The sequence below is a fragment of the Ipomoea nil genome, unplaced genomic scaffold (assembly GCF_001879475.1).
Source record: "Ipomoea nil cultivar Tokyo-kokei standard unplaced genomic scaffold, Asagao_1.1 scaffold0188, whole genome shotgun sequence".
NCBI lineage: Eukaryota > Viridiplantae > Streptophyta > Magnoliopsida > Solanales > Convolvulaceae > Ipomoea > Ipomoea nil.
Window position 1 is genome coordinate 2,825,635 of NW_017616616.1, and position 69,750 is coordinate 2,895,384.

Consider the following 69,750-nt stretch of genomic DNA (forward strand, 5'->3'; position numbering starts at 1 on the left):
GTACCATGATTCTCATAATTAGAAAGTCATGAGTTTGATTTTTACCCGTCCTCTCTTGATCGAACATGTCACAAAAATTATGATCTATACTTGTCCCCTGGATGAATTAGAGCATATATACCACCTAAGTAGTATTACTCCATTGGATTTTTATTTTTTTTTTTGGATTAGGTCATAAGGTGTCACTAATCCACATTCACACCCGACCAACCCAATTAAGGAACAAGGTACTGGTCAGATTGATTTTTTCATACTCCATTGGATAATTAAGGTTGAAGTAACATTGAAGTAAAGCACAATGCAAGCCAGGAATGTGAAGAGAAGAATATATGTTACATTGGGAGCAAGAACATATATGGATTCAATTCCTTGCTTCAATGAGTTCATGATTAGATTGTCGTCAATTCAAGACATCATATTCCAATCCTTGGCAATTCTGTGTCAATATAACAACGTTTGCTCTTTTATATCATATATTTTCCTGCCGGCAACAATTCAACATGGGTTTAGTCATGACAGTAATGGGAAAAGGTTAGTTTTTCTTTTCAAATCTCTTACGTAGTTTTATGTGTTGGGTCTGAACTAATTAATAATGAGACTACACATCTGATGCTGCTAGGGTTGCCTACGACGCAGATGATGGGTTTTGTGATGGGAACACTGCACAAACAGTTTATTGAGAAAGATATCAACACCTTTGAAGATTTTCACCTCGCAATTCTTGATATTTTTAAGTAAGATTCTTGGATTGGGTTTTTTTTTTTTTTTTTTTTTTTTTCCATCTAATTGAGGTTGTTTCCTCGGTAAACCAAACTAGCAAAGGGCCACAAGAAGGTAAACTAAATTATGGGATGTTTGTCGGTAAATAGCTGTTAGTGGATTTAACTAGTTGATTACATTAATTGATTGTAGAAAACTGTTTAGTAAAAATTAACCGTTAGCTGATTACATACAAAATAAATTTTTCAAAATAAATTTTCAAAAAGCTTATCGAAAAAGCTACTTTAAGCAGCTTTTTGAATTTTAGCATTTTGGAGCAATAAGTTTTACAAAAAGCTAATTAATATTGTTTAACCAAGTCAAACAGCTAATAGTGGTCAAATAAGTCAAAATTGACTGATAGGCTAACTATTTTACCAAACAGGACCTAGCTAGGTTGCTCATAGTTAACCGGGTCAAACGAAGAATGCCAATAAACCTCTCTCACGGGAAGTTAAATTTAAAACTTTGTAGTTACCAAATCAACCGTCCGACCAACTTGGTTGGGACTTGGGATTGCCCCTCTTCATGCCATTTTCCATTTGATGATTCTTGCCATGTATATATAACCCACTTGATATTCCATGATTCACCAAATTTACAGCACTGTCAATGGAGCATTGCCTGGTAAACATTATGATGCTCCTCCTCTCAAGGAAATCCAGGTCTTTCTCTCCCTCTAATATAATGAATAAAGAATGTTAGTTTGTGTCTGTGAGATTAATTCAAATCGAGACGGACCTAAATTGTGCTAACAGAATTTGACTCTTACTCGAGTAACATATATAGGTGTATTTCCAAAACCTGCAGGCATGTTTTTCAGAATGGAAATCTGCAAATGAATCAGAGAAGAAGAGAGTGTTTGTAGAATTCATGAAAAAAGGGGTGAACCCTAGCAAGTTGGATGATTCAACTCTCCTCACCGGACTGGCTACGCCTCCGGTAGCTATGGCGGCCAAGAGAGCCGGAGAAAGCGTGCCACAGCTAAAGCTGATAAAAGCCATCCCCGACGTCTTGTTTGTGCCATCGGCCACAGTTCTAGCCCTCATGTCTGTTAAGGTGTCGAGAAAGATGTTCCTCGGGCATGTTGCATCTGGAGAATAAAATCAATAAATGACCATTATTCAAATCGAGAGATCGAATTTACAACTCCTTTACACACAGATCAAGCTATAATGAATTTGTAAACGATTGATTAGTCTCGATTATATTACTCACAACTCTAATGATATATACCAATCAGATCCTATTCCATCCTCAAAGAACATCAGAACAAATGAAGGTATATATGCCAAACATCATTTGAGACATTTACAGCTAAAACCCATATATGAACCAGCAGACATGTACAGATTTCCTCTGAAAAAATATCTAATGTAAGATTATTTTGTCCTATGAAAATGGTCAAGCTCTGCATAAAACACTCCATATATACCAGAACTAAGCTCAGGATCTTTCGCTCCTCGCACCAGAAATTGATCGCCCTCTCCCCGAGAGAAGTCCCCGAGCTGATTGATCGTCTAAGGGTTTCATCAGAGCTGGCGGGATGGCACGCCTCTGCCCTTGCCCTCCCTCAATTACCCGAACTTCTCCTTCTGGCTGAATCTCGACCTCTTGGAAGCTTCTCATATGCTCTTTCGTCCTAGAGTCGTATATCATAAAAACGTCTTCATTCTGCAAAAGAATTCAGTCAAAATGTAAACAAACTCGCGTTCCACCCCAACTTGTCAAATGAAACAGCTCTGTGCCTTAAAATAGAACGCAGTTAGACCACGAGGTGTCCTGAGCAAGCCCTAACTGTAAGAGGCACCTTTAAGCCCGTACCATACTCAGACTAATCCCCATTCGCACCAGATCAGCCCAATTAAGGGGCAAAGTGCTGGCCAGATTGATAACGTTGTATTTAGATCATACCATCACCAGCCCGTCACTCAATTCCGTCACACAATATAGTCAAGTTCACAACCAAAACTAGTTATTTGGCCGATCAAGTGTAGATAAATTTAGGTAAACAAAGAACGAAAACCAGACTTGACTAAACAAGATAAAAACGCAAATGTATTCAACTTTCCACTCCTCGTATTAAGCAAAATAAGCACTTTAGTCTTTAAAAGGAGTAACGTTATGTCGTTATCTTGAAAGGAAGGAGGGAGTGGAAGGGAGATAGTTCGGGTCATGATATTTTACAGTTAATACTAACAAACCACCAAGCTAGAAGCCAAGGACCTTGTGGTCTACTGGCACCAAGTTGCTCCCCTATATGGGAGGTTGTGGGTTTGAGCCTCAATGGAGGCGGACTATTGGCTCTTTGTTCTTCAGTAGGTTGAGAAAGTAGTTATGAACAGATATTAAATTGTAACAGAGTCAATAACACTCCAAAAAAAAAAAAAAAAAAACCACCAAGCTAGAATATCAGCCGTAAAACAGGTAAGAACGGAATAGGTTATGGATAGATGCCTTACATTTACACGTGTGCCCACAACAAGAGATTGGTCTGTACTTGCAGTCACCCCGTCTTTGCAAGCGATAACGCCATCCTTACTATATTCTGCCAAAAGCTGAGTTGCAATAGGAATAGAAGATCCTTCAATCATTACGCCATCCTTACTATATTCTGCCAAAAGCTGACTTGCAATAGGAGATCCTTCAATCATTCTGTCCTCGTTGCCCGTAAGGTCCCGTGAGTTGGTAAGTGCATTGCCCGGTACGTGCAAACCCGGGTTATCAGCGCAAGTAAACTTCGCGGGATTTTCACGCATTACCTTCCCCAGCCTAGCTTTCAACCCACTTACCTGTGACTGCAAACCATCAATCTTGCCAAGTATTTGCTCCATGGAGTTATTTCCGTCCATACTCATAAGTTGTACCAATTCCTCATCAATCTTTAACTCATTGCCGCTTTTGAGCTTCTCGGTGGAAACCATTGCTATATGAAAAAACCAAGCAGATAATTAACGACACATCGCAAAAAAAAAAAAAAAAAAAAAAAAAAAAACAGGGTAATGCAAAAGGGCATAGATGAACACGAGAAATTTTCAAAGACATAATGTTAGGGCAAACGTTCAGGCTTCCTCGGGATTTCCCACTAACAACCAAAAAGGAGCTCCAGTCTATGATTTTTCAGTGCCAAATAAATTTTACATTAAAACCATAGTAGATATTCAATTTTTTTCATTAAATACAGGATACAGAAAAGCATCGAATAGTCTCACCTGGACTGAATCGATCATCATTCCGAAAAGCACCATCAGTAGCAGACATTCTATTTTCTGTAGATTAAAACTTACACTTATAAAGCTCAAGGTATGAATAATAATTGGCATTAGAGAAATGAAGAAAAAGTCCATACCATAAAAGGAAAACAGGTTATGCTTCGACATATACTGTGCAATATCCAACTTGTCTTCGTTTCTCCTCCTTCTCTTTCTCTCGAGTACCTTGTTTCTTTCTTGGGTAAAGGGAAATGGAATTGACTTTGAATTTGTATCTTCTGATCCCAAGTTCTTGAACTCAAACTGCTTTTTGTCGCTGTATTGAGCAAGTTCTTTGTCGTACTTTTGTGCTACAGATTTTAACTTCCAAAGTTGCAATTCCACCCACTTACAACGCCACTCGATTGGTTTAATGAAAGAACTCCAGTGAGATGTCACCTTCTTGCCCCTGGAAAAACAACAAAACGCATAATTTATGAAGCTAAACGATGAATAAGTGCCCAGAGAGAAAGCTAAGTAACCTTGCATATAGTTTCGTGCTCCGAATATTTATAATAATTCCTTCCCCCACCCCCTCCAGCTTTTCCTACCCATCTGCTTCAAAAGAAATTATACAACATATCTATACAGCCCAACGAAGAGAAACTCATCAATTTTACGGGTACTTGACATGTAAGCACCGTTCCTTAAAGCAAGAAAATATAAACAATACCTCATGCTTAATAGATCACCGACTTCACCAAATGCTACTGCTGACGTAACATCACCACAAAGATCAGATTCATCAACTCCGGAAATAGATTCCTCAAAAGAACTTGAACTCTCGGTTGTGTCTTGACATCCAGCTTCCATACCATATCTAATTCTATCAAGATTTGTACGCTCTGTTACGTTGACTTCTGTATTCTCACCCGCATCAACTATCTCGTTTTGTTGAGCAAAGGTCGTATTCATGATAAACGTGAAATCATCATTGCTAATGTTTGAGCTCAGATGATTCCCTTTAGATTCCTTCACAGCATTTCCACTCCCCCAAATCTTTGAATCCTCCACAACCATATCTGATCTTCCAATAAACCTTTAGGCTCTCGCAGAAGATGAAGATCACGCATTTGATGTGTTGAACAATTACTGAGATAGCCCACAAAGACCATACCAATTAAAATCAAAATGATATTAGCTGAAGAGCACAACACCATTTACATAATGATAAATTTTCCCCTAGCACATCTAGAAAACCAAGAAATAAAATTAAAATTACACATCTATCTGGTGCATCTAAAAATCAAGATTTCAGTTTTCTTATTATTTCAGAGAAATTAAACAATGGTATTCATCTAATAAAATTCTCATAAAACTTATTACTTTTGGGTATATGTAGGCTACTTCACATTAAGTCAAGAATCAAGTCATCATTCTTCAATAGAATACCCCACAAAAAAAATCATTTGAGTTTCAGAGATTACAAGAAAAGAAAAAAACAAAAAAGGCACGCCTTTGATCATCATTCAACACATACATACAAGTATATACCAGCAAAAATAGAAGAAAAACATATGATCGTACCAAGATTCCTTAAAAAAAAAAAAAAAAAAAAAAGTGAATTGAAGAGAGCCAAACACAGAGAAGTTGAAGTTGTAAATTTTATCAAGGAAAGAAACATCAAAATCCTAAAGAAGAAAAAGAATACCAAGGCGGCGGTGGAGGCGGCGGAGGCGCTTCTGAAGCAAGCGACCGTTACTCCTAGCGACGAATTCTCCTCTGTCTCTCTCTCTCTCTCTCCTCTGGGTGTTCTGAGAATCTGGGTATATCCCAGAAGGACGCGGGGAATGGGCAGTGAGCAAACGCCGATTTCTTGGTCTACACGTGATCCAAATAAGGTGACAGTGATGCCAATCATTCCAAAAACCAGTTCCAAATTTTATTTAGGAGTCTTGTCATTCCGTCACAATTTCTTTTTATAAGCAACACATTCCTATTTCCTTATTACTTTTTTTTAACTACAAATAACTTATAGGTAAAATCTAGAAATTTTAAAATAATAATTTAATTTAGGAATAAGGGTCAAATAGGCCACTGAACTGTACACGAGAATGCAATTAGGCCACTGAACTTAAAAAACCTACAATTGAGTCCCTAAACTAACAAATTTCATTCAATTTGTCCATTTTTCAAGTTTCTCAAGTTGCTAACAAGTTACCCCTCCACCTAGGATGCATATGTGGCATTTTTTTTAAAAATAATTTATTTTTAAATTAGTTTTTTTTTTAATATTTAATAAATAAAAACTAAAATAATTTATTTTTAAATCAATTTTTTAATGTTTAATAAATAAAATTAAAATATTTTTTTTTGAAAATAAAATAATTTGTTAAGTTGTATAGGGCTTGGATTTTATTTTCAAAAAAAAAATTATTTTAGTTTTTATTTATTAAACATTTAAAAAAAAACTAATTTAAGGTGTTCAAAAAAAAAAGAATTTAAAAATAAAGTTTTTTAAATGCCACATATGCATCCTAGGTGGAGGGGTAACTTGTTAGCAACTTGAGAAACCTGAGAAATGGACAAATTGAATGAAATTGGTTAGTTTAGGGACCCAATTGTAGGTTTTTTAGGTTCAGTGGCCTAATTGCATTATTATGTGCAGTTCAGTGGCCTATTTGACCCTTATTCCTTTAATTTAAAACACTCTTTCAAGTAAGTTGTTCCTTTTAATATGTTTTTCTTTTGTATCCTTATTAATTTACAAAAATTAAAATTATAATATTTAAATATTTTTTAAACACTCTTTCACCTTCATCGTACTTGTTCATCAAGGTGGGAACCATCAATAACTCATTGTTATTTAATATAAAAGGAAAAAATATCTCTTTTTAAATATATAATAAATAGATAAGTTTGAAACAAATAGATTATATCAGTGTTGCAAAAATCGCGCTTAGGCGCCTCCTAGGCGGTCCCCAGCGATTTTTTCAACATTGACAGTGTTGCAAAAATCGCGTCTAGGCGCTAGACAGTCGACCTCCTAAACGCCCGCTTAGGCGCCTAGCGATTTTTTCAACATTGAATTATATAAAACAATATATTAAAACATTTCATCTTAATCTATTTCATAACATATTTTAAAATACAGAAAAATTAAATCCAAACAATATATATATATATATATATATATATATATATATATATATATATATATAGAGAGAGAGAGAGAGAGAGAGACTTTAAGTTGCAATATATATCGATATTTAAATTTGAATATATAAATTTATAAAAATGTCCGTTTATGTCGTTTTATCCATATCATCTTATTATTCAACATCTAATTTTACCAAACACCTTAATTTCAATCAATTAGCTTATTAACTACTAGTTTTTCAGTTTTCACTATTAACTTTTCAGCTTTCAGCTAACTTATAAACAAGGTATGCCAAATAGAGGTTATCTGAAGATATGCACTAGGTAAACTCTATTTCTATACAATAATTTATAAATTACACATGAGAAATAACTATTTCCTTTTCTTTAGTACATACATTGCTTTTCTTTATTTTTCCCAAATGATGTCGTGCTTCTAACAGGCTCATAGTACATACATTGTTTTTTAAAAATACTATGTCTACTCTCATTTTCACTACCAACTTTTACTCACACATATAAAATTTTGATATAAACACTTGTATTGAGATCCACATGAAAAGAATAACGTATCAGTATCCATCACATCAGGGAATAAAAATTTCAAGTGCATTGTGTATTTGTGTTTGTCTGGCTTAAGACCACATGGGTTGGCATTAATGTGGGTTTAGTTATTATACCATGAACCAGGGTCTACCTTGCAATGTGGACTCTGATCATAAATTATATATTTTTAATATTAGAATTGTAAACTTCTAGAATATAAATTGTGTTTTTAAATTTTGAGAATTTGCCAATACAATACAGGGTCATCATAAATTGTGAATTTTAAAAAAACAAATTGTAAACATCCAATATGTAAATTGTGTATCTTTGGACATGCAAGGTGGACCCTAGTCCATAGAATAATTTGTCTTGTTGGTCATGTTAGGGTGACTCAACTCATGTTTTTTAAGTCTACTTTAATATATTAAAATATTTAATTTAATAATTTAAAAATTTTTAAAGTTTATAAATTATAGTTTATATTTTAAAATTTAATTATAATTATAAATTTTTCAATTTTTTTACATATTTATATAATTGTTAAACTATATATTATTTCAAGTTAGGCTGATCCCATCCTAAAAGTATTGCATAGCCAAAAAAAAAAAAAAAAAAAAAAAAAAATTTGGTTGGTAAGCAATTAAGCATGCTTTGAATTCATAATATATGTACCCTTTTTAAAATTGATTAGTAACATTTACGCCACTAATAATTCAGGATTGACATTGATAATTAGCATATTATGAATAGACATAAATTATAATTTCTCTTTAATAAGTGACTGATTGTTGTCTTCTTCTTTTAATTTTTAAGAAAACAAATCAAAAGTGGTATAAATCATATTAAAGTTACACCAACCAAATTCACTAAAAAGCGCAAACCAGACAAAAAAAAAATATATATATGAATTTGACCTTGTTGTAAGCTCTAGTATACAAAATGTGAAGATCTATAAATCAATTCAGACACAACTCACGATTTAACTTATCCACCAGTCTTCAGAACTGGAGCGATAAATACCCTTAAGTTTGAAATTCAAAATTATAGAAGTGCAAACCTAAGCAAGGGATAACACCAAATAACCCAAAACTCAACTAGTGAAATCTACAAGGAAAAAAATGGTGGTGGTGGGGGGTAGGTAAAAAAAAAACAAAAAATAAGAAACTTTCTAATTTCATATTATGTTATGTCATACAACAATATAGAAGTTTTCATTATAGAAAATTCTGGAATGTGGACATCACAGAATTTTCTGTAATGTTAATATGTGTACAGTACCAAGAAAGGCAAAATACAATCCCAATCCCAATCCAATAGCATATTGTACAGTATCACCTCCATCAATGGCAAAAATTTTCATGGCATTAGCCTTGTAAGCCAATGCCACCTCCATATCAAATAGATACAGAGAAAGGTAGAAAAGCAAGGGCCAAAACGTCGCCCGAAATCTATTTACCAAACACAGAAACAACTATCGGTTTTAAGAAGCCTGTGTTTCCTCAACAAAAAATCCGATCTTCTTAGTAAAAATCTACAAAGAGAAACCATAATATGCTGATATCTGATCGCTAACCAGAAATGGAGGCATCTGCATGCTGTTGCTGCATGGCTAGGATTTGGTGATATCGCTATTCTGAACTAGTCTTTCAGTGAAGATTCGGTCTGATGGTGTTCCAGGTTACGAAGGACGATCCTTGCAAAGATTTTGGTTTCGAGAGGGGCATTGGCGGATGCTGCTACAGCACGTAGAACACGCGATGCCCCTGTATCTCGCAAAAGGCTCACATGGTGCGCTGCATGCCGGCCACCTAGGATTGTGAACTACAATGAAAAAGTTGCAGGCAGAACATGAGTTGCACGCTATCAAGTACGTTGGACCATAGGGGGATAACGCCAGGCAAGATTGCCAAGGATACAAATTCGTAACCACAAGTTCACGAGTTCGAATCCTAGCCTTCTTAGTTTGAACCCGTTAGCTATGGGCAACTTAGGCTGATTTACCTCCTTATGGTCCTTTGCCGGCTAGGGTCACAAGGCGGGGTTTGTTTTTTTGGTCAGGCCATGAGGTGTCCTGAGCAGGTCCTAATTGTAGGAAGCACCTTTAAGCTCGTACCATACTCAGACTAATCCTCATTCGCACCGGGCCGGCCCAGTTAAGGGGCAAAGTGCTGGCCAGATTGTTTTTTCCATACGAGAGGGGGTTCGAACTCACGACCTCTCTTAAGGGATGAGAGTGCACGGCGACTCACGCCAACCAAGCTGGTTACAAGGCGGGTTTACCCCGTGCAAACTCTCGGGTAGTGCTTGTGGGTTTCCCTCGTCACCCCAAAATAAAGTACGTTGGGCCATATTATCATATATAAAGACACAAAGAAGTGTATCCTCAAACATGGATACATATGACAGAAAACGAATTTTATACCTGAAGAAGAGCAAATGTAGCGCATGCCTTGAGCGTAGAAGAAGGATTCCGGAGCATAGTAACAAATCTTCCAATCTCAGCGCCACTACAGAGAAGACAAGAGCATTAATAATGACAAAATTGAAGGGATAACTCCAAATTCAAAGATACGTCTATAAAGATTACCAACAAATGCAATGTAGATCTTACAAAGTCTCCTTTACGTGTAAATTTGGTAAGGGAGGACTAGAATGTCATCTAAATATGCCGAAAACTTGGTCAGACAAATTACAGAGCGAGAGAAAACAGGAGCAAACCTGCATCTAAGATGACCTGCTTCATGAATCCGAGCTAATTCAGTTACTTGCAACAATGCCGCATAGGTAGATGATGCAGCTGCAGCAGAGAACGCTTGTGGATCAGAAAATGCACGTACAAATGCTTCAATATGCTTCAAAGCCATTCTTCTAGCCCCATCTAAGTTCAGAGTCTTTGAAGTACTCTCCGATGAAGTCCCAACAACTGCAACTTCATCCATTCTGTACAATATATACAGATAACTTAGCATTGCTTCCTTTACCGAGAGAGAGAGAGAGAGAAAAGAAAAAAAAAAAAAAAAAAAAATCTTCTTTGCATGCAGATCCATGTAAATATGGACTGAGTGCTTGGGTTAATACTGAATGCTACTCAGACTAATCCCCGTTCGCACCGGGCCGGCCCAATTAAGAAGCAAAGTGCTGACCATATTGGTTTTTCCATATGAGAGGAGGTTTTGAACTCCCGACCTCTCTTAAAGGATGAGAGTACACGGCCACTCACGCCAAGTCGCCAACCAAGCTGGTTAATGCTTCTAGAATTTAATTCTCAATATTTGCTACATTAGAAAAATGCCAAAGATCATTAAGTCCACCCCTGAAATTCTTCTGAATGGCATTAATCCTCCAATTTAAGTACGGGACTTCAAGATCAGATGCAGATTAGTCTTATAAAAGTGAATGTAGCTAAATATCAAAATAAATCCGAAGCAGATAATCTCGTTTGCCTGTTGCTAGCAATTATAGTTACTTGCATAACCAAGTTTGCATCTCACATTAGTTGTAGTTAACACATGAACCGAAGGCATGCATTTACCTTTCAAAGCCTGAGGACAGAATCGCAAGAGGGCTCTTATGAAATAATTATTTATCTATTTGGACAAATATGTAAAATCGCAAAACAATTACCAAAGAATATATTATACAGCATGTGCTGCAATCTCAAACAATAAAAAGCAGAATAACAGTGCAAATATATAAACAAAAGCTTCGTTGCATGAAGCACACAGAACAAGGATATGTTTACCTTCCATCGAACATGTAAGCTAGTGCCAATGCGGCCATGAAGCGTGCCATTTTTGATAGTGATGAAGAACATAGATGAACTAAGGCGGGAACTCCCCCTTCCTCTACTATCCTGAGAGCATTACCGGGGTTGAAAGCAAGATTCCAAAGAGCTCCAGCAGCAGTCTCATGGACATCCTGAAACAAAGTAAAACTACTAAGCTCATTCACGATACAATGAGGCAGGCAAGTTTCAGATTTCTGGATGGGAAACTGTGATCAATTTCAAATCACGTTGCAAATCCAAAGATTTTGTAACATGAAATACAACAAATAGGATGGTTGAACAAGTCAGTCATCCACAGTACAAGTTATAGTGCTAAAAAGCATTTTTAGAAGTAGCAATTGGTGCTTTTTTGAAGGCTAGCAAATGTCTTTTGTCAAATACAAGGATCTATTTGTGCATTTATTTGCCCACAAGGGGAGCCTCCTTACAATACTCTTTGGTTGTTTTTTTGGATAGGCTCAAACTTGTATAGAATTTTGGTTTGTTTTGTTTCCTTGAGCCCTTGATGTGAATATGTGATCATGTGGTTTCCCGGTTTGTACACCTTGGTGCCTTCTAATACAAATCTTTTTTTTTTTGTTAGACCATGAGCTGTCCTGACTCCTGAGTAGACCCTAGCTATAGGAGGCACCTTTAATCCGTACCATACTCAGACTAATTCTCGTTCGCACTAGGCCGGCCCAATTAAGCGGCAAAGCGCGGGCCATATTGATTTTTTCCATACGAGAGGGGGTTTTGAACTCCCGACCTCTCTTAAGGAATGAGAGTGCATGGCCACTCATGCCAACCAAACTAGTTTTCTAATACAAATCTTTACTTATCAAAAAAAGTAGAAGTAGCAAACATGCATAGATTTGAGATTTCTTGGCTCCAAATTATGAAAACTATTAGCTATAAATGTTGGCCTAGCTAATTGCAGGTAGCATCAAAACAAAGAGTTAAACATGCAGCAAGTATGACTTTGAACCATTCCTTACCTCAGCATCAGATCTTGCCAACGCTATAAGTGGTGGCACACCTCCTTCTCGTCCAATTGCAATGCTATATTATGATAGTAACATATGTACAAAGAATTGATGTTGGAACAAAATAAGACAAGGCAAACTATATAGTAAGCTCAAATTCCAATAAAAAGTGGAACCATCATGACTAATAACAAGTTTCACGTGACAAAAAGGTTGGAGAAATTTTATATATGACATTGTGCTAGAGAGGCATAGGATAAAGATTTGACTTGTATAAAAATCAATGTTGAAAAAATCTCTAGGCGCCCTCTAGGCGCCTGGGCGCGATTTTTGCAACACTGATAAAAATTATATATGCTTTAATTTCTAGAATGACTAATTATATCGTCTTCCTATCATAGTATTCGGATGCTACAGAACTATCATTCTACAAACCCAATACCTGTTTGCTTCTGAGACGGACAAACCCCATAGAGCACCAGCAGCCCTCTCCTGAAGGCTAGGAGAGGCATTCGAACAAGATTGTGCAAGAGCAACCTAATGATCAAAGAAAATTGAATTCATGTAAGACCTGTGAAGTGTGAAGAAGACTGCACATGGAGATCACATGTTCCTATCATGACTAGTTGTCCGGTTAGAAGGTTGGTGTTTACAAGCAAAGATTCATCTTCCTACAATTTTTGCACATAGCGTGGTTTTTAATGACATTTTGTTATCTAAGCATTAAGAAAACATTAATATATAAAAGAATTACTTCATGGGATTTAGTAGCAAAAAACCACTATGTTAAAGAAAGAATTAAGTAAAGACTAGCTTTACTTTTGACAATTGTCAACCGAGAGGAATCACCAAATCAAGAATGAGATATCCTAGTTGATAGATACTCCCTCCGTCCCGTAATGGTTGCCTTATTTTCCTTTTTAGTCTGTCCTTTTGTCCCAAAATAATGCATACTTCCAATTTGAACACCACTAACTTTTTATTTTCCCAGCATACCCTTTTGTCTTTTAAGATTACCCTTTTAACTTTTCACTTGGTGGGCCCTATTAGATTGTTCTCCTAATACAACCTTTTAGGGGTAAAGTTGAAAAATAATAATAATAATAACATCTAATTTGTTTCCTTAAAACCGAACCAAACACAACTACTGCAACCATTATGGAACGGAGGGAGTATTACTCAATATTTTCAAATTGAAGTTCTTCAATGTTAACACAAATGTAAAAGCGACACTTGAGGCTCAATTCAGAAATGTTTACATACCAAAGCTTCAACACCACCAGCAGCTGTTATTGCTTCTCGATTTCTGTCATCAAATGAAAGATTCCATAATGCTCCAGCAGCTTCTTGCCTATCTCAGAGCAGAAAACTGATGAGTGATCAAAACAAAATCATGAAAAAGAAAGTATTACATTAAATAGGTAATACAAGTGAAAGGTTTTGAGGACCACATGAAGTTCCCTTAACTAGTATGTGCAGCAAAATAGCTTGATTGGAAAGGCAGTATAACCCAGACTATGTCTTTTCACATATACAGTAGATACGCCCGAGAAATAAATATAAGCTCATCTAAACAGAGGGCCAAACAAGGTTTTGCAAAGCAGACAAACGATTTTCGTTATTATATGGGGAAAAACCAAACGCATGCTAGATTGCTAGTCTGTAAAGGTAAATGCTTTAACGGGGATGTACAACCATTTAGAAATATGCAACTACTAATGCACTTAGGAGCTAAGGCCTTGCATTCTAATAGTTGCAAAAGAATTTGTTAAGGATAGAAGCTAAGAGATAGTGCTATCCATGAAAAACCCCATGATAAGTCTGCACTGTTCAATTAAAATGTTTTAAAACTAAACTTCAACACATACTACCTGAAACCATAACAAGGATTAAAATTCTAACAGCTACAATTGCAGTTGGTATAAAGGAGCAAAAAATCTTAAATTAAGGCAAACTGTAATACAAATTCCAACTTAATTGACTGCTGTAAATCAAAAATATGTTACCTCACACCATCATGAGGAGAACGCGTAAGTTGTACGAGTGTCTCAAAAGCTCCTGCCTCTTGTCCAACAGTAGCATTGTTACTGTTGCTATCTCCATGAGCAGCGAGATTGGCCAATGCCCGAGCTGCCTGGAGAATAACAGAAGGTACTTGTGATGAAAGTAATGCAAAATTCTTCTTTACATGTATGGAATAGGAAAATAATGGCCAAAGAGCCATGAATTGGAATTTAACATTTAACAGAATTCTGTTCCAAAAAGGCATTTGAGTGATTAAAATACTGGACACTGAGAGATCTCATGTAACTATTTTCATTTGCAACAACTCAAGCACAAGGAATAGTAAGCAAGAATTTAAAAAGAATTCTTAAAGAAAAGATTACATTCAAAGCAGTGCATAGAAAGAACATGAATTAGATAGCCCATATCTTAAACTTAATAATTAAACATGTATGCCACATGCAAAAAAAAAAATTAAAACTTCGGTGCATGTGATTACTGTTAAAGCCCCCACATCCATGCATCTCATATGGATAATAATGACTAATGACTGCGTGATATGAATATCATTACACAAATTGCACTAATACCCCCATCAATTGGTTAGAACCTTCTTAGTCAGAATTTACATACCATAGGGCAATAAAATAAAATAAAAAGTGAACTAATTTCACTTTTGGTCCCACGACTTTAGAGGTTCTATCATTTTTGGTGCACAAGTTTAAATTTTTTCAATTTTGGTGTCTAACTTTGTTATTTTTATCAGTTTTGGTCCTTTCGACCAAATTGACTGTGAAATATTGCCGGATTTTACATTTTAGGGGCAAAATCGTCATCCCAAAGAAAGATCTTCAATATCTAAACAAAAGAAAAATCATATTAAGAGAAATATAAGAGTTTGCCAATCGTCGATGCTATAAATCTCATAGATTTGTGTCTAGTTTCTGTCCGTCTTCCCAATTATTCTCCATCGATCAAACACCTATAGATATGATTTGAGAGTGATTTTGTTTAGATATTGAAGATGTTTCCTTGGGATGACGATTTTACCCCTAAAAATATAAAATCCAACAACATTTCGTCGTCAATTTGGTTGAAAGGACCAAAATCGATAAAAATAACAAGGTTAGGCACCAAAATTGAAAACTTTTAAAATTGTGTACCAAAAGTGATAGATCCTCTAAAGTCGTGGGACCAAAAGTGAAATTAATTCATAAAAAGTTGAAGCCTGCTATGCATTAAAATAACGTCCTTAATTCTGAGGAATTTGTGATACCTGTTCTTGCACTCCTTCAGCCTTGCAGTTTTGAGCAAGGGTAATCAGTGCATGTACACCACCTACTATAGCAACTTCCATGCTACATTTGTCATCCACTGCGAGGTTTGCCAGTGCACCAGCAGCTCGTTCCTGACAACAAGAAAACTATTATGTCTTTTTTTTTTTTTTATCCCAGAGCAGATCTAGCAACTTCATTTGATCTATGGTTAATTTATTGCATAACATTAATGGCATATACAAAATCCTACAGGCACATACCAGAACCCCCTCACTGTCATTAACAGACCATTTGAAGATAAGATCAACTAAAGCTTTTATGCCACCAACTTCAGCAATTGCAGCCTGAAAAACAAATAAACAAAACACAACTTTTACATGAATCAATGAACTTAAAGAAGATCCATGTCTACAAATATGACAACCTTATGCTCTTCGCCAACTGAGAGATTCCACAGTCCTCCAGCTGCCTCTTCAGCCACTAGTCTGTTCCTAGACCTTGCCAAATTTGCTAGGATACTTATGCCTCCTTCCTCTGCTACAGCTTTTGCAACATTGGCATTCACAGATAAGTTTGCTATAGCCTACATTAGCAGCAAAATGAACTACATTTATGAGAAATGGCGATGATGAATTGGTAAGCACTCATTTGAAAACTAGGCAATCAAATTGGTGTTTAATAGCCTTTTTAAGAAGAACGGTTAGACTATTATCCCTAAAAATTAAAATGTAAAGATAAGAGTATGAATGTACAATATGACCTCACTTATCAAAAAAAGAGTATGAAATGACCTATATCATTTCATTAGGAGAAGTGAAGCAATGTTCTTTCTTAGGAATTATAGATCACAATAGGGCGGAATAAAAATATATTCGTAGCTCATTAAGTACCACACTAGAGAGTTTACCTTTGCAGCTTCACATTGAAGCCCTTCGCGCCAGGATCTTGCAAGGTTTAGCAGAAGTCGTATGCCACCATCTCGCATAACTGCTTCAGCCCTTCCACCATCAATACTAGCATTTTCATCGTCAATTACAACAAATGTTGCAAGGCCTGTAGCTGCTCTTTCTTGAACTTCTTCTTGTGTGCTCTGCATCAAGCTGAGCAATAGATATGCACCATGATTGAGCCAGAAATTATCCAGACCTTGGGGATTGCTCTCAGCAATACGTAAAAGTGAATGGGATAGGACCCATTCCAGCCAGTTCATGATATCTTCCAGATTTCTTTCCTTGGTCCTTAAACTTCTCCATTCCAGAAAAGCATTCCTCTCTTTATTTGGAGTATCGACAAATAGGGGAGTCAGTTCTTTAAAAATGTCTGTGAAAATGGAAAACAGCAGTTTCCCTTTGTGATTATTATTGGAAACAAAGGTGGCATCTTGCTCAAGTGCAGGGCAATGTAATGCACATGCAATCTTTAAGCTTTGTGAGGATGAAAACAACCTTGAAACGGCACTAGGTATGACATCTGTTCTGGAAACATCTAAACCCATCAAGTTAGGCAGTTTACCCCAATGCTCTAAAGCCAAATTCCACTCTATATTAGTTGTCCCTGCAATGGAGAGGAAGCGAACTGATGCGACATTTCCTAGTGCAACCTCATCTACATTTAGACAGTCAATAAATCCTACGTCCATCAAGTTTTGGCAATGCTTAGCCAATGCATTGATTGCATCTCCATCAACTTCTCGAATACCAGAAAGCCGAAGCTTACGCAACCTAGGACAGCAAACTGCAATTGCTTTTATAGCACTGCTGCTAATCCTTTCACAGAAATCTGGGCCAAGTTGTAAACTTTCAAGTGCTTCATGTCTAGCTGCAATCACAGCAAGGGTAGCATCTGTAATCTTTTGGCAATAATCGCCACTAATTTCACGCAGATCCCTAGACTGAAGGTGTATAATAGCTTCAGCAGATTCAGCACTGCGAAACCGAAGCTTTTGAAGATTGCCACACCTAGATGCAAGAGAAGCTGCAGCATCACAATCAAAATTGTGAGCACGAAGATCCAATGCCTGCCATAAACATTGAGATTTTCCCAAAGATCTCCAGGTCCGGCATGTTGATGACAAGCTTGCCCTATCACGATAATTCAGACAGGAAAACAGCTGAATCACAGTATCATCAGGCAACCTAGTCCAATCAACCACACCTCTCTCATCTAAAATTAAATTTTCACCAACCCCCAATCTATCTGCCTTCTCCTGTCCCCTGCTTGCCAATTTCCTTCGCACCCTTCGACTCATAGGTATCAGCTTTTCCCACAAACTACTCTAGAACCAGGGGGTCTTCAACCAAAGCACTAAATGCAGACCAACACAACCAAAAACCAGGACTGTTAAATGATCCACAAGCAGATACTTCTATGCTTGAACACCAATGAGGCACAAACAAAACCTAAAAGTCTCAGAAAAGCACTTGCCTTAACTTAATTCCCAGTACCCAAAGTGGGCCAAACACTGGCTGACAACCAAGGGAGTTTACCTCAACAGACCAAATTTCATTAACAAGCAATGAAACAGACAAACCCTTGCTGCCAAAACCAAAATCCCAATTCAAAATCAGCAAAATCCTCACACATTACCTATCACTCGATACCCTTTTATTAACCTCAAGCAAACCTAGTTTCCAATCAAGAAAAAAAACACAGACTTTCTCTGCAGATATCAAGCAATACCATTCATTTACACTGCTCAACTTTCAAGATTCGTGCAATGCAATAAGGAACCCAAACTATAATCGAATTATCTCAAACCATAACCGCTTGGAGTGCACAAAGTCAAAAGCTGCTCGCAAACCTGATTGCCCAACTCCCCTTTTCTACACACTCTTGCCCATAAACCTATCGTCCGTCCATAATTGAGGAATTTGCAATCAAGAAACTTGAAAATTGCTATGAATGCTCCTGGACACAGATAATTCACACGGGTATTATCATCTATACGTATTGATGTTTATTGTACAAATGTGTATTCGTATGTATGGGTGGGGAGAGAAAAGAAAAGAGAAGCACAGCTTGAGCAGAAAGAGTCGGAGAGAATTCAGGGGCGCAATCAGAAACTGTAAGAGAAAAATATAATGGAAGTACACAGCTTAACCCTCAAAGTTCTAGTCTACCCCCCACAACCTATTCATTGCAGATTTGATCAAGATATTTATCCCAGGGATAAATTTGTGGAGAGCTGGGACAAACAATCCAAGATATAAATACCCAATTTATATATTAAAATTATGAGAAATTCACAATTGTCATTTTTGTTGCAATATACGTGACTAGAGAATTAAAAATACTCCGTAGATCATGCAATTCTTTTTCCCTTTTTTTTGGGTGCAAAATTGGAGGTGAATTAGGGCAGCTCAAGTGCATACTAGATGGTTACATGGTATACCTATATGGCTATATAGCTTTGTATTGTATGCCTTTGATTTTTTGAGTCATCTTCAAAAGACATCTGTACTTTATACCCGGTTAACGTTAGTTGTAGATGGTTACTTGATTTAATAATATAGCTTTGTATTGTATGTATTTGAGTCATCTCTGAAAGACATTTTCACTTTATTCTCAGTTGACGCTAATTATAGATAGTTAGTTGGCTACATGCTTTACTAGTATAGCTTTGTATTGCATGTATTTTAGTCATTTTCGAAAGACATTTGCATTTTACTCTCAGTCGACGCTAGTTGTAGATGGCTATAGTTTTATCGATATAGCTTTGTATTGCATGCCTTTGAGTTTTCTTCGAAAAACATTTTCACTTTACTCTTAGTTCACTAGTACAAAATAAGTCATCTCTGTCTGTTGTAAAGGACAATTTGCGTTTGTTGTACAACATACGCAATTGGTTAAACAATATGTATTTGTGGTGAAAAGAACGCAGATTGTAATGACAATATGTGTCTGTTCCTGACTATGAAAGTGACTCCCTTATCACTATTTGGAAGATGATGTTTAGTGTTACCTTGACTGTAACCTTGTGAGGGTCATTAAGGAGTTGATCCACAATGGATGGCAATGTATGAGATATTCATATTCGTAGATAAGTTAATATGTGCATATATTGGATGTGTAAGAGTTGTCATCTTCTATCATTATATAGAGGTTTAGGTTGGCGAGAAGTATGGACAAATTTGAAGTGTTCATCTTAGATGATCAATGACTATAAATTAACAGCACATTTAGTTCACGAAATGAATTTCGAGGTAATAGAATGTCATTCCATAAGGAATGAGATAGGCAACGAATAGAATATGAATTGTATTATATTGTTTGGTTCGTCCAAGGAATGTACTTTAGGAATTATATTACAGTGTTTGGTTGGTTTAAGAAATAGAAATGAAATATGTTTTAAAAGACATAAATACCCTTATAAAAATATGTGGTGGTGGTGGCGGCAGCGGTGGCGGTGGCGGTGGTGGCAGCGGCAGTGGTGGCGGTGGCGGTGGCGGTGGCGGTGATGGCGGCGGCGGTGGCGGTGGCGGTGGTGTTGGTAGCAATGGCGGTGGTGGTGATGAAATAGGAGATAAATTGAATTGGCGGGTAAAATGGAAAATAACAACTTTAGACTATTCCTAAGAACAATACCAGAACCCCCCATGAATCTTTATTCCCCTTGGAAGGGGAATAGGTCATTCTCAGGAACATTGTTCCTGGGAATAGATGATTTTATCATACAAAGGAATATGCCTATTACTGGAAATGCTATTCCATTCCAGACCTATTCCACGAACCAAACGTGCCATAAAGGGAATAAAAAAAAAAGTATGGTCAAATTTTGTAATATTTATGAAATTGTCCGTCATTTTTATCTCATTTTCCCCTTAATTTTAATTTATTTATTTTATGTCCGTTATATCTACTAGATTGATGGCAAACATTTATCTACACTTCTTACAACATCTAGGTCAAATTTAAAGTGCGTGATTTTTCTTCTTAAGATGCGTGGTTTTTGTGTTGTGTGCTTAATGTGCGTCAGTTGTTGAAACTTAAGTGTGTTGGTCTAAAGCTTTAGATGCGTGGTTTTCCTTCTTAAGGTGCGTCAGTTGTTGAAACTTAAGGTGCGTCGGCCTAAAGCTTTAGGTGCATGGTTTTTCTTCTTAAGGTGCGTCGGTCTAAAGCTTTAGATATGTGAGTTTTCTTCTTAAGGTTCACAAATTTTACAATTTTTTTTTTTCGTTCAAGAGTACAATGGTGTTTTTTCAGTGTTGGTTCCCAAGTTCAAAATGATATGATCCAGCAGGTTTTGTTGTTTTCAACTATCTAATTCAGAAGGAAAAAAAAATGATAGCAATATAATACTATAACAAATAGTGGAGTTGTTATCTTTGGAGTAAACTTGAAGAAGATGCATGCATTAATTGAGGACACGCGTTTTTTATTTATTTATTGATTTGAGTTGTTTATCTAAATTTGATTAACTACTCATATCTAACCCATTTTTCACCTATGAGCATCTATGCACCATAACTCATATATATAGTGACATGAAGTGACTCTCCCAAATGAGAGGTTATGGGTTTAATCCTCATATATTCAAGAGAATATAGAATGTTGTTGACCACTTGGATTTTTGTATCCATCTCCAATCATGTTTTCTCATGCACACACATATAAAGAAACTCACAGTCCATAAATTAATTATAAACTGTAAGTGAGATATATCTATATGCACAAAACTCAAATGTTTTGTCATGAATCTTGTAGTATGTACATGTGTTTAAAAAGTAGTCCTTTTTTGTTTACGCGTGTTTAACAAGTAGTAGAAATACCATATCATATATTTGTACATGAATACTAATCAATATTTGTTGTGTTTCGCATTTACTATAGGTGTGAATTGATACCTAGATGGCGAACACAAAAACACACCGCATGAAACTATAAAGTCATCCTAAAATAAGTAAAAGTGTACTAAAGAAATGTGTAAATTCTAAAAGTGCACCACACAAAATTACAAAATACACCGTTCTTCTGTAACACTTGTATATATATAATAAGATGCAATGTTCTTAATTAATATCACTTTTAAATATCATCAAATGTATTTGATCGCGCGCGCGCACGCACGCGCACACACACACACATTTTTCTCACTATGATCAATCTCATAACCTCATGTCAATGGTTGGAAACTCATAATCTTATCAGCAATTAGAGTTAGATAGTTAGTGAGCTCTTGCATCATATATATATATATATATATGTCATCATTCATCAAAGTTTATGAAAAATGGGACAAAAATATAAAAGAAAGCATAAAAATGACTCATTATTCTCTGCTATAATCATGTTGTCCGATAGAATTTACTATAAAATTTTGAAATTTAGTGAAACCCAATTCTACTGTAGATCAACCCATGATCCGTAGCTCCGTAAAGAATACTCGATAATGGATTACGGTTGGTGAGTAGTGCATTCTAGAAAGAGCCGAAATGTCTGTTCCATTCAAGTTCCGTGTTGTGTAGAAAGAGGAAAGATTTTGTTCATTTCATAGAAATGAGAGAAGAGAAGCGCTTAGATGGTTCTTCTTCTTCTTCTTCTCCGTCGACGTCATGGTTTTCTCACTTTTGGGCGTCTGCTCGGCGGCTCAAATCTCTCGCTCCACCGTCCACCACCGATATCCCGACGGGCGATGGACTTGTTCGCCGTCTGGGCCTCATTGATCTCCTTCTACTCGGCATTGGCGCCTCCATTGGAGCCGGAATCTTCGTCGTCACCGGTACCGTCGCCCACGAAGCCGGTCCGGGTAAGTCCGCATCATACTCCGATCGTGATGCCATGTCAGTAGATGTCAATCTTACTAGAAATTGATGGACTGACTCTAACAAGTCTGAAAAATTGTAGGGTTAGATAATTGACAATTATTATACTACTACTATGTACTAGGATTCATTTTAAACCATGGTTCAAAAATTACAGTTTTTGTACCTTTAAACAAATTGAAAATACATAACATGGAAATAATATGATAATTACATACACATCAATTATTAATTGCAGAACAAGATACGCTAACATGTTTTGTGTTGTAGTTAATGTTGAAAAAATCACTAGGCGCCTAGGAGGCCTAGCGCAATTGGCGCCTAGACGCGATTTTTGCAACACTGGTTGTAGTTACATATTCTGGTTAACATGTTATGTGTATGTAATTATCATTTGTTTACATGTACAACAACTATTACAGTTGTTATGGACAGGTGGACTCTGGTCCTAAATTGTGTATTTTTAGTATTGGAATTGTGAACATCTAGAATATAAATTGTGTTTCTGAGTTTTGAGAATTTGTTAATACAATATAAGATCATCACAAATTGTGAATTTCGGGTCCACAAAATAATTTGCCAAACTATGAACTGCAGGTACAGAATATGTCAACTTAATCTTAAAGTTATTTTTGGATCAGAGTCCACAATGCATGGTAGACCTTGATAGGGCTAGCCTAAACCGAATTGGCTGGCCCGATTGACATTCCGTGCCCCGCTTTTGTTAAGTTTCTAATGTTGAAGCTTAAGCACAAAGAATTGATCTTTCTGGGTTTTTATTGCAGGGGTCACAATCAGTTTCGTAATTGCAGGATTATCTTGTGTTCTTAATGCACTCTGTTATGCCGAGCTAGCCTCGCGTTTTCCTGCAGTTGTTGGCGGGGCTTATTTATATACCTACACGGCTTTCAGTGAGCTTATGGCATTTCTGGTTTTTACACAGTTGATGCTTGATTATCATATTGGTGCAGCTAGCATAGCGCGCAGCTTAGCAAGCTATACAATTAATGCACTAGAGCTCATTCCTTTCCTTAAGGATAGCATTCCAAGCTGGGTTGGACATGGCAGCCAAGTGTATCTTGGAGTGTTTTCTTTTAACCTATTAGCTCCACTTCTGCTCGTAATCTTGACAATGGTGTTATGTTGGGGTGTTGGAGAATCCTCCGTATTCAATGCAGTGGTGACTGTGACAAAGGTGACCCTGTCATCCTAAAGTTTTTCGTCTATCTTCATTTGAAAAGAAAGATGATAGGAAGATGAGTTATGATTGTTTTTTTTGGTTTGTTTCTTTTGAGTGAGCGAGAAAAACCCGCAGCCACTATTCGAAAGTGTGCATTGGGTAAACCTAAACCATGCCTTGCGACCCTAACCAGCAAGGGACCACAAGAGGTAAACCAGCCTAGGTTGCTCATAGCTGATGGGCTCAAACCAAGAAGCTAAGGCCAATAGGTCATTCTCGCTGGGCGTCGAATTTGTAACCTTGTGGTTAGCAAGTCAACATTCTGACCAACTTGATTGCCTGATTGGGGTTGCCCCCGTGTTATCTGATTGTTGATCACTCATGCAACTGTATTGTGAATTGGAACTTATTTGTTTTGTATTATGTGGCTTTCATTATGTCGCTCCTTTGCTCATAAAGATTTCTTATGCCACTTCAAGATTGAACTTAAAGGTTGCTGCAACTTAACATTGAATGTGCTAGTGTGCTACATAGCCTACATATGCTTGTATCATTGAACTACAAAGTCTGGCTTCAGTAACAAGAGCTGTGTCTGTCTTCCTTTGTAACTGACAAAGAACGGGTTTTTTGCAGGTAATCATTGTTTTTTTTGTGATCATTGTTGGAGCTTTTAAGGTTGATGCTTCAAATTGGACCCCTTTTGCTCCACATGGTTTCAAAGGCATATTGACTGGGGCCACTGTGGTATTCTTTGCTTATGTTGGATTTGATGCAGTCGCTAATTCTGCTGAAGAATCTAAGAGACCACAGGTAAGATATTTGCTGATGAATCTGATTCAAATGACATAATCTTAATATGCTACTTTGTCACGTATGCTCATTCAAATTCTATACTAAAACATGGTGTTTAGAGAGACTTACCATTAGGCATAGTGGGGAGCCTGCTTGTCTGTATTGCACTATACATTGGTGTCTGCTTAGTGATTACTGGAATGGTTCCGTACAAACTCCTTGGCGAGGAGGCTCCTTTAGCTCATGCTTTCAAGGCCCACAGGTTGACATATGTGTCAGTGTTAATCAGCGTTGGTGCTATTGCTGGACTCACAACTACACTTCTGGTCGGGCTTTATGTTCAGGTAAGACGCGTTTCCTTCCTTTCATCTGGTTTACTTCAAATAGATATGGCGAGAAGTAAGTAACTTGAGTTTTCTGGTGAGCAGTCGCGACTATATCTTGGGCTTGGAAGGGACGGTTTATTGCCTTCACTATTTGCTAAAGTACATCGCACTTGACATACTCCTGTTTACTCTCAAGTTTGGGTTGGGATTGTTGCCATCATCTTGGCCGGCCTGTTTAATGTGCATGTACTCTCACACATTCTTTCAGTGGGCAGCTTGGTACGTTTTCTTTGTTTACTTCCCAAGTTTCTTTAAGGGTTAACCCCCGAGTATAGTGGTTTTGCCATGTTTAGTCCTAAACTTTCAAATTGACCATCTGTGGTTATTCGACTTTCAAATTTAACCATTCGTGGTCCAAGTTAACCACCCATGGTCCTTCAACTAGTAAATTTTAACCAACCATGGTCCTTTCACTGGTTAAATTTCGAAACTTGAAGGACCATGGGTGGTTAACTTGGACCACGAGTGGTTAAATTTGAAAGTCGAATGACCACAGATGGTCAATTTGAAAATTTAGGACTAAACGTGGCAAAACCACTATACTCGGAGGACCTTAGATGGTATTAACTCTTTAAACCAACCAAAGCAAGTCATTAGTGTGGGGGATTGGTCTGTTGCAGACAGGCTACTCTGTCGTTTCAGCTTGTGCAGTAACCCTACGATGGAAGGACAAGAATGTGAACGAGGTCTCTACGGGGTTTATCTCAGGCAGGAGTGAAGGCATCATTTGCCTTATCTTAGTCGCCTGTTGTGGATTTGCTGCTGGAGCCCTTTACCGTTTTGGAGCTTCTTTTGGTTTCGTCATTTTATCTGCAGTTATTGCGATATTTGCTGCTGCTGCTCTCCATTTCCGACAAGTAAACTCAATCAACTTATTCACTGCTCCAGAGACACCATAGATAGATACTCAAGTTTTTGTTTTCTTACTGTCGTTCTTCTCATCCTTTCCCTATTTCTTCCCTTTGGCGATCATATATTGCTCGTCGTATTGAATATATACCATTTCTTCAGCACAGCAGATTGCGTTTTTGCAGGTTTATGATGATCCACCGGGATTTTCTTGCCCCGGGGTTCCAATTCTACCTGCTGTCTGCATCTTCTTGAATATTTTTCTTTTTGCCCAGGTTTTGCTTGTGAAGATTTACATAGTATCACAGAGAATATATAGTGAAAGCCAAGCTCTCATCCATATATCTTCTTCTTTTTTTTTTTTTTTTTTTTTTTTTTTTTTTGCAGTTGCATTATGAGGCATGGGTGAGATTTGTTGTTCTCAGCATTGTTGCTGTTGGTATTTATGCACTATATGGGCAGCATCATGCCAGTCCTGATGGTTCAGGTATATCCCTTATTTACCAAAGGGAATCTGCAGAAGCTTAGACTTAAGCCTCTTGTCACTCTGATGATAGTGATAGTGATACAGATGTAAATGCAACATTTCTCTATATATAAGTTTGAAACCCGAACAATATAATGGTCTCTATTTAATAGTGTACATTATTATTTGTGGTTAGTGAGTTTAACTAGTTAATAATAACATTAGCTGATTGTAAAAAAGTGTTTGGTAAATTAACTGTTAGCTAATAGCTGATTTCATGCAAAATGACTCAACAAACTGATCGACAAAACTGTTTGAGGAAGAAAGAATGGCAATACTAACAAAACTATGATACATATAAGAAAAAGAATATCACACATGGAGTAAGGGGGATGGGGAGAAAAAAAATATGATTTCATTTTATAGCACAACTCATCTTAACACAAATTAAAAGCCCCTACCACTTTTTTCTCTTTCAAAGACAAGACTCAAAGCACAGTTTTTGCACTTGGAGAAAGCGTTCCAGAATCGAAATGCTTTCACACATCTGCTACTCATACAAAAACGCGAAAAAAGAAAACCCATTATTGCAACTCACCTCTCCTAAGGCTTCCCGCAAATAGAAGCCAAGGACATTCCCTAAGTTCCCTAGCCAGTAGAGTGCATCTCAATAAACATGGATCTCTAACTGGTTCTGTGTCACCGACCCTTCGAGCTTCTTCCCCGACGTTTTCTGCCCCGGATTACATCTAAGCCATAGGCACGAAAGCCTTGCAATGGCTGCCTGGCCGGCAAACTGGACTCTGCAAGCTAGGTTCAACTCAGCCAACACGTTGTTGCCCCCTAAATCACACTCGAGATTTTCATCGTATCCATCAAGGTCAGACTCGGTGACTAGGACAAGGGAGTCGTCATCAAAAGCAGCCAGGTCCCCATTAGAAGGGCGGATTAAGGCCTTCTCTAATAAAGTATCGGCACTACTTTCAGTTTTCCTTACTCTGTAATAGTACTCTTGAACAGCCTATAATTCATCCAAAAAAAAAAAAAAAAAAAAAGGTTTCCAATTTACAGCAAAGACAACTAGCCATTTGATGGAACGTGAAATAATTTATGAACTTGAAGCACGGAAAAATCGTTAAGGATACCTGCCACTGGGATGAGGCGAGTGAAACTCTTGGCCTAATGGACCTCACATAGTCATATGCGGCCTCTGGTGTCATCTGCTTGTGTTTGACCTGTTTAGAGAAGCAAATATAAGGAAAAGAGAAAACTTAAGATGCATATTAGCGGGAAACCAGCTTGGTTGGCGTGAGTGGCCGTGCACTCTCGTCCCTTAAGAGAGGTCGGGAGTTCGAACCCCCTCTCGTATGAAAAAATCAATCTGGCCAGCACTTTGCTCCTTAATTGGACCGGCCCGGTGCGAACAGGGATTAGTCTGAGTATGGTACGGGCTTAAAAGTGCCTCCTACAGTTAGGGACTGCTCAGAACACCTCGTGGTCTGACCAAAAAAGATACATATTAGCGGGAAATTGATGAAGGCTTTGAGCTGACACGCTTACCAGGTAACAGAGGACGACGGTTGTGCTGCGACCACGGCCAGCTTTACAGTGAACATAAGTTGTTTTGCCACAAGATGCGTTTCCTTCACAAATAAGATAAAATAGCAAAGAAATTCCGATTAAATTATTAAAACTTGCACAAAAAAAACATGGTCAATTTTCCAAACATATTTTGCTCACAATTTCACTGCCGAGATTCTAGATATAAGGTTCGGGGAAAGAAAAAACGGAATAAAAATTCTTACCCTGGATGAAGTCCACAGCTTGACTGATATCAAGAAAGGATGGTGCAAAAAGATAGTCCCGGGTAGGAATTACCAAGTGATTGATGCCATGATCCTACAAAACGACAATGTCTCGCTTTATTTAGAAACAATAATAGGATATCGTGAAACAAAATTGCATTCTTGGTTGGCCTCATCGAAGTCAAATGTTTCGGTGAGATAACAGCGTGACAAATAATTAGGCTTAACTTACACGGTATAATGATGTTGGCACCAAAGTCTCGTATGGCTCATTCAAAGTCACGACACCAAAGACACCGAGAGCCTTCAAGTGAGGGACATCAGCAGGAAATGGTACAGCTCCTAAAAGGATAAACTGGCAATGAAAGGAGCGGAGTTATCATCATTAAATATCGTCAATATGCACTTCCCAAGGAAAGATATAGAGACAGAGATAAGGGGAAAAAAACCATAAAAATTATGTGAAACACTCGGGATTAAGAATGAACACCAATTGAAAACCATTGTAATTGTGTGCATAAAGGAGATGGCTTTAGCGATAAGGGAGGGGGTCACAACAATTTATGACGAACGATTAGAAACAAGTAAATACGGCGGGTTATGAAGGCAATCGAATATGAGCAATCAGTAAGGTTTACATACACTCCTAGTATATCTATACCTCATCAACCCGATCCCACCACCGGAACTCAGCCTGAACCTTGTTCCTCAGAACATTATACAGTAAAGTTGGATAAAAGAGAGCTCGAGCCCCGGCTCCAACCAACACCCTTTTCACATCTGAACATGGCTCCTCCTCCTCACTCCCTGTTTCCCCCTCCTTCAGTTCCTCAATATACATAATTTCTACCCCTAACAAAGTTCAGAAACAGTCACAATTCACCTACAAGCTCAAATTGAATCGATTAATGAACTGCAATTCCAATAAACTAATGAATTAAAATCCCAAAACTGCAAAATTAAATCCACAAACAAGCATTCAAATCAAACCCTAACCCTAACCCTAACCCTAACCCAAATGAACTTTGCAAATAACAATCTTCACAATCCAGCTACTTCTTCAAACGAATTCGACCCAGAACAACACCTTCTCCGATTCCTACAGCAAAACAAAAAAAACCCAAACTTTTATTTCACTTCAAGAACAAGAATGCAGGTTTTCTTGATCACGTTTCGCAATCTAAACCCCCACATGGGAGAGGGGAACTGGGGAAGTTGATGAAAGGAAGCAAATTTAGAAAGCCCGGAATTCAATGAATTGTGATGAGAGAGGGAAGCGGTACGGGACAAGAAAATCAACGACGAAAAAAAAAAGAGGTTTTTGTCTATGTAATACAGCGGTTTAGAAAGGAACGAGGCTATTCTGGGGTTGTCGGGCAATTCTTGAAGTGTATTGGAGGGGAGTTGGTGTCAATAAACCCATTCCTCTCCCTCTCTCTCTCTAGAATTTGGAACGGTTCTCTCTCTACCTTTCCTTTTCCCTCAACAAACTTGTCTATTTAGATTTATTTATTTTTTATGTAATCTTTTACAAACTAAAATCATCATGGGAAATTTACTCAAGAACTTTCAAACACATAACAGGGCGTTTGGTTGGAGGGGGGAATTATGTGGGAAACGAATTGTAATTTCATGGGAGTTGAATTACTGGGAATAAAGTGGTAATTTAAATTTCAGTGTTTGATTGACAGGAATAGAATTACTGGGAATTTCAATTCCAATGTTTGGTATACATGGGAATTGAAAGGGAATAAGTAGTATAAAGTCAAAAATGTCCATTATTGTTGTTAGACATTAATTTTAGGTTAAAAAATGAAGGGGTAATTTTGACTCATCACTATCTTTTTTTCCCAGGAATTAAAATACCAGGGGGGGACATGGGATTTTAATTCCATGAAAATGGGGGAATTGCAATTCCCTCCAACCAAACTACAGAATTTAATGGCCTTTGGAATTAGGTGGGAATTAAGTGGGAAGGGAATTTAAAATCCCTCCAACCAAACGCCCTATAAGTTGAAGTTGTTGAATACAAAAGTACAAAACTATGAAAAATATAAATCTATTATACCCGAAAAACATGTATTCTCAAGTACTCGGATAGTGATTACCAATATGAAACAGAATAATTAGAACTTCACGTGATTGACATACTAGTACACCACAAACCGCCCACATATTAATGTGGCAGTATACAACCAACAGACAACTAGGTTATATTCAATCTGTACGTGGTTGACGTATCACTAGCTCGGTTGCATCCAATCTTCACGTGGTTGACATGCCACCAGTTAGTTTACCATCAGTCTTCACGTTGTTGACATGCCATCTACCAGTTTACATTCGATCTTCGTGTGGTTGACATGCCTTGTAAGGGAATCTCTTTCTATGTCTGACTTTCTGGAGTGGTTTGATAACCCACTCCTTTTATTTGTAACGCTCTTATGGTTGATGATCTTTAATGAATTACTTTATTTCTTTAAAAAAAAAAAAAAAAAAAAAAAGGGAGAGAATTATAAATTTGATGATGTGGAAGTAAGCCACTTTTGAAAGTAATAAAGTATTGTAAGGATAAGGAAAGCAAAGACAAGAAGTAACACATTTTGTACTTCATCAAGTTCAAATCTTTCTTCACCCATAGAATTATATTGCAGGAGTTGAGGATCCAAACTCACAGTCAAGGCAAATTATTGTATGGACCTTGGTCCATACAATGTTACGTGGACCATAATAAAAAGTAGATTTTTAATATACTAAATGAGTAAATGTATATTATTTTTGTATTGAATGTACATTATACAATATAATGTAAATTCAATACAAAAATAATATACATCCCCTGAATATAATGTACATTATTTTTATATTGAATGTACATTATTTTTGTATTAAATATACATTATTGTACAGTATACAAAATATGATTCACACAACTTGCAATCGTTATGCTGTGCATCCGGTTGCACCGTACTTGGTGCATCCGGATCCACACGACGTCGTTTAGGGAGTAACGGTGCCGTTAGTGGCACCGTTTCACTCCACCAATCAGATATATTTTTTTTTTTTTAAATAAAACAATGCTCCTTCGTTTCTTCTCCACTGCATTTCACTTCCCGCACTCCATTCCTTCTCCAACACGATACCCTCCGTAAACGCTTCAATCATCTCCATTTCCTTACCATTTCTTTAGCATTTTCTAGCTTTCAAACACACTCGTCGTCGCTATTGTCGCCGGCGTCCGATCATCGCGAATTCAACAGCGCTTTCTCTGTAAACCAGAGCTCATCATCATCCTATAACAGGTATAAATGCATTTTACGTTGATACATAATGCATTTACACAAAACAAGCATTCATTTTGAGTATATATTTATGAAATTTTAAACTAGGGTTTTATACTGTTTAATCTTGTATGAATGTATAGTTATTTGATTATTAACGTGCATGGTTATGATTATGGGTTTATGAGTATATTTATAAGTTTATGGAACTGTAGTTTTACAATTTTGGAAGTATAGTTGTACATTTATGGAATTGTAGACATACAGTTTTGGGTGTAGTACTCTGTTAACCTTACTCTGTGCACCAAACTGCATTCATGCCTTCTTAACATAATTTGCTTTGTGCGTATACTTATGGAATTGTAGTTTTACAATTTTGGAAATATAGTTGTGCGTTTATGGAATTGTAGTTATAGAGTTTTGGATGTAGTACTCTGTGAACCTTACTCTGTGCACCAAACTGCATCAATGCCTTTTTAGCATAATTTGCCTTGTAGGTATGCTTATGGAATTGTAATTGTACAATTTTGGAAGTATAATTGTGCGTTTATGGAATTATAGTTATACAGTTTTGGATGTATTACTCTGTGAACCTTACTCTGTGCACCAAATTGCATTCAAATCCTTTTTAGCATAACTTGCCTTGTGGTATACTTATGAGATTATGGAATTGTAGTTTTACAATTCTGGAAGTATAGTTGTGTGTTTATGGAATTGTAGTTATGAAGTTTTGGATATAGTACTCTGTTAACCTCACTTGATGTTTTTTATTTGCAGAAATGGATCAGTCAGGTGTGGCAGATGATTCTACACTTGGTCAATTTGTGAAGTCTGTAAAAAAGAGAACAACCAGAGCAGTATTGAGCTCACAAGCTGCTGAACTCACCCCTGCCCAGGAAGATCAAGCAGAGCCTTCGACAAGGCAACAACCAGCAGCTGTAAAAAGAAAGAGGGCACCACCACAAAAGCGAGAGAGAGTACGGGACCCTGATGTGAACTACTTCAGTACACGAATGGGTCCCAAGCAAATGTATGACCTTGTCCAGCGTCTAACACATAACCAAAAGGATGCTGTGATTGATATGGGTTTTGGAGGGCTGCTGCACCTACAATTTTCAAGCAATTACTCACAACTTGTTGAGTATCTCTTGCAAAGGTTTGATGTTTTCAAATCAGACTTCATATTGGATGGTGACCATCTACATGTCGGTGAAGAGGATGTTGAATACATCTTGGGACTCCCCCGGGGGAAGAGAGATGTTGAGGAAGGTACAAAGAGTGAGGAAAATTCTACAGCTGCATATAATAAGGTCCTGACTGAGTGGAGGAAAAGATGGAATGTCAGGTCAGGGTCACCCATAACAACAAAGATGCCTGATGAAATAATCAGGAGAGGTGACCATGGAGATGCCTTCAAGAGAGACTTTGTGGTGTTTGCTGTCTCATCTCTGCTCCGGGGAAATACTGGAAGATATGCCAACTATCGAGTTATCAAGTCATTGCTCAACATCCGGTCAATCTCAAGACTTAATTGGTGCAAGTACACGTACAATTCTTTAATTGATTCGTATGACATTTACAAAGACTCTCCTACCAGATCCTTTGGAGGTCCAATGGTATTCATCCTGGTAATATCCCATTATACATAAAATGTTCTAATTATGTAATTATATTCATGCAATTATGGAATCATAGATATGCAATTCTGTATGTGTGGTTATGCCCTTATGGATGTGTAGTTTTGTAATTGTGGAATTGTGGTTTTCCAATTATGGAATAATAGTTTTACAATTATGGAATTATAGTTAATCAATTATAGATGTGTAGTTTATGGATTATGGAATTATAGTCATCCAATTATGGAATTATAGTTATGCAATTATGGAATTATAGATATGCAATTCTGGATATCTAGTTTTATAATTATGGAATTATAGTTATGCAATTATGGAATTATAGATATGCAATTCTGAATATGTAGTTATTCAATTCCTTAACATACTCTTCTGTACTTCTTGAAGCTCTTCTACTTTGACCGAGTACAGTTCAGAGGCATGACCGTCAACCGCACATTCCCAGCAATAAAAGCTTGGACAAAAAGCCTTGTACGCAAGCGAGTATCGGCTGAGATAAAATCAGGGGGTTTTGGTAAGGGCAAAGTTATCCCTCGATTTCAGAGACCTACTGCCATTGCATCTACATCATCACCCCGACCTGCACCTCCTCCTGCTGCAATACCAAGGCCAGTGTCCAGCCCTGCTGCTACACCAACTATTCCAGCTCCATCTGTGCCTCTGACAAATGTTGACCGAGTAACAAATGTGCTTCAACGGCTTACAGCAGGTGTCCTTGAGTTCGGTCAGGTCATGTCTGACATTGGCAAGCAAGGGGCCCCGGTTGAAATCATGAAGAGGGCTTTTTCAGGAATATCAACAATGCTGAGTGCTGCAAGCACAATTCAACCGACTCCTAGCCCAACTGCCTCGCAATTGGATGACATCTTCTTCGGAAGTGAGAGCTTCACATCAGCAATTGATTCTCTGGTAGCAGCTTTTGAAAAAACAAGAAAGGAAATGGAAATAGAAGTCCCATCATTTGAGCTACTTGGACGCTCTACACCAACCCCACCACCATCTCAACAGCAGCCTTTGGACACCTTGGTGGATAACATTGTGAGGAGTGCAGGAGTATCAACCTCAACAGAGAAGGAAGCAACTCCATTACTAATCAGAGTGCCATTCGAAAAGTCCACCACTCCTACTACCCCTGCTGCCCAAACTGCTGCTGAGATTGATGAATTTGATAAGTAGGTTACTGCTTTCTTATGCAGATTTAGACTATAAATATGGTTTTCAATTCATCAATAATTATGAATATTAAGTTTGATTAATATGAATATATTCTTATTCAACTAGTGACGTTGATTTCTTTACAATTATGGATATGTATTTCTCAAATTATGGACATATAGTTTATAGATTATAGAAATGTAGTTATACAATTCTGGAATTATACTTGTGGGGTTATGAACTGCCTCTGTTTTTTTCTGGACAACAGGGCTATGGATGAAAGTGAATCTGATGTTGAGGATGTTACTGTGAGAAAGAGACCTGTGCGCAAATTCAGGAACATCCCGCTTCATTTGAGGTCACCATATTGGAATAAGAACAAAGGCTCCATCAATAATGCAACTCCCAAAGAAAAGGTTTTTTCAAACTACGCATTTTTGGAAGCCTCAAGTGAGCACCCGGGAGGGTATGTTTCCATCCACCAATTTTACTTAAATTTTATTCATTAATTTATGTTCTTATATTTATTTATTTACTGTATTGTAGAGAGACATTGTTCAAATATGGTGATTACTACTTCACAAGGGATGATTTTGCAACTATGTGCAACGGTGAGCTACTGAGCAGCTTCCTAGATGTCTGGTCCCTACGTTTTACATTGCTGAACATGCCCCGTGCGGTTGGGGAGACAAAGCGGGTCTACTTCTCCACCCTAGTACATGTAAGTGTTCACAAATTATGAATATATAGTTTTTAGATTATGGATATGTAGTTATTCAGTTCTGGATGTGTACCTGTGAACCCCTGGTTTTATAATTTTGTAATTCTGGAATTATAGTTATGCAATTATAGAACTATACTTATGCAATTATGGAATTGGTTATATGCAATTATGGAATTATAGTTATCCAATTATGGAACTATAGTTGTACAATTCTGGAAATGTATATATATATAACTCTGTATGTATAACTTTAACATTTTCAACAAATATTATTTGGATTATGACTACCCATTCCTGCATTTGTATGTGCAGCTTCAAATTGATCCCAATGATCAGTGGATGAAGGATCTCCCAACTCACATAAAAATGAAGAATTTCAATGAGAGATTGAGCTATGAAATAACCAGCTTTGGGAACCTAGACATCAGTGATGCAGATCTGGTAAGTTCTATTACCCATGTCCAATTTGACTTTATCATGTCCAAAAAAATACTAACATTGCTTTAACTTTGAATTGGAATTAGATATTTTTCGCAGTTCATCGCCATGGTCACTACTTCTTGGTCTGCTTCAATGTGAAAGAACATAAAGTACAGGTCATTGACAACAAGGAGTTACCAGCTAGTGTTTCGGAGAAGGACAAATATGGCAACTGCCCACACTTATTGGTAATTTTGATAAAAAAAACTTGACATTCTTACCATTACCTATCTATTGACATAAAAGCATTATCAACACTAAACTAACTTTTCTGACCAGATTGAAGCATTCAGTGGTTACCTTAAGGCCGAGTGCCACTCCTTGTATGTGAAATTGTAAAAAGTTGATATAAAGTACCTTAAGTTGGACTGGGCAAACACTGAAAACGTCACTGATTGCGGGATCTATGTACTCCGTCATATGGAGACATTCCGAGGGACTCTACAAGACTGGCAGCCAGGATTCAAGAAAAATATGCGCTTGAATGTAAGACTACCATACATATTATAGTTTCAAAATACATTAAAAAATAAATAAAATTGCGAATGACTAATTACTTAATGTTCTTTGTTTATAGGCAAGCTTCATGTGTGAATTGCGAGCGAAATATGCTGCGAACCTCATAAAGTGGAGAATGAATGAAGTCAGGGGGGAGGTTCTGCAAGCGGCCAAAAGAGTTTCGAAGAAGAATTGAATGAATATTCTTCAACATGTTGACTGAATTCTAAACAATTAGAAAGTTTTTGTGAACTACATTGACAATGTGACTTGTATTTTGTGAATGTAGATGCATGATGTTAATAGCTAAATAACAATTTACATCTGATCTATGCACCTCTTTCTCTTTTCTCTTCTTTTCTTTTCTTTACTTTTTTTTTTTTTTTGTTTTTGTTTTCATGTATCAAATCTATAATTGCATGACTACTATAAATCCAGAATTGCAAAACTATAGTTCCATAATTGCATAACTATAATTCCATAATTTCATAATTATAATTCCATAATTGTATATAAACAATTCCACAATTGCATAACTATAGTTCCATAATTGCGTAACAATAATACCATAATTGCAAAACTATACATCCATACTTGCATAACTATACATCACAATTTCATAACTACAAATTCCATCACAATGGGGACTACACATGCATAAATGCATAACTATATTTTCATAATTGAATGACTATAATTTCATAATTGCATACCTTTCATAATTGCATGACTACAATTCCATAATTGTATAACTATAATTCCATAATTTCATAACTACAGTTCCAAAATTGCAAAACTACATATCCAGAATTACAAAACTAAAACTGTATAATTGCATAAAATCAATGATAACAACTTGTATTTCTCAATCTACACCTACATTGTCATCTAAACCCTTACTAAACTGAACAAAATCTGAACTTGAAGAACTTGGATGTACAAGGTATCCATCCCCAGCAAGCTTGGATATGTTTTCCAACACCAAAGACTGAACAGCACCCTTTGTACTCAATGCAGCTTTATTTGCAGCACTCCTTCTCCCCCTTGCAAGACTGTACTTCTTTTCAATAACACCACTCCTCCTTTTGTTACGCTCACCTTTCAATCTCCGACTTGAAGGATTTTGAACACCACCACTTGAAGATGAAACACCACACTCTTCAATATGCACATGCCCAACCTCGGCTTCAACCTTTTTCTTTACATCATCAACAGCCTCGTCACACAGTTTCCTCGCTACGCTGCTATCTTGACTAGACACAACTAATCTTTGAAATTTTCTACTAATATCGAACACCCAAATTGATGGAGGAACACCAACATTATAAACCATAGAATCAATGTTGACATTCCTACCATCAATAACCTTTTTAGTCCATCTTTTAAGTATATATTTGTCGGGAATACTAGAAACACAATGTACGTGAAGAATGCGTATACAATGACAACATAGAATTCCCAACTCAGACATCAACTTGCAACTACAAGAAATGTCCAAGTTGGCTGCATTAAAACTAACCTCATGCCTTATAATATCTATATCTGGCCGCCACACGTGATACTTCTGTTGATGGCCATCATTCAACACCATCTCTTGATGACACGCACTGCCTTTCATGAATTGTTCCTCAAACAGAAAATATATCTCAATCGTGTATACCTCTCTAGCATGTGAAAGAAGTTTCACATGCTCCATCATCATAGCGGGTACCCCTTGAGCACACCGAAAGTCTTCACCGTTCTCTTTACTTCTCCATTCAGAAATTACGCTTACAAACGATGAATAGAAATCACAAAGACCCGCTGTCTTGGACAACCTTCTAGAAATCGAATGATTTGTAGTTTCACTCCTTTGTGATGATAGAATGCCCCCAGAAAAATAGTCCTTGTTAAATGCTGGACACCACTTCTCCCTACAGTCATATAGCTTTTCTAACCAAGTATTCTTGTGACATTTATAGTCAGTCACCAACCTGAAAATGGTAAGACAAAATCCCAAATGATTATGAAGCAGAATATTAACAAGCAGCATCACCACATCTAACACATACTCAGAATTTCTACTGCTCTATATACATAATTGGAATACTATATGTCCATAATTGATAGACTATATATCCATAATCCATACTACTACATTTCCAGACACCACCAGTAAGTTCAACTGCTATATATCCATAATCGGTATACTATATATCCATAATCGGAATACTATATATCCATAATCCATATACTACATTTCCAGACACCACCACTGCTATATATCCATAATCGAAATACTATATATCCATAATTGATGCACTATACATCCATAATTACAAACGTAATGCAATAAAAACGATTAATTACTAACATACCTTGTCCAATAGAATTGAAATTCAGCTTCGGTCTCTGTGTATTTCAACACGTAGTTAAACATATCCAAGAAATCCTTATTGCTCCTTAACGTCTTGATATGCTTCTTTGAATTCTCACCGATATGCCATATGCAAAGACGATGACGTGATGTTGGAAACACTTTAGATATAGCAGCAGCCATAGCTGCACATTGATCTGTCATAATAGTCTGTGGAGACTTGTCACCCATTGATCTTGAAAACACTTTAAACAACCACACAAACGATTCTATCCTCTCGCTCATCAAAAACCCGCATCCAAACATTACATTCATGCAATGGTGATTCATCCCTACGAAAGGGGCACAAATCATATCGTATTTGTTTGTGCGATATGTCGTATCATGCACTAACAAGTCCCCAAACACCTCGTAATCTCGTCTCATTTGACCATCCCTCCAAAAAAAACTGCACAACCTTGCATCCAAGTCAAGTTCAAAATCAAAGAAAAAATCAGTCTCGGTAGACTGCCTCCTCCTAAAAATTTCAATTAAAGAGTTAGAATCCGTTCCATCCAATCGCTTGACAGTATCCGCAGCCATTGAATTATAAGCATCTCTACTGGTGAAACCAACTAAAGGGGACCCCCCCGATTGGTGTTTTAGGAACCTAATACCATCTGCCAATGCAACACCACTGTCCTTCAAACCTTGTAAATATAAGAGCTGATTATCTCCGACACTCCTATGTGAACGAAGTAGATGACTCTTGTTGAACACACATAACTCGTGATTGTGCACTTTCTCGTGTTTCGTAACTGTCCACAACCCATCATCACCCACGTCAAATTGAACAAACGCTCCACACCCTGTCCTTGTGTCAATTTTGGAATAAGCCTTAACCCCACTGTTAGCCTTGTAACCAGCCTTAGAACAACAAAATTTCTTCATTTGAATTGTGTTCGAAGATCCCTTGTATCGTTGATGACCCTTCCTCACACTAAAACCAAGTCTATATGCATAACTGTTATACACCTCAAAAGCCTCATCAGCATTACTTACTACCAAACCAGCCAAATCTTGATCAACTGCAAATATAACACAATAATAACCATTTCCATTAACACATAATTCCTAATCATAATTTGCTAATTAAAAGGTAAACCACTATGAATAAACCTGGAATTGATGAAGATCCATCAACATCTACATCTACTTGATCTGAACTCATTGAACCATCCACAATGCCTTCACTAACTACATTATATAGACATGGTGAACATTAATTCAAACAGTTCATCAAACAGAAAAAACAGAGTGTCTACAGATTCTGTATATATAGTTATATGATTATGGAAATATAGTTATACAATTCTGGATACACAGTCGCAACAAACTGCCAAAACAGAGTACCCCTAATTCTGAATATATAGACATGCAATTCTGGAAATATAGTTATGAAATTATGGAATTATTGTTTTCAAATTCTGAAATTGTTGTTACACAATTATGGAAATTACTTACGTGATTTTGCACAACTATTTGCAGATTCTAGACACAAACATCACTGCTAATCACATAATCATACAAAAAACCAAAAGGAACGATTGCAAAAACAATAACAAGATCACCTTGAATCGAATGCCAATCATCAACTGCGGAATTCGTCTGCTCTGTTCCATCCTCCATCTATCAATCACTTTGTAATTCCCGATTTCGATTTGCGAATGCGATTGAGATTGCGATCGCGATTCCGGTGATATCGAATGCCAATACCACAGCGAACAACTGCCAACGATCGAGTTTGAAACTTGGAAACAAACTCAAAAGGAATTTGGAAGTAAACGCCGTTAACGGAATTTTTTTTTTTTTTTATAAAACCCCGCGTCATTAGGCTAAAACGACGTCGTGTGGATCTGTATGCACCATGCATGGTGCATACAGATCCACAGCATAATTTGCCCACAACTTGTATAAAATATGGTCCACACAATAATGATTGCCCAGTCCATGCTAATTGTCTAATTGGACTTGTTATGATTATGATTGAGTATAGTGGACCTAACCCACATTTGATCCAGCCAAATAAGCCCATTATTGGCATTTGAAACGAGTGGCAAAAGGCAACATGTGAAGGCCCAAAATATAAGCAAATTGGGCCCTATCTTACAAAAGTTGCAAGTTTTTTTTTTTCCACAAAGAAATGACTTTTCCATACCCATTATGCCAACAATCTTTAAAATTGTTACACAAAATCCATAATTTAACAGCAAAACCTCTCATTTTACTTCATAATATTGACAATAGAGAATAACTTTTCTTTCTTTCTTAAGGGTTTTTTTTGGCCTAGAAGAGTTTCAGACATTCATTTTCACTAGCGAAAGTAACCTCTCAAAGTGAAGAAAGTTCCTTACGCACAGTAAAGAAAAACCTAGCCTCTATGTTCAATTGAGTTACGATGATTTACATTCTCCTACAAGTTGTGTCGAATCGGGACATGAGAACCCTAGGAGTTGGGGATTCAACTAACCTTTTGAAACAACAACAATGCAAAGACTATATAATAATCTATTCATTTCCCCAATTTAATTACATGCCAAAGATATCAACACAATTAGGCAATGGTATATATATCTAAAACAATAAATAACTCTCTACTCAATTCTGACCAAATTACCCTCCTAAACATACACCCAAAAAAACCAAAATCCTCTGCCCTTAAAAATGTAAACACCCTACGGTACAAGGGCATATATGGGCCAAATTAAAATTACAGTTGGGGGCGGTGCGGCTGAGGCTGGAGGATGGCAGTCCATGACTGAATGAGCCCGGGCGGCGCCGGCTGGTGGCGGTGGACGGTGGCTGCGGGCGGCATGGTGGCCGCGCATGAAGAGGAGGTGGAGGAGGTTGGCGGCGGAGACGAGAGCGGCGCGCGCTGGCACTGAGGGCACATGATGAGGGTGGTGGGCGGGCTCATGTTCATGTACAGCTGCGGCGACAGTTTCAGCGCCCGGAGGTCGTTGACCTCCTTGTGTAAACGCCGGTTTTCGTCGGCGAGCCGCTCGCAGCACCGCCGCAAGTACTCGCAATCTATCTCTGTCTGCTTCAGCTTCGTCCTACATTATATATATTGTTAGTTGTTTACAAACCTCAGCTCCTTATACAACAGCTAGCACACATGCATGCACATCTTTATATATATATATATATATATATATATATATATATATATATATATATATATCATTCATATAGAGATTATTCTTGAAGTGGTATAAAACTTTCATGCATATCTCGAGTTTTCATTTTTCCCAAAATGTTGAATTTCAAACCCCGAGGGCCCCACGTTCCAACTCGACATAGCATTTAAGTTTTCTCGAGTTTTCAGTATTGTACAAGATGTTGCAAACTTTAAAAAGCTTACAACCAATCTTGATTATCCAAATATGTAAACTCCATATTATCATATAATGTGCACTTTTAATGCTATATATTGCATGTATATTTTGTGTCCAAAACCTTTTATATATATATATATATATATATATATATATATATATATATATATATATACTTGTTAATTTATAATGCATCCTAGCTAGAAATAGCATTTGGTAATTACAACCCAATCCCCAACCCTATAAACCCTAATTTTAAATATTTATATTTATAATAAAAGGACGTTTATGAAATAATGAATTTTTGGATATTTTTTAGTCGAAAAATTCTACAATTTCATAGGATTTTTATTGCGTTATGATATTTAATACTCTAAAAAGTTATATTCTAAGCATAAATAACAATGTTGTATTACATGTTAAAGGCTTTCCTTTTATTATTATTATTATTATTATTATTATTATTATTATTATTATTATGCAAATTTGAATATGATAATGGCAATTGAAGTAGTAAAGAACAAAAACCATTCATTAATGCTCTAGTTTTTATGACAATAATACCCTTGTATGGAGTGAAGAATTACACACCTTGCCCTTCTGTTCTGGAACCAGACCTCCACTTGTCTGGGCTTAAGATTGAGCTGTTTCGCCAAGGCCACCTTTTGCTTCTGGAAATCAGAGGCAAATTTGAAAAGACATTATTACCCCGAGTGTTCCGAAAATAGCCTCGATTTATGAGCAAAAATTACAAAAGGGGTACCGGGTTGAGCGTGTTGTGGCCTCTGAAAGTGTCCTCAAGAACCGCCGCCTGTTCCTTGCTCAGCCGCAGCTTCTTCCTGGCGGCGGCGGCGGCCGCCGCGTCGTCTCCGGCATCGTCCTCCTCCATGGAGGAGGTGGCCATCTCCGCCTCCGCCTCCGCCGCCGTCTCGTACTCCCTCTCGCTTCGCTTCCCGGTCACCGTCGAGGCCGTGCTGTGCGGCGACGACGCCATCGCATTGTCGTCGTACTCCGACGCCGTCACTGGCTGGTTTATATCTATCCCCCCGCCATTTTCTGCATAAAAAACAGATTTAAAACATAAAATCAAACCTGATATCTTAGTGACCCAAAAATTAAGAAACTGTGAGAAAACTTACCAGAAGAAGAGTGGAGATTCCTGTGTTGCATGAAAGGGAGGCGAGGGTGGAGAAGATTGAGCGGGAAAGAACGGGGGGCTGTCGGCTCAAACCCATTACCGACGTTTTTGCCGTTGGTGGTCGCCGGCGGCGGCAATCCCAGGCTCAAACTCAGGCCAAAATCATCATTGCTCTCACCCATCTTTAGCTTTATTTCTTTGAAAAGAAGCCAATAACCCTTTTTTACTGTCTTCTTGGTGGTGGCTTTGGAATTGGCGAAGGGCTTTGTGTAGGGGACAGAAAGAAGGAAAATGGGGTGTGCTCTTTTGTAGTTGCAGTAGGTGTGCAGCTTTTTTATATTGACTGGTGTGTAGCATATAGCCCTAATAAGTATACATAGTAATATGTGTGTCTCTATATATATATAAGGTAAAATCTTCGAGAATATATAAAGCCTATGTACTTTTTTTATGGTACAATTTCATTATATATATAATAATAATGATTAAATGAGATCATTTTTTTTTTATAATGGTACAATCTATTGTGTGTATTCTTGTAGGGTCTCACGATCTCACGGGGAGAGGTGGTCTCACTGAAACATTAGTCAATATATATAAAAGGTGTTGATCGATATTGATGCGTATATACAAGTTATTTAGGTCATACATTATAATAAGAGTAATAAAATAACAAAATATAAATCTATATTAAATAATTACAACTTAAATACTTACCTATTTCACTATTTTACCAATACAAATATGTTTGTAAATTAAAAACATACAAATTTAAGTAATTTACTAATTTATTCTTCATATGTAAATTTGACTCTTTTTTTTTTTTTTGGTTCAATAATCCTTATTTTTTGGTTCCGCCTGAACTATATCTTGGACCTTATGAACTCACCCAAGACTTACAATAAAGAGGTAAATCTAGTCACTTTAAATTCGACTTTTGTTTTTAATTATTAAATATTCTTGCCATTTAGGTTTCACAATATTCGATACAATATATATATATATATATATATATATATATATATATATATATATATATATATATATATATATATAAAGGGGATATTATTATATATTAGTGATCAATGATGGCTTGTGTCCATGGGCATTGGCTCAATGATGGCGAAAGCGATTGATTGGCTTTTGTTGAAGTTAGGTTTTAGCACTGTTTTGGACCTTTCAACCCTTTGAATTTTAACTTTTTAACCATGGATTAAGACCTTTCATTAGGCATAGGCCACAGGGTAACAAATAACAATTGATCAGAGGATTATATTGTCTGCTTTTTTGTCCCATATATGTTTGCTTTTGGTATATTAGAAAGAATCATTTTTTTTTTCATTTGATTTTTATATTTAATAGAAATTTTTAGGGTAGTTTATAATTAAGTATATAAATCTTATTTATTATATCAAGTTACTAAATATAAAATGTTAGTTATAAACTATTTAAGTCAGTTTTCGTTAATTGAATTAAAAATTGAGACTAAGAACTCACAAAGGTGCGAATGAGATGATATAAATATTTTTCAGTTTAACTAGATGTTTTGGGTTTAAACTCTAAGAATACAACAATTTTAAAACCTATAAGGAGGTACTTTGTAACACTTTGAGGTCTTAATGTACCCATTAAGAATCTTTTTGAATAAGCTATTATCAATGAGACACATTAACATTTCAAAACATATTTGGTTGGTCAAACTTTATTTATTCTTCTTGGAAGAACATTATTAGATATCTATTAAATAATTCAGTTAACATCACGTACACTATTGAAAATATAAAGAGTCTCTACAATGCTAAATGACCATTGTGTCTTTTCTATAAGATCATTGCTACAAAATTGTAACAATACGTTTATATATGTTGTTTTATAATTTTTTTTTAAAGACGCTTAAAGTAGCGCAGTGATATTATCGTAATTGTTACGTGACTTTAGCCATTTGTTGTTTCTACAACACACATGCCTAAAGTTGTAATTTATTTATTTTTTTTTTTAAAAAACATGGGGACAATAGTATGACTAACATTATAATGACCTAATTGATAATGAACTAATTGTAATTATAATACCATAATACAACCTTGCCCAATACTAAGAATTGAAATTGACTTTAACCTATTGGCTATTGCTGTCACAGAACAACTGTGGGGACACCAAACCCACCCTTCAAACCATGTTTGTTAACAAGTCAAGAAGTCCCCAACTTTTTTTTTTTTATTTCCTTAATTTTGACTTCTCAATGAAAAGTTAATTAATTTTTCCATTGTTGACCGTTGACTAGGGTAATCATTACTCTCATGAGCAGCATTGGGAAGCTACTGCACCTCTGGGTGTCGCACACGCGCCTCCCTTCCGGCGGCTGTTGGATCGGAAACAACAGAGGTTGCCGGGCGGCGGTCAAGAGCGTGTCATTACCCGCGAATGTATGTATAGTTTTCTTTATATCATTTAATTAATGCATGGATATTACAGGGCGTTTGGTTGGAGGGATTTTAAATTCCCTTCCCAATTAATTCCCACCTAATTCCAAAGACCATTAAATTCCGTAGTTTGGTTGGAGGGAATTGCAATTCCCGCATTTTCATGGAATTAAAATCTCATGTCCCCCCGGTATTTTAATTCCTGGGAAAAAAAGATAGTGATGAGTCAAAATTACCCCTTCCTTTTTTAACCTAAAATTAATGTCTAACAACAATAATGGACATTTTTGACTTTATACTACTTATTCCCTTTCAATTCCCATGTATACCAAACATTGGAATTGAAATTTCCAGTAATTCTATTCCTGTCAACGAAACACTGGAATTAAAATTCTAACTTTATTCCCAGTAATTCAACTCCCATGGAATTACAATTCCTTTCCCACATAATTCCCTCCCTCCAACCAAACGCCCTGTTAGTGTCATAATTGTGTTTCTTAGTGTAGATTTTAGAAGGTTTTTTTTTTTTTTTTTTTTTTGGGGGGGGGGGGGGGGGGTGTTTAATTCGAGAAAACGGGTGGTCTTTAATTCTTAATAGCGTTTAATGATGGTATGTTACAACCTTAATTAATCCTTTGACTATAATTATGTCTAATCTCTTTATGATTATTGTTACAAAAATCCTATATTGTAAATTATTAATACAATTGCAATATAATGGTTAACTCTTATAAAAGCATAATATATTAAAGAAATTAAGACCGAATTTTTCTCTGAACCCTGATTGACTAAGAGCCAATGTGGCCCTAATTGTGCATGCACTGGGTTGATTATTTTGCCCTCTCGTGTTGTAACAATTTTTTTAATTTCATGTTAAAATTTACAAATGATATGGGGTGGTCATTTATGTAAAAAGACCAAAAAAAATTAGAAGTAAAATCATAATAAAACATAAAACACGTTACATACACACTTATAATGTTTATTAAATATGTCACTTGAAGTAAAACTTGTCACATTAATATATAATTATGGAGAAAATTGATGACATACTATTTATTTAATTAATGAATCGATTTGACAATTCATACAAATCTAAAGAACCAAAAGTGCAACTAATCCTATTATCATCAAAATATTAACCTTTACACATGGTCAAAGATATATGTGAATGCTTCTTGTACATAATTTGATTTTATTACACGCGATTTTATTAAATTATTTAGTAACGGATTTGACCAATTAAACATGGTTAATAAATATAAAAAAGTGTGGCACATAATTTGTTTACATGAAATCATGCTAAATTTAGTAAATCAAATTGGCATAATAAGTCGTCAAAGAGTATAATTGTGGTTATTTCAAATGACAGGTCACAAATTCAAACCACAATGAGGGCATTGACTATTTATGCTTTAGTAGATCTATGGATAGAAACTACAATGTAACAGATCTCAACTTAAGAGCAGGGTTCGAAATAGCTTCTTACCACTTCTTCCTAATTGAGTTTTTGTGCAGTTGAATATGAGCAATTGATCATGCTTAAATCAACATTCAGGATAAAAAAAAATGCAATGGTAATTTTTGCATCTAGGTCAAATTTAAGGTGCATGTTTTTTGTGCTTAAAGTGCGTGGTTTGTGTGCTTAAGGTAAGTAGTTGTTGAAACTTAAGATACGTGATTTGCATGTTTAAGGTGCGTGAGTTGTTGAAACTTAAGATGCGTCGTTTTATAACCAGGTGTGTGGTTTGTGTACTTTGCGTTGTTTTCCTTCTTAAGGTGCGTGATTTGTATGTTTAAGGTGCGTGAATTGTTGAAACTTAAGGTGCGCCATTTTATAACCTTAGGTGTGTGGTTTGTGTATTACTTAAGGTGCGTGGTTTGTGTATTTAAGGTGCGTCGGCCTAAAGCTTTTAGGTGCGTGTGATTTGTGTTTTTAAGGTGCTTTGTTTGTGTGCTCAAGGTACGTGGTTTGTGTACTTAAGGTGCGCCATTTTAATGTTTAAGGTGCGTCAACTGCACAATCGCACGGAAAGTTATACCCGCACCTGAACCCTTATATATATATATATATATATATATATATATATATATATATATGTAGTGAAAGGTTCTCATGCGGTTGATTAATGTGCGTGAACGTGTAAAATGCAGCAGAAAATATGAATGTCAGCTTCTTCCCCATCACCAGTAGCCATTGCCCCCTCCCTGATGATGATGATGCGGGGGCGGGCTATGGTGGTTAAGAATTATGGGAATAATACAACAGAAATCCACACTTAGCTGTTGTGCAAATTTTGCTGTGCGTGCATCATCTATATAAACATTCAACTGCACTGAAGGTAGCTGATAATCCAGAATCCATGGCCAAATTAAAGGAAGAAGTAACAAGAAGCTTGGGCGTTAATGTGCGTGAGTTTTCTGTTCTTCTTCCTTTTGAGCTCATAATTCTGAACTACTCACGCACATTAAGCACAAATCTCACGCATATTAATCACAATACTCAGGCACATTAAGTACAAAACTCACGCATATTAACATTACGCACATTAAGTATAAATCTCAGGCACATTAAGCATAACACTCACGTACATTAAGTATAAACCTCACGCACATTAATCCACCGCACAACCGCACGGGAAGCCACAAATGCACATGATCCCTTCCTATATATATATATATATATATATATATATATATATATATATATATATATATATATATATATATATATATATATATAAGAGCGCTCATATGTGGTCATGTCATTAGGTGTGGTCGTATCTGTGTCCTGTGTCGTTGAATCAGTTTAATCTAACGGCAGTGGCTAATTATGAGGATTTGAGGATTTTCGCGTGTGGGGGTGTTATGGTAATTACAGTGGCCATTTATAGCAGCCGGATTCCAGAATACACCAACAGTGTTGACAACATGCACCAATAGTATAATAAAACGCACCAATAGTGTATTCCCGAACATTGTATGATGTATTTATTCATATCTAATGGCGCGCTTTTTGTGATGCGTACCTAATTTGTGTATGTTTTTTGTTGTGCATTTTATAACATGGATTGTGTATATTTGTATAACAATTGGTGCGGCCGCATTGACCACACGGGAAGACGTTGCCGCACCTGAACTTGGCACCAATGAGAATCTACAAATGCACTAGAGTAAGACTAATAATGCACCAATTACACAAATAAAACACACAACAATGTGATTTTCCCTATTCCGCTGCATTATGACGAATTTACCCTTGCAGTTTGCGGGGTAGGAAAATGTGCGCGAAAATACTTGATTAATGTGATTCATTGGATCTATCTAATCTAATGGCCTGTAATTATCCATATTACCACACCTAACAACATGGGCACATGTAATGGCATATATATATATATATATATATATATATATATATATATATATAAAGAATAAATACAACTTAATTAATACATAACAAAATTTAAAAAAAAATATAGAAATTTTTTATGCATGGTTGACACATTACAATATTTTTGATGGGACCTTTTAGGCAGTGAAATTACTATACATTATCTCTTTTTGTACTCTTGTGTGTGATTGAACCTTTTAGCCGGTGAAATTACATTCACCATGTTTGGTAAATGGCTATTAGTTGTTATCTGATTAGGTTAATTAAAAGGTATGACTAGTTGATAACATTAGCTGAATGTAAAAATATATTTGATAAATTAGCTGTTAGTTGAAAGTTGTTTGGTATATATATATATATATATATATATATATATATATATATTGTAAAAACTAATTGAAATCAAAGCAACTTTTTGAATTTTAGCATTTTAGAGTTACAAAAAGCTAATTAACCAAACACTTATTTTAAACAATTAATAGTGGTTAAATAAGTCAAAATTGATTAATAGATATGGTCATTATCTCTTTTTTTTTTTTTTTTGATGTAAACCACAATGTGGTCCGGGTCTCTCTCTGTCCATTTAACGTTCCAGGTCCACCCGGTTCGCTCCGAGAGGCACAAAAGTTGGCCTAATGGAAATTGTCACTTGTGAGAATCGAACCCAAGTTTTCCTAGAATTCTTCCCTACAAAGAGAGCTCATTTGCCACTTGAGCTACCCTATTCGGTTGTCATTATCTCTTTTTGTACTCATGATAAAACATGTTGTGTAATATATTACGTTATTGCATTAAATTTATTTACAATAAATATAATTATTGACCATCAAACTCATGTGTAACAGGTAGCATTTAATTTGCTATTAGTATTATTATGCTTGCATTTAAAAGATAAGTTACAATTATTATTCCCACAACTCTTCAACAAGCTAGCTCACGTGTCTATATTTCATGTTAGTGATAATTTTTTTTTTGTTGGTAATTATATATATAGTGTGGGTGTTCCATAAGAACATATCCCACTCTGTTTAGCGAAAAGACAGATATTTCTTGCTTATTATTAGACAATATACAAACCACTCAGAGAAAAACTAAAATCAATCTCAGCTTTACATTTAAATTGAACAGATCAGATCAATTTTAAAAAAAATGGTGACATTATTATAATTATTGTCAATTTTTTCGTGCAACTTTAACACGATAGAGTGCATTTTTTAACATGTATTTCTAGATAATTTTTTAAAAATATCAACAACAAAAAAAAACACTAAATTTTATATCCAAATCATAAATACTAAAACACTAAGCAGTAAAAAGTGATCACCTAAATCAAAAATAAAACTGAAAAGATAAGTCATAAACTCTAAAATTCAAACGCTAGATTACACTTTCAAATTGTGCAAAGTGCAATTTTCAATATAATACTATATAGAGTGTACTTTTTAATACTATGAAATATGCTTTTTAATTATATATTGTGCATTTCTAGATAATTATGATAATGTTAAAATTTGTACAGTAAAATTGATGAAATTTACAAAAATGTCATCATTTTTTTTTAATGATTTCATCAGACGTGTGCAATTTTCACACACACACACACAAAAGGAAATAAGAAGCATCTATTAATCAAAATTAAGCAACCTTTACAATATCAGCCATAAGAATTTGTCTTAGTTCATAAGAAGGTATAATACCGAGCTCCTATAATCTCAAGACATGCATAATTCATATTATTATTTGACAAATATAATTGATCGATATATATTCATTTACTAGCTTAGTTAACGTTGTGTGTATATGTGTGTATAGTTCAAACAAATACGGAGTAATAGATATATTTTGGCACTCTCAAAAATCTCACTAATATATATAATGAAAACCTTTTGTAGAGTGTATCAAAAATTAAAATAAAACTACATCACTTATAAAATCTCATGTTCCCGTGAATAATGATATAATATATCAATATTTACATTGCAAAAGCGATGATAACTTGGACCACATTAATAAATTCACACACATTATTGTGCATTATTAGTTACATTTAATCTTTACAAATTTAAACTTTACTCAAATTATTATAAATAATACGAATTGAAATAAATAATTTAACTCCATTATTTTATTTATTACGAGTAAATGGGAGTCTAATTAGCTAACTCATAAGACAAGTGGCCTATATATATATATATATATATATATATATATATATATATATATATATATATATATATATAGGGACGCACTCAGGTGCGAATAAGTGCCCAGGAAGGAAATGCGAACAAATCAGCGCGTGACACGTGTCCAGATCTAATAACTTAAAAAAAAAATACGGTGGCATTTTCGTAAATAATTGAACATCGAAGTGCAAGTAAAATCTCTTATAAGTGCACCTATTTTCACCTATAAGTGCATGTAATTTTGCCTTGTTAGCATTCACTTTCCGCAACCATTCATGCACCTGGGTGTGCTTATAACTATTTGTGCAACTATTTATAACTATAGGTGCAACTACTTATAACTATTTGTGCACCTACTTTCACCTATAAGTGCATGTAATTTTGTCTTGTTAACATTCATTGATCTGAGTTCAGCGGGTAGTAATACTCCTGAAAACCACTCGCAAACATTCATACACCTAGATGCAACTACTTATACCTATGTGTGCAACTACTTAGAATTATAGGTGCAACTACTTAGAACTATAAGTGCAACTAAGTATTGATGCTCAGTGTAAATTTTTACTTGCACCTATAATACATTTTACATGCACTTGTATACATTTTACTTGCACTTCGATGTTCAATTATTTACGAAAATGCCACCGCGTTTTTTTAAAAAATCAGTGTTTCTCATCCATTAGATCTGGACACGTGGACGAACAGAATCCATTCCTATTTCGCGCCTGGGCGAGCCGTTCGCACCCGAATGCAACTATATATATATATATATATATATATATATATATATATATATATATATCACATAACTTTGGTAAACCTAAACGCTTTTAAAATGTTATATGACATCATTCCTAACCACATAAACTTTTAGATATAAGATTCTTTCCAAACTTCACTCTTTATGACCAACTGAGTTGCTCATATGAATAATCTTAGATATAACATAAGATTATAATAATCAGTGTTGTAAAAATTGATCTAGGCGATCGCCTAGGCACTAGCTAGGCATCCCTAGGGCGAGGTGATTTCATCGCTAGGCGAATTTTAGTCGGCCAGCCAACTGGGCGCCGAGTTGGGTGCCTAATTACTCGGTCTAGTTAGTGCACAACTCGGTCGAGTTCGTGCTCAACTCGGTCGAATGATTTTTTTTCTTGCTCGGCCACTCCTATTATATATATATATATATATATATATATATATATATATATATTCCTCTACTCAGGTATTCAGCTAACCATCTAACATATGCATTTGACTAGTTTAAGAGATTATAACAGTCTAACAACTCTCATTCTGAAGTAGAAAAAGTGAAAACGATATACTCAGATTACTTGGCCACTTAAGTAGCATCTAGGCACCACCGAAGAGCCCCCAGATGTCTGAATTACGCCTAGCGCATTCTGCAACATTGATAATGATTACTCTAAGAAATTATTATTGAATTTAATTAGTTTTAACCTCATTATCAGAATTTATTACTTTTGACTTATTAAATAATGTGAGATTCTCGAGATCGTTTGATATAACTTCATGCTTCATAATTGATATATGGAAGTGCAAGTTGGAGTCCCACATCGATGAAGACATTGGTGGATGTAAAATGGGGCAATTGTTTTTTTTTTTTTTTCCGATAATTTCTTTTTTTGAAGAAAGTTTATTTCTTGTCCTTCAATTTTCCTTTTGTGGCAAGAGGCTGCGAGGCAGCCATGGGTCCTATCCAAGGAAACAGGAAGAAAAAACGTAGGAATCAAAGTAGGTGGCAACAAGGATAAGACATCACGTGGATATCACGTGGCCTAGACATGGTCTCCGGGCCCACACCCAAGTTCAACACCCCGGGCCCCACCAAGACCACTCGTGCCGACGTTGTCTTAGTACTATCCGACATGCACTTGTGTACAATCATTGGATACTCCCAAACATAATCACTTCCACACGCGCCGTACGTTGATCAAGTTGACATCAATAATTTTTTCCCCCCATATTGAGTAAATTATTTTCGAGAATAAAATGGTACTATGTAAAGAATCACTATTATTCACGGAATTGGCTTTAAGGCATGGTGTATGATTCCTGTATAGTAGTTATAAACAACTTGTATGTGTTGATAGATACACCCATACCTCGTGAAGTTGAGATGCGTATTCATGTAAACTAGTTAAGGTCCTTATTTTTAGATTCTTGTAAATTTAAGGTCAACTCTTTTTATAAAGGAAGAATCATCAATTTTCTAATTGAAACCAACTAACTTTAGTATAGTATAATGCATAATGTATCTATCTATCTATATATAGAGTAGGGGTCCAGTGAGAACATGTGCTTAGGTGAGAACACATCATGTGCATCCATCTAATATCTTTTAATGGTCTAGATTAGATTAAGTGTGTGCGAACGCGCATTAAATGTGTGCAAACGCGATTTAGTGTGTTTGCACACATTTAATGCGCGTTCGTACACACTTAATCTAATCTAGATCATTAAAAAATATTAGATCAATGCACATGATGTGTTCTCACGTTCTCACCTAAGCACATGTTCTCATATGATCCTAAATAAATAAATAAATAAATAAATAAATATATATATATATATATATATATATATATATATATATATATATATATATATATATAATGGAATTTCCGACCACCTGAAAGTGATCTTAAATCAAGTCGAAAGTAAAAAATAGTCGGAAATAGCAACAAAGATTTTTTCGGATATCAAAAGTGGTTGGAACAAGGCTTTCGACTTGATTTAAGATCACTTTCAAGTGGTCGGAAATTACATAATTTCCAGCAGTGACAACTTGTATATTTTGATAGGTATATCTTATCTAGTGGTATAGACTCAATCTTTGAAATACTTCTTAGTAATCTAAGTATATTATAAATATTCAAATATTGTGTATTTCTATTTACCACTATTTATTTTAATGGTTGAATTAGTATATTGAACAAATAATTTATTTTTATTACTAAATGACTAGTGTTTATAAACATAGAGATTAGAGATAGAGTATGAAGAATATTTATTGGTTATTTTGGTACAAGTTAGGTATTGTAAGACCTAAGCACAAAAGCACCTTGCAAGTTGATTAATGAAGTGTTCTTAGATTTCAATGAACTCATCTCGGGTCTAAGAGGCTAACTCTAGTACGTAGCTTATTATTTAATTTTTTTTTTTTTTTGTCAAGTTAAACTGCTCTATAACTCAAAGACAAAAAAGTGTCGTGATATCTATTGTAAGTTATATTATTTAATGTTTGTGAAAAGATTGAATAATGAAACATTATAAGTAACATTTGTATGGTTTTGATTAGAAGAATGGAAATAAAGAAAAATTGCCTACATGACATTAGTCTAGTCGTTGAGACGGACTTACTTCCAGCAATAAGGTAGGAGTTTTATCTCTGTCACAAACATTAGCAGGGTGTTTGGTTAGAATGACGGAATTAAGGGAGAAAGGAATTGTAATTCGATAGAAAAAGAATAAGGTGAGAATAAAGTAGGAATTCAATTTACATTGTTTGGTAAAGATAAATAGAATTATTGGAATTGAAAAAAAAATTAGTATAAAGACTAAAATACCCTTGTGTAATAATAATAATAGTAATAATAATCAGGGATAGTAGTGTCATTTCATTTATTTTTCTTTTCTTACATCCATTGAATTGCAGTTCTGTGGAATTGCAATTCACTACAACCAAACAATGTAATCGAAGCCTCCATTGAATTCCAATTCAACTACAGGTAAATTACAGTTAACTAAACAAACACCAGGAGTTTAGGTTCGTAATATGTTTTTTTGTGCGTATAAATGTACAATTTAGTGTTAATCTCAAAACTACATTAATTCGATTTACCTCTTCATGACCAGGGTGGGAAACTATGGGTTATAAAATAAAATAAAATAAAATGATAATGATTAGAATGATGTTGACCATCTTGTGAAAGGTAAAAGAGGTTGGGGGATGTCAAGTGTCTTTCAACCACGTGGTCGGTGGCCCCAACTGCCTCTTTCAATAATTGGGTTCACTGTTTCATCCAACAATCACTTAACATTCTCTTAGGTTGCCTCCACGTGAATTTCACGTGAGTTTTGCCCCACCATACTCCCCCATCTACATCGTATTTAATTATATATAACTTCACTATGGACAAAAACAAAAATAGGAACAAAAAATGCTAAGAATCACACATTTAAAATTTTTTAAAAAAAGTTAGAAAGGAAGATATATAAATTTATAATAGGTGAGACTAGCTAGGGAATTAATTGGATTTAATTTTTAGTATAATTTGACTGACGTGCATTATAATCTTGTAATGAAATAGTAAAAATTGAGTTCATTAATAAATTTTTAACTGAATTTTGACTTTTGAGAGGGACTTAGTGGTGAATGGTAATGGATAAATGGTTCAGTAAGGGTGTAGGGTGACCGTAAAATTGAACTCAAAGGCGACGTTCAAAGCAATCAAGACCCACTCAAACATGATTTACAGGAGATCTTTAATTCACTTATAGTTGATTAGGGAAGATGATCCTGTCGAGTAAGGAAATCTCAAAAGTATCATGTTTTTAGAAAATGACTATTATGCTTAATTGTTCGCAACAATTTGGGGACCAACGTTGCCTTGATACTTTGGGTACCTAGATGAGGCGAACTATGATATAGGCGATTTGGTTCCCTTCTTAATTTTTTCATCATAGATGAACCCCCAAAAAAAAAAAAAAAAATGCAGCTTAGCACTTTGTACTCAGAGGCAGGCATGCAGTAATCTCTCCCATGTGGGAGGTCATGAGATCGAGCTTCAGTGGAGACGTTGTTGACAAGCATCCAAAAAAGAAGAAGTTAATTCATGTGTATTATGGCTCACAAAACTTTAAATTTTTATTTTCTTAATAAAAAAGAAAATCCGAACAATAATATATTCCAATTCGAAATCATAAGTTGATTGATGTGAAAGCAGTAGCCCTTTTTTGTAATTAATAAATATATTCATAAATGATGTGGCAATGGTGGATCGGAAAGCTCCGTTCATGAATATGTTTGTCCGTTGTCACAATCATGAGGACATGATTATATTTGTGTATGTAAGAATTAACAATATTTTTGGAACTTTTTTTTAAAAGGAGTTGTTGTATTCCCTCATACTTTTTTACTAATTTAGGACATGCATAATTGTATTGCTATTTGGTTGTGATATTAATTAAATCACATTCATTTTTATTTTTCTTGGGTGATAACTAACGTGAAAATTTAAATTGAGTAAATTATACTCATGTACACTAGAAACGTAAACAACACCAATTGATGGGGTATTGATTTAAAAGACATGTTTCTTAAAAGGAAATGTATTTATGAGTCCATTTGAGATACATTTTAGATGTCTAATATCTAATTGAGCGAAAATAATAATAATAATAATTCTGAATTGATGTTTCCGTGTATCTTGTTGTAGGTTAAGAGTAACAAAATAAGTCAAGCTATATGTCTGGCATGGAAATCGGAAAGAGATGAAAAATAACAACATATTTTTTAAAAATACATTAAAACAAGAGAGTAACAACAACTCACTATTATTTAATTTCTTAGAGAGCCGACAATAGCAGCTCACCATTATTTAATTTTCAATTCTGAGAGTATTTTGATTTGACTGCTCGAAAAACAGTGATTAGAGAATTTAAAATTTTGAAATGCACTTTTAATTAATTAACATTGCTTATCAACCTACATAACTTGACATATAAAAGAGTAACATTCTATAAACTTCAATACTAAAAGAGTTCTACTACATATACTCCATAATCTTACTCTCTATGTGGCGGATTCTGATAAGTTATTTTTTCATGTGGGTCCCAATACAAGTGTCTACATCATGATTTTGTGTGTTTAGAGTACAAGTTGAGAGTACAAAATGGGAGTCATGTAACATTTTCTATTGTAAAATTTCACTTGACTTGACACATTATAATTGATTGATTGTAATCAAAATACCTCATAATTTGACAACCAATCAAATATAACACATCAACATCAGATGATATTTTTATCACGGAAAATATATGTGTACCAATTTCCCATATGGAAAATGGATCAAAGGGTAACGTGGTCCCTTTGAAAGTTAGGTATAAATGTATATATAATCAACAAATATATTTGAATCCATTATCCATGTATGTATGTAGTAATTTGTATGTATAGGCCAGGCCACCAATGGAAAGATGTTAACATTGGCGGTTTGCCCCCCATGAATTTTCTGAATTTCTTTTCAACCACAAAACTATATGCACCTTAATATCTTATCCAAATCCTTAGCTTCTAGAGTTGTAGATAGAGTACGAGGTTAAGATTGCACCATGCATATCACTCATATTAAACCTCCATCTCACCTGCATGCAAAATAGATCACTTATCTTTGAATATCTACGATGTTGAAAGAGATTTCTTTATCCACATAATAAAAAATAAAACAGATAAAATAAGTCAGCATTGTTGTATTAAAAAAAAAAAAAAAAAAAGTCTAGCATTGTTGAAAAAGTAGTGAAGAGTTGTTAACCACTTTAATGTGCCCTAGTGGAATGTGTGTTAATTGTATCACTCAAATTAAACCTCCATCTCACTTGCATTAAGCTTAAATACAATCACGTACCCTAGAGCATCTACCATACTAAAAGAGTTTTCTTCTTCCACATCGGCAAAATAAAACCTAAAGGAGAAAAAAAAAATCAATTTTGTCAAAAGTGACAAACAGTTGTCCACCATGACACAATTACTAAGGCACAATGTGCAACTCATGACACAATTACCATACATTCTTCTTCTTCTTCTTGGACATTGTTTAAGCACTTGTATGCTTCGCATTTTGTCACTCTTTCTTCTCCGCATCATCTTTCTACTTACATGAATAAGTTACCATATGATTATAATCCATTCCTCCATGGGTTAATCATCTATTATTTTGGTCAGACCACGATGTGTCTTGAGCAGACTATAGGAGTCACTTTTAAGCACATACTATACTCAGACTAATTCTCGTTCGCACTGGGTCAACACAATTAAGAGATAAAATGCTGACCAGATTGGTACACAGTCACTCACGTCAATCAAGCTGGTGGGTCAGTCATCTATTATTATTATTATTATTATTATTATTATTATAACTTGATTCTTAGTCAACATAGATTGGTGTTCGTACAACACAACCTGAAGCCCAGGAAATACATGCATGCAAGGGGTGATGTTCCAGGGGAGTGTTTTTTATTATGTCCCGCGTGCAATCCATCGCATTGCGTACTTTATTTGGACGGACAAATTAATGACACTGCTACCCCCTTTTCATATTAGAGGATGAATAGTAATGTTGTGTACTTTATTAATGATATGTAATCAATGAAAAGAAAAGTACTAAACAAAATAATAATTAATTTTAAATGTATAACATATAATTTCAACATCATCACCATTATTATTATTTCAAAATTTCATTTTCAAAAATATTATTCCATGCCTGAAAAAGAAATAAGCATTATAGAGTGTTTATATATTATTACAAGTCTTTTCTATGCGCGATGCGCAAAAACATATGTCCAATATTAATAATTTTAAAAATAACTAAAAATCCATACTAACTAAAATCTATATGAAATCAAATTTATTTATTATATTTATCTAATATATAATGTCTACAAATATTATTATCATTAAATAAGAAAATATATACGGAAGGGGTATTTTTTTTTTTGTCTAAAAATATATATAGTACAACTCTAAAAGCACAATGTACAAAATAATTAGCATTAAAAACATAAACATAAATTAGGGATATAACTTTGATTGAAACTTATTAGGTATATTATAGCAGCAAGCTGATTCAACAATTTGGGAGAAATTTCAGAGATTTCTCAGCCCCAGTTTGGTCATTTACATCAATATGAAAATTTTCCCACTAAAATTATAATAATCCAAGCACTGATACAAACATGGCTATCTTATCTAAATAAAGTACTCGCAGGCCTACCATACACTTCACTTGGATGATATGACCAAACTGTTTAAGAGATTTGAAAACCTAGAAAATAACTTAATTCTCAACATTTCAACAAGGAGGCAAGGCAATAGAGGCTATGTCCTACGACGTTTTACCAAGTAAAATCAAAATCAATCGTTAAAATACAAAAGCTACATCACAGTTCATAGGAAGAGTAATTTCAGCACCGCATAACTCACTATTTGTACATCCATCATGTGATTAAAGCGGAAGGTGTTAAAGAGCAACACTCATGGCCATGCCTAAATTGGAGGGGCGGGATAATATGACTGACCATAATAGGCGGGAGCTTGATTGGCTGCGGTTGATGAGTAGACTTGTGGGTAGGATGCCATCATAGCACCTCCTTGATTACTACACACGAGATTTTCCCGTTAATTCATTAGACCACGGACCACCACAAGTAAAATAACGTAACCAAAAGTGAAAGCAGACTCGTAAGACGTTCAAATGCTATTGACAAAAGAGTAATGTTTGGGAATTCGTGAGTGCCTATCACAACCTGAGAGCAATATTGCACTTACCTGTTAACATAAAGCCCGTGCCCTTGAGTATATCCTTGCAACAGAGAAGCAGATGCATCGGGTCTGAAATATGTACTAAACTTATTAGTCAAAGTCAAAAACAGCTACTATACATTTGTCAGACAATGTATGACCAGCACAAATACATAAGTATGCAAAGTTACATTGGCTGTTGTAGCTGCATTGTCTGTTGCAACTGTAATGATTGCTGTAGCTGCACTGTTTCTTGAAGCTGCTGGCCACCAGTTTGCAGCATCAGCTGGGAATATACATATTCATCAATCCTTTGCTTTGCCAGGGCAACCTGTGGAAGAAGAAAGATGCTTACAGAATTATGATATGATCTTCTAAAACATTGCAATTTTCTATGTGTTTGCTGGCAAATTATTGTATGGACCATGGTGCACACAATTTTGTATGGACCATTACAAAAAGTACATTCTTAATATACTAAATGTACATTATTTTTGTACTGAATGTACATTATATAATATAATGTACACTCAGTATACAAATAATGTACATCCCCTGAATATAATGTACATTATTTTTATATTGAATGTACATTATTTTTGTACTGAATGTACATTATTTTATAGTATACAAAATATGGTCCATACAACTTGTGTGGACCATGGTCCACACAATAATGATTGGACAAAATGCCTCCTTTTTGAAAACACATGCTGGGCCAAACAAGCAATCAATTACATTTCTAAAAATGTTTCCTAGTCTGGGAAGCAAATATAGTCTCAAAAAAATCTCTCAGAAAGTCAAATGCTATATATGTCAGTGAAGCAATTGTGTTAATAAGACATCAAAGAATCAAAATCATGAAAAAAGGATATGATTGAATCCATTAGTTTGACCTGTTGTGCACTACCGCCAAGATGGATTTGTCTTTGCTTTTGTTCACCTTTCCCACCATAAACCTGTATAAGACAAGGCATGCTAACTAAATAAATTCAAACAACAATGGCTAAAGTTGATACCCAGAAGATTGAGAAAGGTGAGGAATGATCACCTACCACAAATTTAATCCCAAGAAGCACTGTAAGAGCAATAACTATGTACAGAGTAGTAATCTAAGGAAGATACCTACACACCTTAATTGTTGCTCCAGATTCAGTTCTGATCCTGGAAATGTTGGAGCCACACCTCCCTATCAGGCCACCAGCCAATGCCTCCGGAATCAACATAGTCGCATTTACATATTCAGCTGCAAGAGTGGTTGTCCTAAAGATGATGTCGTTATGAGAAATATATCAAGATTTCATACAGCAGCACAAGGCAGCAGTTTGAAAGTTCAGAAGGAGAAGAAAAGAAGAAGGAATTAATAACCTGAATTTGGATCAACATATTGATGAAGAGGGCGATTAAAGCCAAGATTATATGTTGGGCTTATAGTGATTACTTGTCTAGGAGGGTTATCCCTGTGCAATAAAAAATTGATGCAGAATTAGGAAACAAAACATTTAAAATAACTAGTAAATTTAAGCTCTCCAATGTAATCAAAATATTTTGTAAAACCTCAGTTGACAACCAATCTCCACTACTGCTCTCAGGACTGCAGGAATATCTCCAGAAACCTGCAATTAGACAACCCAAAATGATAAGTCAATATCACCACTCCAGTTCATTCTAGTGATACAAGTTACTTAATTGATCAGCTAGCACAAATCATTTGACCTCAATAATGCACCAGAATCCCAAGCATGTATGTTACGCCACAAACTGCACCCTTTATGTTTATTTTAAACCCAAAACCCCCCACCTCCCAAAAAAACTAATAAAAACAAAACAAAACAAAACAAAAAAAAAAAAAAAAAAAAAAAGGACATCTCATATTAAGTGAAGTTTGATAAATGGAAGAACCCAATAAAGTCCGCAATTTAAAATCATTGAAAATTATCAGGAACATTTTCTTGACCATTCTCCCTTCAGACATTAAGGCAACCAAACTATGATAATGAATGTAAAATGAAAATCAATTTCATCCTCGGTAGTTCTGCAATGAATTACCAACATAGTACTTTTGGTACAAACAGAATTCCATTTCACGCTGCATGCTGACCACAGTACTGAATATAGTAGCTTAACAAAAAGCAAGGAGAAACACATGAAATCTAAAAGCACGAAAAAAAAAAAAAAAAAATAGTGCAAAAGAACTAGATGCCTTCCCAAATACAAATTTTACTGATTAAAATGTTTTTACAAGATGATGGAGATCATGTGCTGCAGAATTCAAGACTAACAGTTGTATCAGTAATAGTCTAACAAAAAAGTTGTGCTTTAATGTACATAACAAATCATTCAGCCCATACATCCATACACAGTCATATTTCTATTGATGCATGATGAAACTCTCATTTAAGAATTGTTAACAGACTTTCCAACCTAACTGTTTGTACACAACATAATTTTAGCAGATAATATCTTATTTTTTTTCTCATGTATAGTTAACTGATTGGGAAAACAATACAAAGAAAATTTTAATTCAGCAAGGAAGGTAAAGTCGTCTGTTTCTTTGGATCATTTGACACCTAGAACAAGATTTTTCTTACTTGCACCACACGATCAGACTCATGGGCAGATGCACAAAGTGGCAACTGGTGTTGAGCGAGAACCGTAACAGTAGCCCCGGAAGAAATCCTCAAATTCTCAATATTTTGGCCAGACACCCCAATCAAACCACCTGCTTGAGAACCAGCAATCAAAAACCTTACTGAATTTGCTGGCACATGCCCAGCACCAGCTTTCATTGCTTCAATGTTGCTCTCATCATCCTAAAGGAAGTAAGGAATATATCAGATATAATTATAGCACCAGCAACTTTTCCCGCTAAAAAAGTACGACATCAATGTTGAAAAAACACCAGAACCACTTCAGCGGGCCATACTTGAGAGAAAAGGAATATAACATACAAAAAAAATGAACTTGATACAAGATAAATATAAGATATCAGAGTTTTCATTTTCCACTATCTACATATACATTCTTCGTATATACATACATAATACACACACACACACACACACACACACATACATACATGCATAAAGATAGATAGAGGAAATAAACAAAAGAATTTTAGCAGGGAACAATATCTCATGCAAGCAGGCACTTTGGGCTTGAGAAAAATAGTGATAATTCTTCTGCACCCAGACCATGATACCTTTAGAATTAATGTCACAATTTGATGAAGGGCACTCTCAGCATCACAAAATGTGCCATCATTGTCTTTCGAACTGATGATGATAACCCTCTCTTCATGTCTCTTCAGAAACAAAAATCAGAAAGAACATGATAAGTTCAAGAAACAACAGTAAGTTTGGAATCGGAAGAAAATAGAGGAAAGTTTTCTCACTAAGGATAATTAAGCAGTATAAATCCAGGTACAAGTTCTCTCCCTAAACTGGTATATGTATATGATATAATTTATTTTGGAACTATTTCCATTGTTTCTGAAAATATTTAAGCATTTCTTTAGTTCCGAAATGAATACAAGTGTTTTTAGTAACAAATCTCATTTCAAATTTATTTCCTTATTACATATCATAAATAAAATTCTTACATATATGAGACTTATATTCTATGATGCACAAAAACTCTTAGAGGGCGTTTGTTACTTTCCCATCAATTAATTTCCTGGGAAAGTATTTCCAAGGAATGCATTTGATGGGAATAACTTTGCAAGGAAAATTAGTTAACATATTTGGTGTTACCCTAGAAAATAATAATTAAATTACCCATAAAATTAATTAAGATGTTGGATTCGTTTAAGCTTTCCTAGAAATTTTTTGTAAATCTCTAATATATCCTTGCTATATACAAACATAAAAAAGAACATAATTAATAAACCATATGCCAAAAAATTCTAGTCTACAACAAGAATATTCAAAATACAAAACAGTACGTATGTAACCCGTGTTGAGAGAGACAATTTTCTTTGATAAATAGTGTTATACTTCGTAATGGTGGGAGAGAAAAAATTCTTATATTTATAAGAGACTTTTAATTTAAATACGTACTTGAATAAATTTGGTAGATTCCTAGTCGCCCGGGAAAAAGAATCCTACCTCCCCTCAGTGGGATTTAGTGATTTACTTTCTTTGATATCATGAAATTAGATTCCCATTGACCCAAACTTTTCTAGTCAAAGAATGCACCAACTGTGGGAATAACTTTCCCACCTTTTAAAATCCCAGGAAAGTTCACTTTCCTGGCTACCAAACGCCCTCTTAGGTAGAAGAGTTTAAGTGTTTTGAACATGTTTCCACATTGGAAACAAACCGGAAACTTCAAGAAAATGTTTTGAGGCTGTTTTCATAATATGAAAAAGAAATGTGTTTAAGGGTCTAATTGAAGAACACATTTTTTGGGGTTAAAAGAAATTGAAATTCGGGTTCTTATTACTTACTCCAACTCATGTATACCCTTATATTTTTATAGTCTATACTATATACCTCTATAGTATATTACTTTTAATAATGGAACTAGTAAGGAATTAAGGGTCTGTTTGGAAACCCAAAAAATGACTTCCAAAAGTCACTTTTCGGATTTTCCAATGTTTGGCTATCAACAGAAAATACTCATTCCGATCAAAGGAAAAATGACCCATTTTTGGCGAAAAATATCTTCCGAGATTTTTAAAATTTTCAATTCTTATCTCACACTCAGTTTTCCAGTGTCATCGCTCACTTCTAGTAGTTCTTGGTCTTGCTTGCCTCTAGGAGTTCTCGATCTCACCACTTGCCTCTCAATGAAGACTGAAGATTGAGTTCACAAGGAAGAAAATAATATTTATATTAAAGAATTCTTTTTTTTAAATGTTGGGCGCGTAGCGATTCTTACAACATTGCATTTCCATACGTTCCATGTCACATTTTTTAAAGTTGGTTTTTTTCGTATATCATGTCCCTTGCCCATTTCGATGCTACCTTATTTATATTGTTGGACCATTATACTCTATGCAATGGAAGATACGATTATGAGGTATTTCATTTTACTATTACTTTTGGTAAGGACAGACATGGGTGAGTATATGGGTCAGCAAACCCTAACAGCACACTAACACATCTACTAATCCACAAAAATGCAGGCAGATAAAAGTCATAAAACACCTTTTAGTAATTTCATATTAATTGGACAACAAGTTGTATAGAAACCTAATTGAACAAAAGGGCATGAAATGTGGATTCTCTTAACAATTAAAAACAACCATTTACATAAAAGATCCCTAATCAAGAGGTTACAGACAACAACATCCCATTTCATTTTACTTGCTCCTAGTGACTCTGCTAGAACCTAGAAAAGTAAATTAGCAAAGCATAAGAACCCATTGCAGCAGCTCAGGTCTTTAGAAAATGGCTTCAATCTAGTTACCAGGATTCTATATTTTTATCATAAGAACAGCCTCAGTTTCTCAAAAACAAAAGTGATATAACGCATATGAATTAACTCTCACTGTCAATGTCAGCAGTTGAATTTACCCAATTAAGCTCTTTTTAACTAAATTGATCAAATTCTACACAAAAATTCTCTTCTACTATTTAGCAAGGCTTCTTCCACTTCCCAAGATTTCCATAGCAACAAGAAACCAATTACTAACACAAAACAAAAATTCCATACTTACAGATATGGCGTCGGCTATCTTAATTGTAGCCCTGGTCTCCTCTCGAATCTTCTGGATTCGATGCCCCACTTTACCAATAACCTTCCCGATCTGCTTCGACGGGACGATGATGCGGTACACAATATCCTGGGAAACCTTTACGCGCTTTTTCAACGGCGGCACGACCTCCGCCGAGGTGCCCGCCTCATCCGTCGCCTCAAAGGCATCCTCGTCGCGGCGGCGCTTTGCGGTTGTGGACTTGTACGGATCGTCCTCCGTCGATGGAGCTCCTGGTGGCGGAGGGTTAGGGTTTAGGCTGGTCTGGGTTGGCTGAGCTTGCTGAGCCATTGGTGGAGAGCGGTGCGAGCTTGAGGGGAAAGTGCCGACCCGGCGTTTTGTTGCTTTATACTCTGTATTGCCACCGGGTCGGGTTTGCCGGGTTTGCCGTAAAGCATATTCTTGAGGAGTCGTTATATTATAGACCGCGGTGCATGTGCACCACGGTCAAAAACGACGTCGTTTCTTTAAGTTAACGGAGTCCGCTTGTTTGGTGTATTAAACACTAACTGACACTATAGTATATCCAAACCGACACTGCAGTTATATCAAAATGATACTGTAGTTATAGTGAAATGAAACTGCAGTGTATATAAACTGAAACTGAATAACATTTCACATATTTGAGTGTATATTGTACAATGAAGCTGTAATTATATCAAAATGATCATGTAGTTGTGTTTTAATGAAATTATAGTGTATATAAAATAAAATTAAATAACATTTTCACATATTTGAGTCTATAAATATCGAATGAAACTATAGTTATATCGAAATGAAACTGTAGTTGTGTTCAACTGAAACTGCAGTGTATACAAAATGACACTGAATAACAGAGTTACATTTTGCAAAAGGGTGCGAAACGGCGAAAACAAACACTGTTAATTTTCATTTAAAAAAAAGACGCGCGGTGCATAATATAATTTGCCATTCTTGAGGGAGAAAGCCGTTACTTTATAATGGGCTGATGAAATCTAAAGGAAAGACGATGGCCCAAATTATAACGAGCCCAGCCCATATCATAGAGATAGCCCATTAGTCACGGTTATCAATAGTTAGGTTGTGGAACCGTGTTCACCATGTGCATGGTGAACACGGGATAGATTCATAATTTCTATATTGTAGATTCATAACATCGATATTGTAGATTCATAATTTCTATACTGTAAATTCATAATTTCTACAACATATAAATTATGAATCTACCCCTGTGTTCACCATGCGCATGGTGAACACGTTTCAACAATATAATTTGTGTCACGGTTATCGATGATTTTTCGTCCCAAGTCCATATAAATTGAACAGGAATATTAAGGAAATGACTAAGGGCATCCTCAATAATGTGAAGATTTTGAAGAGATTTTGCAAGTTTGATTATGAAAGAGAAAATGGAAGGGAGAAAAAAAAAATTGAAAAAAAAAAAAAATTACGCTCTCAGGCAGGTGGGTGCGACAGTTGCGCCTCACGCTCCTTCTCCTTGGTGGGACCCACTCACCTACAAAATCCTCATTTTTTGCAGGACAACTCTTCCCCTCTCTCTCCTCTCTCCTCCACCTTGTCATTTTTCCCTCAAAATTTATACAAAATCCCCTTATTGGGAATGCCCTAACGAGACGTTGGATAGTAAAATATCTTTTTTTTTTTTTGCCTCGAATCATACTTTAGAGACTAGAGTGAACAACTAATACGTAGTTTTATTTTACAATATACACTTCTGTTGTTGCATTTCTTGGGCGATCGCTGCTTAGCTCAGACGATCGACCACACGCCTCGGACAGTCAATGGATTGCTCTTTTCCTCCCATTCCATCTAACACCGGCCATTTAGAATTAAAAAGAATATAAATTTGTAATCACAAGGTTGCGAATTCAATCCTTACCCTCTTGATTTAAGACCGTCAACCATGGATAACCTAGACTAATTTACCTCCTAATAGTCATTTGTTGGCTAGGATCACAAAGCGGCGTTTATCTCATTACCCAAAACAAGAAAGAGTCCAACTAGTTATCGGACATTGACCCGGCCCATAAAGAGTTAAGAACTGCAAAAGGGCCTAACCGGAAACACAAAGATGGGAAGATGGAAAAGGGGGAGGGAGACGGGGGAAACGCCGAGTACTGGTGGTGGGCGGCTGCGAGTACCGGCCAACTAGGGTGGGGAATCTCCGCTTTGAGAAAAGGCTATGCCGGCAGTTCTAATCTCATGCCAGCCAAAGCTTTTTTCGTTGCCTCACTCTTCGTCGGCGCCACCGCTTCCGCCGCCGTCGCATCGCTTCTCGCCTCTGGCATCCATTCTGTAACTCTCTCTCTCACTCAAACTTTGTTTTTTTTGTTAAAAATATCAATCAGAGATGGAGAATGGACAAAGATAGAAGAAATTTTGAAGTGATAAAAGAAGTAGAATACTATTATTAATCTTCTGTATAATCTTTGTGCCAAGACAGGATGACTTTACTGACATAAACACACTCACCATTAGATTCATGGACTGGGTAGACTGTAATTGATAGTAGGAATGTAGGATTCCTGTAATTTACAGCAAACAGAGATGATTAAGCTTGTAGATCACTGATTTTGCTGTTGTGATTGATATCATACAATGGAATTAAACTATTTGACCTTGATTCTCAACGTGAGATGAATACTGTCTTCAGTCCACAAGAAATATGTTATATTTATTATCTAAAATCTAGGGAAATAAACATTGTGTTATCCTTCTTGAAATCCTTGTATGCTTCATTGTGAAATCCATTTTTTCCCTTTGTTTTGATATGTGTATAGATGTTTCTTTGTTCCATAGCTTTAGATGGGCTGCAATTTTTTGTAGATGTTATGATTCAGGGGCACTCTATGCAACGTCTGATCTTTTCATGCTTTTGTTCATATCTTCTGCATCAACTGACATTCTTCTACTCTAGTGGTGTATTGAACTATTGATTGATGGTGTGTTTCATAGGTTGAAGATATGAAGACAGTGGGTGCAAGCATAAGAACTGGAATTGGGATACCTCCAAGGGCACAAGATAACTAGATTACTAGATATTTGAGTTGATAATTTCTGTGGTCATTATGAGGACCAATTTCTGTATAATTAGGGATAAACTGAGTACTCTGCATTTCATTAGGAAGATGGTATCTTGGAAGAGAAGGTTGATTGCAAGTCTAGCTGATGATAGATTTATAGTTACTTATGTTTATGACTATACAATACAAGTAATGGTGTTAATAAAGGTTTCCCACCTTATATTTTTCATTGATTGTTGGCAATATTTGCTTGCAATTGTTTCCCATAATACTTAAGTAATTTGGATGACCAAGAAAACCCATAGCCACTCCCCAAGAGATGTACACCAGATAAAGAGATAAATCAACCTAAGTTGTCTATAGCGCCAATATGCTGCTCTCAATGAAAATCAACTTGGAACCTGTTGGTTTTCCAACAACCGAACTAACTTGGTTGAGGTTGTCCCTTGAAATATAGGTCATTTGTTCATTATGATTGGTAAGATACCATTATTGGCAGAGTATATTGTACCAAACATTGAAATGCAATAGCTTAACTTCAAGTTGCATTGCATTTTATATCAAGAAACATGTAAGAATAAACTCCTATCCCATTGTCAATGCACCATGCATTACATGAGCTTTGAAAATATCAAAAAACAAAGATGTAAGGTGACAGCATGCCTATTTCAACACCATGGCTGGCATGAAAAATGAATAACAGCAGACTGTGGGGTTGATACCAATTGTTGCATCCCATCAAAATCAGAAAACACACCCCATTCAAGAATTTGTCCTTGATCACATCTTGGTAAGTAAAAAATTGGAGAACTATTTGTGTGATTGAAGGGTGTCAGAGACAGAATGCAGCAAGACATTTAGCGGTTTTTATTCAGGCTGGGACATAAGACTCGAGCATCAGTTGTGCCGGGGAAGGTGAGTTGATCTGAACGATCAAATAGGTGAACTTCCACTGCTTCTCTTCTTTGTCTTGGAACATCTCTGCAAAAACTTTGCCAGCTCCATGTGGTCCCCGAATATAGAAATTGACCTGTGTTGAGTTTCAAGATTTAAACTGTCAAGAAGTTCCATATTAATACAACAATAAAATCGTGATTATGAAAAGTTTTTAAGTGCCCGATCTCTCATAATATTGTCCACCTCTCCCAGCTTGTCAAATTATGAGTGACAAACGGGGAAGGCATCATGTTTTTTGAATGCTGCTAGCTCTATTACAAAGAGCCAATAACGCCTCCACTGAGGCTCGAACTCACAACCTTCCAAATGGAAGTCCAACCCGGGTACCATTAGACCACATAGTCCTGGAGTAAAAAATCTCAGAAGAAAGCGTGAATGTAGTACCTCAACGTGTTCAACCCCATCCTCATCAGTCCATATTCTGTTTGGAATGCGTTGGCGAGCTGCACGGTTCCTACTTTCTGATCCATACCCAGTAATAGGGGATCCAATTCTCACCCTAACCTGTTACAAATGGCTTCTTAATTTCAAGTAATAATCTCATTGTACCAAGCTTAAGCCAATCCAATTACAACTTTGAGCTGCATATCAAACCCTTATATTTGTTTTGGATATGTAAATTTTTTATTTTAATGGGTAGTGAGGAAAATGTTGTACTCCCATAAACAATTTTCACTTGTAATCGACAAACACAAACTTAAATAATTGTAAAGAACAAATGCCCAGATGCTATCAAATCAAGGATATGGCATTTATAAAAGCAAATAAATGTTCCTATGCAATGTTCATTTGTAATCTATAAACTTGAGAAACACAACCTTGAAAATCTAGTAAGACCAAACACCTAGATGCAATCAACCAAGGATATGCCATAAAACTGTAAAATTCATGGTAAAGAGCATACCTGGCTGTCATGTTGAATCCTATCGAGAGCCTTCCCAAAAATTTTGTACCTAG

At 35.8% G+C, this 69,750-nt stretch overlaps 10 protein-coding genes, 1 long non-coding RNA gene and 1 pseudogene across 14 annotated transcripts in view; 4 read left to right on the plus strand and 8 right to left on the minus strand.

Moving 5' to 3' along the window:
• Positions 1 to 373: 373 nt before the first annotated feature.
• On the plus strand, positions 374 to 2,013 carry LOC109183006. Its single transcript, XM_019333225.1, has 4 exons — positions 374 to 531; positions 620 to 734; positions 1,364 to 1,424; positions 1,570 to 2,013. The coding sequence occupies exons 1-4, from the start codon at positions 501 to 503 to the stop codon at positions 1,861 to 1,863; spliced, it is 501 nt and encodes a 166-aa protein (XP_019188770.1). The 5' UTR covers positions 374 to 500; the 3' UTR covers positions 1,864 to 2,013.
• Positions 1,943 to 5,877, minus strand: LOC109182919. Its single transcript, XM_019333177.1, has 6 exons — positions 5,662 to 5,877; positions 4,684 to 5,102; positions 4,109 to 4,419; positions 3,972 to 4,028; positions 3,222 to 3,685; positions 1,943 to 2,433 (listed from the first exon to the last, which is right to left on the minus strand). The coding sequence occupies exons 2-6, from the start codon at positions 5,028 to 5,030 to the stop codon at positions 2,206 to 2,208; spliced, it is 1,407 nt and encodes a 468-aa protein (XP_019188722.1). The 5' UTR covers positions 5,031 to 5,102; positions 5,662 to 5,877; the 3' UTR covers positions 1,943 to 2,205.
• A 2,923-nt stretch (positions 5,878 to 8,800) lies between these two features.
• On the minus strand, positions 8,801 to 18,903 carry LOC109183013 (protein ARABIDILLO 1-like). 2 transcript variants are annotated; one of them, XM_019333234.1, is made up of 12 exons: positions 16,596 to 18,900; positions 16,113 to 16,271; positions 15,949 to 16,032; positions 15,688 to 15,819; positions 14,414 to 14,541; positions 13,671 to 13,758; positions 12,850 to 12,944; positions 12,420 to 12,483; positions 11,398 to 11,573; positions 10,374 to 10,595; positions 10,078 to 10,162; positions 8,801 to 9,476 (listed from the first exon to the last, which is right to left on the minus strand). In XM_019333234.1, exons 1-12 carry the CDS (start codon positions 17,934 to 17,936, stop codon positions 9,294 to 9,296), a joined length of 2,757 nt encoding a protein of 918 aa, XP_019188779.1. In that variant the 5' UTR covers positions 17,937 to 18,900; the 3' UTR covers positions 8,801 to 9,293. The 2 variants fall into 2 exon arrangements, with proteins under 2 accessions (XP_019188779.1, XP_019188784.1); XM_019333239.1 differs by lacking the exons at positions 8,801 to 9,476; positions 10,078 to 10,162; positions 10,374 to 10,595 and adding an exon at positions 10,842 to 10,930 and having other exon boundaries at positions 16,596 to 18,903.
• Positions 18,904 to 21,965: 3,062 nt separating this feature from the next.
• On the plus strand, positions 21,966 to 26,287 carry LOC109183027 (annotated as a pseudogene).
• On the minus strand, positions 25,427 to 25,845 carry LOC109183043. Its single transcript, XR_002054478.1, has 2 exons — positions 25,702 to 25,845; positions 25,427 to 25,669 (listed from the first exon to the last, which is right to left on the minus strand). It is a non-coding gene; the product is annotated as an uncharacterized LOC109183043 (long non-coding RNA).
• Positions 26,288 to 26,519: 232 nt separating the features above from the next.
• Positions 26,520 to 29,376, minus strand: LOC109183035 (putative dual specificity protein phosphatase DSP8). The gene is made up of 7 exons (XM_019333253.1): positions 28,956 to 29,376; positions 28,589 to 28,775; positions 28,160 to 28,282; positions 27,928 to 28,021; positions 27,683 to 27,765; positions 27,268 to 27,357; positions 26,520 to 27,143 (listed from the first exon to the last, which is right to left on the minus strand). The coding sequence occupies exons 2-7, from the start codon at positions 28,766 to 28,768 to the stop codon at positions 26,790 to 26,792; spliced, it is 924 nt and encodes a 307-aa protein (XP_019188798.1). The 5' UTR covers positions 28,769 to 28,775; positions 28,956 to 29,376; the 3' UTR covers positions 26,520 to 26,789.
• A 2,608-nt stretch (positions 29,377 to 31,984) lies between these two features.
• Positions 31,985 to 35,892, plus strand: LOC109186562. The gene is made up of 8 exons (XM_019336598.1): positions 31,985 to 32,833; positions 33,227 to 34,011; positions 34,263 to 34,460; positions 34,541 to 34,715; positions 35,031 to 35,159; positions 35,243 to 35,386; positions 35,553 to 35,684; positions 35,776 to 35,892. The coding sequence occupies exons 1-8, from the start codon at positions 31,985 to 31,987 to the stop codon at positions 35,890 to 35,892; spliced, it is 2,529 nt and encodes an 842-aa protein (XP_019192143.1).
• A 669-nt stretch (positions 35,893 to 36,561) lies between these two features.
• On the minus strand, positions 36,562 to 39,720 carry LOC109186569 (protein FAR1-RELATED SEQUENCE 7-like). The gene is made up of 4 exons (XM_019336611.1): positions 39,663 to 39,720; positions 39,211 to 39,288; positions 38,054 to 39,119; positions 36,562 to 37,669 (listed from the first exon to the last, which is right to left on the minus strand). Exons 1-4 carry the CDS (start codon positions 39,718 to 39,720, stop codon positions 36,562 to 36,564), a joined length of 2,310 nt encoding a protein of 769 aa, XP_019192156.1.
• An 859-nt stretch (positions 39,721 to 40,579) lies between these two features.
• LOC109185986 (homeobox-leucine zipper protein HAT4-like) lies at positions 40,580 to 42,984 on the minus strand. The gene is made up of 4 exons (XM_019335936.1): positions 42,569 to 42,984; positions 42,193 to 42,485; positions 42,021 to 42,100; positions 40,580 to 41,147 (listed from the first exon to the last, which is right to left on the minus strand). The coding sequence occupies exons 1-4, from the start codon at positions 42,747 to 42,749 to the stop codon at positions 40,802 to 40,804; spliced, it is 900 nt and encodes a 299-aa protein (XP_019191481.1). The 5' UTR covers positions 42,750 to 42,984; the 3' UTR covers positions 40,580 to 40,801.
• Positions 42,985 to 58,490: 15,506 nt separating this feature from the next.
• On the minus strand, positions 58,491 to 65,152 carry LOC109183049 (poly(rC)-binding protein 4-like). The gene is made up of 10 exons (XM_019333267.1): positions 64,778 to 65,152; positions 62,318 to 62,419; positions 61,707 to 61,928; positions 60,673 to 60,731; positions 60,484 to 60,575; positions 60,249 to 60,361; positions 60,012 to 60,074; positions 59,307 to 59,446; positions 59,143 to 59,205; positions 58,491 to 58,972 (listed from the first exon to the last, which is right to left on the minus strand). Exons 1-10 carry the CDS (start codon positions 65,102 to 65,104, stop codon positions 58,861 to 58,863), a joined length of 1,293 nt encoding a protein of 430 aa, XP_019188812.1. The 5' UTR covers positions 65,105 to 65,152; the 3' UTR covers positions 58,491 to 58,860.
• Positions 65,153 to 66,877: 1,725 nt separating this feature from the next.
• Positions 66,878 to 68,065, plus strand: LOC109183076. The gene is made up of 2 exons (XM_019333300.1): positions 66,878 to 67,108; positions 67,769 to 68,065. The coding sequence occupies exons 1-2, from the start codon at positions 66,893 to 66,895 to the stop codon at positions 67,841 to 67,843; spliced, it is 291 nt and encodes a 96-aa protein (XP_019188845.1). The 5' UTR covers positions 66,878 to 66,892; the 3' UTR covers positions 67,844 to 68,065.
• A 276-nt stretch (positions 68,066 to 68,341) lies between these two features.
• Positions 68,342 to 69,750, minus strand: part of LOC109183061 (probable mitochondrial import inner membrane translocase subunit TIM21) — a 3,821-nt gene continuing 2,412 nt past the window's right edge. For all 3 annotated transcript variants that reach the window (XM_019333286.1, XM_019333280.1, XM_019333275.1), the window contains 3 exons: positions 69,698 to 69,746; positions 69,178 to 69,297; positions 68,342 to 68,866 (listed from right to left, as the gene is read on the minus strand). In XM_019333286.1, the coding sequence (XP_019188831.1) occupies positions 68,708 to 68,866; positions 69,178 to 69,297; positions 69,698 to 69,746 (328 nt within the window). In that variant the 3' untranslated portion in view covers positions 68,342 to 68,707. The remainder of the gene's footprint in view (positions 68,867 to 69,177; positions 69,298 to 69,697; positions 69,747 to 69,750) is intronic.

Bases quoted from the DNA above. Each gene is read 5' to 3' on its own strand.
- LOC109183076 (XM_019333300.1), top strand. From the start codon at position 66,893: ATGGAAAAGGGGGAGGGAGACGGGGGAAACGCCGAGTACTGGTGGTGG. The intron at 67,109-67,768 runs GTAACTCTCTCT...TGTGTTTCATAG, and splicing joins TCGCCTCTGGCATCCATTCT to GTTGAAGATATGAAGACAGT.
- LOC109186562 (XM_019336598.1), top strand. From the start codon at position 31,985: ATGGATCAGTCAGGTGTGGCAGATGATTCTACACTTGGTCAATTTGTG. The intron at 34,012-34,262 runs GTAGGTTACTGC...TCTGGACAACAG, and splicing joins GAGATTGATGAATTTGATAA to GGCTATGGATGAAAGTGAAT. The intron at 34,461-34,540 runs GTATGTTTCCAT...ACTGTATTGTAG, and splicing joins TCAAGTGAGCACCCGGGAGG to AGAGACATTGTTCAAATATG.
- LOC109183013 (XM_019333234.1), bottom strand. From the start codon at position 17,936: ATGAGTCGAAGGGTGCGAAGGAAATTGGCAAGCAGGGGACAGGAGAAG. The intron at 10,596-11,397 runs GTAAACATATCC...TATATTGTACAG, and splicing joins GCTTACATGTTCGATGGAAG to AATGGATGAAGTTGCAGTTG. The intron at 9,477-10,077 runs GTATAAAATTCG...TTTTCATTGTAG, and splicing joins CTACATTTGCTCTTCTTCAG to TTCACAATCCTAGGTGGCCG.
- LOC109183035 (XM_019333253.1), bottom strand. From the start codon at position 28,768: ATGTATATTGAGGAACTGAAGGAGGGGGAAACAGGGAGTGAGGAGGAG. The intron at 28,022-28,159 runs GTAAGTTAAGCC...GTCGTTTTGTAG, and splicing joins TGCCAACATCATTATACCGT to GATCATGGCATCAATCACTT. The intron at 27,358-27,682 runs GTAAGCGTGTCA...TTCTCTAAACAG, and splicing joins CCGTCGTCCTCTGTTACCTG to GTCAAACACAAGCAGATGAC.
- LOC109185986 (XM_019335936.1), bottom strand. From the start codon at position 42,749: ATGGGTGAGAGCAATGATGATTTTGGCCTGAGTTTGAGCCTGGGATTG. The intron at 42,101-42,192 runs GTACCCCTTTTG...TCTGATTTCCAG, and splicing joins GCCACAACACGCTCAACCCG to AAGCAAAAGGTGGCCTTGGC. The intron at 41,148-42,020 runs GTGTGTAATTCT...TATATAATGTAG, and splicing joins TTCCAGAACAGAAGGGCAAG to GACGAAGCTGAAGCAGACAG.
- LOC109183006 (XM_019333225.1), top strand. From the start codon at position 501: ATGGGTTTAGTCATGACAGTAATGGGAAAAG. The intron at 532-619 runs GTTAGTTTTTCT...TGATGCTGCTAG, and splicing joins CATGACAGTAATGGGAAAAG to GGTTGCCTACGACGCAGATG. The intron at 735-1,363 runs GTAAGATTCTTG...CCAAATTTACAG, and splicing joins GCAATTCTTGATATTTTTAA to CACTGTCAATGGAGCATTGC.
- LOC109182919 (XM_019333177.1), bottom strand. From the start codon at position 5,030: ATGGTTGTGGAGGATTCAAAGATTTGGGGGAGTGGAAATGCTGTGAAG. The intron at 4,029-4,108 runs GTATGGACTTTT...TTTAATCTACAG, and splicing joins TAACCTGTTTTCCTTTTATG to AAAATAGAATGTCTGCTACT. The intron at 2,434-3,221 runs GTAAGGCATCTA...ATTCTTTTGCAG, and splicing joins TTGTGGGCACACGTGTAAAT to AATGAAGACGTTTTTATGAT.
- LOC109186569 (XM_019336611.1), bottom strand. From the start codon at position 39,720: ATGGAGGATGGAACAGAGCAGACGAATTCCGCAGTTGATGATTGGCAT. The intron at 39,289-39,662 runs GTGATCTTGTTA...TATATAATGTAG, and splicing joins TGATTGGCATTCGATTCAAG to TTAGTGAAGGCATTGTGGAT. The intron at 37,670-38,053 runs GTATGTTAGTAA...TACCATTTTCAG, and splicing joins TTTCAATTCTATTGGACAAG to GTTGGTGACTGACTATAAAT.
- LOC109183049 (XM_019333267.1), bottom strand. From the start codon at position 65,104: ATGGCTCAGCAAGCTCAGCCAACCCAGACCAGCCTAAACCCTAACCCT. The intron at 62,420-64,777 runs GTAAGTATGGAA...TTGTTTCTGAAG, and splicing joins AGATAGCCGACGCCATATCT to AGACATGAAGAGAGGGTTAT. The intron at 60,075-60,248 runs GTGTGTAGGTAT...TGTCTTATACAG, and splicing joins AATCTGGAGCAACAATTAAG to GTTTATGGTGGGAAAGGTGA.